The 72089-nt window shown below is 40.8% G+C and overlaps 1 protein-coding gene and 2 pseudogenes across 1 annotated transcript in view; all 3 read right to left on the reverse strand.

The window, feature by feature from the left end:
* The window catches only part of LOC147618341 (small ribosomal subunit protein eS26y-like), a 1809-nt gene extending 674 nt beyond the window's left edge, over window positions 1-1135 (reverse strand). The window contains exons 1-2 of the mRNA XM_086774794.1: window positions 966-1135; window positions 788-880 (exon numbers count right to left, since the gene is read on the reverse strand). Of these exons, the coding sequence (XP_086630920.1) occupies window positions 788-880; window positions 966-968 (96 nt within the window). The 5' untranslated portion in view covers window positions 969-1135. The remainder of the gene's footprint in view (window positions 1-787; window positions 881-965) is intronic.
* Window positions 1136-14433: 13298 nt separating this feature from the next.
* LOC147618342 (laccase-4-like) lies at window positions 14434-18389 on the reverse strand (annotated as a pseudogene).
* A 16054-nt stretch (window positions 18390-34443) lies between these two features.
* Window positions 34444-45362, reverse strand: LOC147618343 (laccase-4-like; annotated as a pseudogene).
* Window positions 45363-72089: the final 26727 nt, after the last annotated feature.

A 72089-nucleotide genomic window follows, 5' to 3' on the forward strand; every position in this document is an offset into this window, starting at 1 on the left:
CAGTCTTGGAGATCAGTTTAGAGGATCCGACTTAACACTTCCATTACATTATAAAACTTACCAAACCTGTGACAGAAAACGTTGATGACCCAATGCAGCCAGACCAGACTATGGATTTCCATGAGTACAGTGATCTGAGGTTGGACCTAACTAAATTGAATCAATCACCGCATGAAACACATTCTTGCACGAAAGATGTTCAAGCCAAACAAGTTGCTTTTCCCACATGATCTGACTCAAAGAGACCATGGAGATAGAGACCTTTGATCTTACTAGACCTCAGCTCCCATAAATGTTTAACATCCCCAACAAACACATCCATGGCAACTGAACAGGGATATCTTGTAGACCCTTATATCATCCTCATACCCTGGTTTCTAAAGCCACCCCATACCGTCATCATATTAGATCGCACAGCTCCATAATCTGCAGATAAAAAACCATTGAGAAACCTGCATTCCTGGGGCTGAGCTCGTCAATCACACATTCTATAAAATGCTATGTTCCCAACGACCATGACGTACAGGAATAGGTGCTGGTCTAACACATTGCCTGACGCCCACCCGGCTGCCACTGATCAGCCGCATGCTGAAATGGAAGTTCCTGTGTCCATTCCCACTCTGATGTAGTAGTGCATATTACTGCGATACAATGCTGTTATCTGGCAGATCGACCTGACAACCGTGATCCTTACAGATGCAGTACCCTAACAAGAACAAAAACCTAACGCTAACAGTTCCGTCGCCCTAACAGAATATAACAGTCTAAACCCCCCTGAAGGAAATACCTTAGGAACGCATCGCCCACAGTTGGAGCACCTGATGGGGTTTGTGTGGCCCCTCCCATGTTTGTTGCGACCACCGTTTCGGCGCTTGACCGTCTGCAGAAACGCAAACAAGGAAGAAACTGTTTAGGACTACGTAAAGGAAAGAGATAACAACAGCAGAGCAAGCCATCAAACGCACCATAGCTGCAAGCAGAGCCCGAAAGACCCAACAGCGCCGGCTCAGGTTGAAGAGGGCGTTTACAAAAGAAGATGGACATCACAGAAGTATGGCCGCCCGATTAAACCCTAGCCGCACCCTAAACCCTTGATGTAACCATGGTTAACGGGCAAATGCATACTTCTAATTTCTCAAGACAAATAATCACATATATAAGGAGCTTTTATGGAGAGAGAGAGAAACCATCTATCTATTACATATTAACCATGGACAAACCAAGGCACAAGGAGAGGAGAGAAAAAATAATGGATTTTTAAAAAGAAAGAGGAAAAAATCCCATTCGATTTGATCCTTTGTATACCGGCTTCCATTCCTGTGTTTTGCTTCTTAATGTCTTTTACATACTACAGCAACGCGCGGGTTGAGTACTAGTAAATATTTTATAGTGATAGACTACAGTGAGTTGTGTCCTCACATGGCAAAGCCCAACATCTTCACCACTACATTGCATGCAAGTGAACATATATAAGGATAATTTTTATTGCTCCAAGCCCTACAAAAAGCACAGTACCAACAATAACTTGACCAATGATTCAAACTTACATTTTTATTCTTCCAAGCCATATAAAGCACAGTACCAATAACTTGACCAATGATTCAAACTTACATTTTTATTCTTCCAAGCCCTATAAAGCACGGTATCAATATCTTGACCATGATTCAAGCTTGCATTTAAAACATGAGTTTTATCTATTTATTTTTCTTTGTGGAGTGAGGGGTAGGGGTGGGCCAACATCGAACCCGCATTCTGGGAAGAGACGGGTGCCACCTTAACTACCCGGCTATTGTCCCCACCCCCAATAACACATAACTTTTACATGTGTCCATTTTCAAAACTTGTGACTTGAGGCATCAGGATTTTTAGGTAAATGACATTCCTTTTTTCTTTTGTGTTTATTGAGTAACATTGTTTTAAGAACTAAGTCGCATCTTTTTCCTATAAACAAATAGTTGGGCCCTTCTTTTATTTCTCCATACATGAAAGTGTTTCAAACTTATGCAAAAAAACTTTCTCTTAATGAAACAATCTTGTTAAGGCTCTCTACCTTGATAATCAAAAGATTTTTATAGCTTGATTTTCTTCAAAAAAAGTAATTAAAATGATTCTAGGCTTTCGTATTCCACTCTTCAAAAAGGGAATTATCACACTCACATCTTGCCATGAAACTAGTGCTTTTGCTATTATCCCCACCCCTAATAACACAAGTTTTACATGTGACATCTTGCCATGAAACTAGTGTTTTGCTATTATCTTCACCCCCAATAACACATAAGTTTTACATGTGTCCATTTTCAAACTTGCGACTTAATGCATCACGACTTTGAGGTAAATGAGACGAGGAGCTTCCATCGTCCACAACCGTGACACCAACACCCAAAAAAGGTCACAGCCAGAGTGGGAAGGGGATGACATTGATGAGGGTTCTGAGGATAGCCAGTCTAAGGATGATGAGCATGACGATGAGTAGCAGTCCCATGCTATAGGGTGATGAGCAAGTGACCTCACATGGTGAGAGCAAAAGGTAGGGATGGGAGAGTTTAAAAGAAGATGAGGCATCCCTCTTAGGATCTAGTAAGTGAACTTAACATGTTTGAACATTCATTAGTTCATTTATTGATCAACAGTAATAACATGCATTTGAAGACTACCGTCCCAGTGTGGTGGACCCCTTGCACTTAATGAAGACTACCGTCCCAGTGTGGTGGACCCCTTGCACTTAGTTTTGAGCTCCAACATAGAAGAGGTGAGTGCAAGAGTGACTAGTTTTTATTGATGTGAAGCTCAATGATTTCCCTCCCTAGCATACTTACTAGCATGTGCACATAGGTCAATGTTTTGGTCATCACCATCTTTATGCACCCTAGTGAGAGTATGTCCAATCGTCCAAAGTATGATAGGTGATGGAGCATGAGGGGCAAGAACATGATTTTTGTAAAGAGGTTAGGGGAGCCACGATGCTAGAAGAAGGTGGGGGTGCTAAAGGCAAAAGGAGGTAAGGTGGTACAACGGGTGGGAATTGGAATGGTTGAGTTAGTTGAAGTTGAGGCACATACGATGAGGTTGGCCAAGGTTGTTGCGGGGAGGGAAAAACGGGAGCATGTGGTGCTAGCCATGGATAATACGAGGGAGATGGAGTCGTGGCCTGTTGTGGCTCGTAAACACATCGATAAGAGCTCTCCACATTAATGGTAAAAGTGATGGCCGTATTCAAGTCATTTGGGGCTTGAGCTCTAACCAAAATTTGGATGCTAGGGTGTATGCCTCGTAGAAACGAGTCCATGATGGTGAGCAGGTCGATGTCAAAAACGGGAGTGTAATGATCAACAAAGTTCCTAAACCTTGTGGCCGCTTTTTCCATGGTCTCATGCGGGTGATTTTGCTTGAATGAGTGTAATTGCTCAAAAAATGCAAAGAAGTTTGGAGGTTTGCGAAATTCAGGCAAGAATTTGTGCTCAAAATCGGCAAAGTTTTGGATGGAGTTTGGTTGTTGCTTGGCGAGCCAATTTGAGGCCTCACCTTTGAGTGTAGTGCTAAAGTAATTCATCACATGCCCTTCCTCGACGATGTGTGAGATCAAACAAGCAATTTTGAAATTGTTTAGATGAGCGGTGGGATCCTCCAACGGTGTCCCATAGAATGTGGGGAATGGGATGAGGGGTGCATCGGGATGGGCCAAATTTGGTGGCAAAACCAAAGGTGATTGAATGGAGAATGGACGAGGAAGTGGTGGTTGAGCCATAATTGGAATTGGTATAGAAATTACGATCCCAGGTGAACTCCCCCCCGATGATGGTGAAGGAGGTGAACTCTGTAATGGAAAAGTGCTAGTGTGGGGCAAGATTGAAGTAGGTGTTGCTTGGCTTTCTCCCTTTTATGGTATCTCTTAGATCGGTCACTCTCTCTCAAGCTCTCTTGCCAATCTTTGGCACTTTGCATAAGTCCCCTTTCCAAGTAGGTTCGTGCCTCGGTTCGATTTAAATGGTGAGCTTCCCGTACGGTGGATTAGGGACCAAGGAAGCGGCCTATGAGTGAAGCGCTAGGTCACCTGCGGCGAAGGATTCTAGAGGGTGCTGACCATACGGTGCTCGGGCTCTGGGTTGCCGAAGATACCCACACGTGCGTCGTGGAAGATATTGGAACAAGGAATAAGAGTTGTTTTCTGAAACTGGAAATGGATCTGGTTGATTGACCTTGCTGGTCCTCAACGGATGAGTCCATGGCCCTTTTATATGGATCTGTGGGTTGATCTTGTTGATCTTCCACGGAGATTCCATTCTATTATATGAATATATTGCCGGTTACTATGAGCTAGGAACTATGGAAAAGGTCCCTGAGTGAACAGGTGATGAGCGTTCTGGTTACCAATGATGCCATAAGTATACCGATGAATGAATGACTGGAAATAAGGATTCAACCAGAGATTGAGGATTGTCATCAGTGACATAATGGTTTCATTAAAGGATTGTTTTAAAGTTAGCTGATGCTAAGAAAAAGGCAATTTCATATTGGGTGTGTAAGTGGTGTGACTAGTTTTATGTTTGTATGAACTTCCGGCTAGGGGTCCTTGGAACTCTTTTCCTTGGTACCAGGACAAAACCTAACCAAATTCCAAATTGGATCCCATCACTATAGTGGTTGGGCGGTTGGCTAACCCATGGGATCTGGGGTTAGGCTGGACTGATGGATCCGTAAATCGAGACTCAATTTTTGTTATTACGATAGATAAAGTAAATCCCGGATAGTAATTGTTCTATGGATAGGAATCAACGGCTGTGCCTCTTGAATGGGAAAAAAAGCATTGATCCCAATGATCCAAGTGCAAGTTTCTTCCTTGATCTGACCGAGTATCTTTATAGATGCAATCCGATCAGTTTGTTCAGAAATGATTTGACTACGTTAGAGTAAAAATTGTCCTGGTGGAATCACCCGTGCTTTCCGGGTAAAGGAAGTTTTTTCGGGTTTGGTTTTGGGTAAATCGACGGATTAGTCTCTTGTCCGGATATCCATGGGTGAGGCATCGAATGTGGGACCCCTGTCCTGCGCGAGAAGTGCTACTTCCGCTGCTAGTACCCCGAATCCGTTGCTCGGTGGAAACAGGGATCTCACAAGGGCGACGTGTGCAGACAACAAGTTTTGTTGGCGTTTTAGAAAATTCACATCAAGAGTCACAGCCTTCACATTTTCATTAAGTTGGTTCATGTAATTTGTCATCATGTTTTTCAAATCCCCAATACTAGGGACGCGGTGCTTTTATATCCATCCCCCCCTTGTGATGTGCTGGTGGTTGAGTTGTAGAAGTAGAATCAGGGTAAGTCACATACGGTGATGGAGCGTGAGGGGCATCAACATGATTTTGTGAAGAGGTTAGGGGAGCCACGACGCTAGAAGAAGGAGGGGGTGCTAAAGGCAGAAGAGGTGGTGAGGTCACTTGAAGGTGAGGTGGTATAACGGGTGGGAATTGGAATGGTTGAGTTAGTTGAAGTTGAGGCACACACGATGAGGTTGGCCAAGGTTGTTGCGGGGAGGGCAAAACAGAAGTATGTGGTGCTAGCCATGGATAATACGAGGAGATGGAGTCGTGGCCTGTTGTGGCTCGTAAACACATCGATAAGAGCTCTCCACATTAATGGCAAAAGTGATGGCCGTATTCAAGTCATTTGGGGCTTGAGCTCTAACCAAAATTTGGATGCTAGGGTGTATGCCTCATAGAAACGAGTCCATGATGGTGAGCAGGTCATTGTTAAAAACGGGAGTGTAATGATCAACAAAGTTCCTAAACCTCGTGGCCGCTTGTTCCATGGTCTTATGCGGGTGATTTTGCTTGAATGAGTGTAATTGCTGAAAAAATGCGAAGAAGTTTGGAGGTTTGCGAAATTCACACAAGAACTTTTGCTCAAAATCGACAAAGTTTGGGATGGAGGTTGGTTGTTCCTAGCGAACCGATTTGAGGCCTCACCTTTGAGTGTAGTGCTAAAGTAATTAATCACATGCCCTTACTCGACGATGTGTGAGGTCAAACAAGCAATTTTGAAATTGTTTAGATGAGCGGTGGGATCCTCCAACGGTGTCCCATAGAATGTGGGGAATGGGATGAGGGATGCATCGGGATGGGCCGAATTTGGTGGCAAAACCAAAGGTGATTGAATGGCGAATGGAGGAGGAAGTGGTGGTTGAGCCATAATTGGAATTCGTATAGAAATTACGATTCCAGGTGAACTCCCTCCAATGATGGCGAAGGAGGTGAACTTTGTAATGGAAAAGTGCTAGTGTGGGGCTAGATTGAAGTAGGTGTTGCTTGGCTTTCTCCCTTTTATGGTATCTCTTAGCTCGGTCACTCTCTCTCAAGCTCTCATCTTTGGCACTTTGCATAAGTCCCCTTTCCAAGTAGGTTCGTGTCATGGAACCAAGACCAAGTCAAGGTCCCACCGGGCGTGCCACTGTCTGGGAAATATCTACACGAGCAAGGCAAAGAGGACAAAACCCGACAACCCCCCTAGATATCCAACAAAGAATGGAGCTACACTTTCCCAACACCCCAAAGGAGAAGGCACTAGTAGATAGGACTGTGTGCTATGGATCTTTCTAACAAGTACGGCGCTGCAATGATGGAGTGCCGATGATGTATACACACACAAATGTTAAACAAGCTTTGTGCTAAATGACAAAAGAGCGAGATGACACCACGACACCAATGAACGAGGCAAAATGTAGCGTGAAATGTGATTTGTTCATTGAATTTCACGTGCGCAGTGCTTGATTCATAAAGCAAATTTATGTAGCTTTTATATGAGAAAAAGAGAGAGATCTTATCTAGCCGCTTTTTGCTTGATGTTGATGAAGCTTTTGTGCGCTCGCCGATGATGCCCTCCACGAGAAACAATGCCCTCACGGCCCTCAAGAATTGAATTTTACAATGCTTTCAATTTTTGAATAGAAACAACTTACGAGGCTTGCTAACGCATGACTATGTGAGTGTGTGAGTGCGAAGCTTTGCTATTGTTTGTCATCGAAAATCACACCTGCTTCTTTGTTACAAATATCTTCTCCTCTTCCACTTCCCTCTTCACATGCAAGGAAAAGAAACAATGTTATTATGCTTTTTTCCTTCCTTTATTCTCTTGGTCAAGTGAAAGCGGGAACAACCTCTTTTTAACGACGTTTTTTTTATAAAGAAAAGCTTGAAAAAAAAATATAATATGAAGTTTATTTCCCTGCAATGCGACCGAGACGAATCATTCACTTTCTCTCCTTCACTCTTCCGCTTCTGGACACCAGAACAGGGTGCCCGCACTTGCTCACAGATGGCTTGGTGGTCTCGATGAGCGCACCTCTCTCTCCTCAAGCGAACGCGTGCGGCGATTAGCAGAGCTTTGTCTCACTTCCCTCGCTCGCAGCACAAGGGCCGGCCTCGAAAATGGCTGCACTCTCTCTCTCTTCAAGCGAACGTGTGTAGTCCATGTGCTGGCGATGCTTCGCTTCAGGCATGCATGGCGGCGATTCATTTCCAACGCTGCTCGTTATTTTTTTCCAGCAAGCAAAGGTTTAAAGCCTTTAAAAATTAAAGTGGGCCAAGCCCAGCAAGCTAAGGTTTAAAGCCTTTAAAAATTAAAGTGGGCCAAGCCCTTAGTCCCACACATGCTTGAGTGGGGCGCCTTGATGCTAGCTTCTTGCTTGCAAAAAAAATGCTTGTGTGCCAAAACCAAGTGAGGGTACGAAGTGAAGGCATCACTCTTCAATATGCGCATGCTGCCACGCATATGCTCATGCATCAAAACATAGTGGAAGGGTGGAAAAAAAATGCAACAGCTTGCTACAAAGAATATTGTAGTTATGAGAGGAGAGGCAATATAGCCATGTGCCATGGAGTCCATCGGTATATCCCTTTTCTCAACATGCTTAATAAACATGATGTAAATGTTATTGAAAAGTAGATGTCCCTTTGCAAGGTAATGTTGGATTTGGGATAGTCTTCAAGTGTTTAGCATTTTGGATAGTCTTTTGGCGGTGGTGGGATTTTTTGGTCTCCTTCTTTGACAATCCACACCATTTGCATCCCCCATGATGTATGCATCTCAAAGTGGCAGTGCATAAGCCAAACTCCTATCATGTGTAAAACTCAATTATCGTAAGTTCACTACTTACAAGAAAAATCTTTTTAAATAGACTTCACAATGGTACCCATCTCAGAGATATATCGGCTGGAACTAGATGGAAAGTGGATGCGTCCCCTAGTGGAAAAGCACCTGTGATAAAGAATATGAAATGTCAAAATGTTTCTCTAGAGCAAATGAAATATTGTGACCCTATGAAGAAGAATAGATTGCATGTATGCATGTACTTGTAATGTATACATATACATCACAAGTATACATGTAACACATGTATATGTATGCATGTACTTGTAATGTATACATATACATCACAAGTATACATGTAACACATGCATGTATGCTTGTACCTGTAATGTATATAATACTCAAGACATGGAAACAACAATTTGCATGCATGCAAGGTGCAATGAAAGGTATCTATATACACTACAAGTATGCGTGTAGGTGTGTGTATACACTACAAGTATGCGTGTAGGTGTGTGTATACACGTACATGTATGCATGTACTTGTAATGTATATTCACAAGATTACAAGGAATCAACGATTGCATGCATGCAAGGTTAATGTATGCAATGGAAGGTATCAATACACATTACAAGTATACATGTAGGTGCAATATACACATACATGTACTTGTTATAATGCATATACTCAAGACATGGAATCAACAATTGCATGCATGCATGCATGCAAGGTTAACGCATGCAATGAAAGGTATTTGTGTATATACGTGTTTTATATAGCTGAGTGAGTTTACCTAGATTATCGGTGAAGAAGCGAAGAGCAACTCATTCTCCTGGTGGGATGGCTATTGTGTTCATGGCAGGAGGGTCAATGAGGTTGAAGTGGTCTGGTTCTAATGATGCATTGTAGTTGCCTAGGCCCATGCCCACCACATAGAAGTTATAGCCGTGCAAATGGAAGGGGTGGTGTGGGGTGGAAAAAAGAACACGGGAACAGTCCTCTATAGCTTCCCACTTCACCAACCTTGGAATCACTAGCACAAAATGGGGGCACCATAGTCAAAGCAAACACCCAGCAAACACATACACTTCCACTGTGTGCATGACGAGGTAATCGAAGGCTGGCACAAAGTGCGCTATGAGAGTGTAAACCCGTGGACTACACCACCAAACACGTCAATCACGCCTTCTCCTGCAAATCAACACACACAGGATACCAACACACAACCATAGCTAGATACATCACCAGTATCATTCATCCTTGAATTCCTAGTCAACACTTCCATACAAGCTTCTTCCGACACACAAGCTTTTCCTCACACAACCATCTCACATACATGACACCTTCACATCAACACAAAAGATGTATACTCACAAGGTTGTCCCCCATTCATCTTGGCTAATCCCTCTCTCACCTCTTCTCAGAAACATCATTACCTCAGCCTTCGAGCTGCCCTGAGATACGAGGAGGCAGTAACCCAACAAAACCACATGCACACACTCTCTCTCTGCTCCAGCCAACCTGCAGAGCTAACAAAAGAAACACACCACTCTGTGCAGAGGCGGCTACCCAACCAAGAGAAAACTTTGCTCTTATCTCTGCGGCAGTAAAGGCAACAAGACACCCTCTCTCTCTACTACCAGCTCTGCGCAGCTAACAAAAGAAACCTCCATGCCACCAGCCACCAAAAAGAGGAGAGAAAATGCTGCCAGTTGAAAAGTTGTCTTCTCCTGTGCTGCCTTCCATGGGAGAGAGAACAGTCTTGGTCTTCCTAGAGCCCGCTCCTCCCTCGACTCATCACCCACGATGTCGAGCCCTTGAATTGCTCAAAGACGCCAGAAGCAGCACCACCAACAAACACACTGTAGTCCGCTCCCTCTCACTCTTCCTGCTACCAGCTTCTCCCGACGGCAAAAAATAGAGAAACACCTAGAAAACTCCCTGCATACGAGAGGCGTCCCTCTACAACGAAAAACTCTCTGTCTCTCCGTCTCCACCGTCCACTGAGAACTAGCGGCTCTCCAAAACAAAAAGAACCCCTTCTCTCTGTCGCCACCAGCAGCTGCAAAAAACAAAAAAAAACCTGCTCTCGCTGGCAGCTATACTCCCTCTTCCTTGCTACCAGCCACCGCCGGCTACTACAAAGCAAAACCAAAGCAACACACTTCTACCCAAAAACTCCCTCTCTCTGTAGGTGGCAACCACCACAACAAGAAAACAAACTCCTTGGTGGAATCGGGCAAGTCCCATATCGGCGCTCTGCATTTGGAAATCACGTGCCCACCATGATTCTGCTACATTTTCTTTTGTTGATGTTTCCACTTTCACCACCTTTTTAAATAAAATTACATGGTATTTATTAAGTCCCTTATGTATTAAGGCCTTTAAGCTCCATGCACTACCAACTGTCATCACGTGCTTGTTAAAAATGGAGCGCCATAGACTGCATCCAGAATCAGCCCACGATCGACCAGCCATCATCACATTTGGGGTTTCCATATGCTTCCACATGGAGGCATCACCAAGAGCTCGTAAAAAAACATAAAACCAGCCACTCTGTACACCTGCTAGGGCATTCAGGGCAAAGCTTTTTTGCATGCGATGCATCCCATATGTACACAAGCCCAAAACATCTTTACAAAATTTTGCCTAATAGGTGGCTCTTAAAAAATAGGGTTTGTGTGTTTTGGAGCACCGATTGCACGTTGGATTAAGTCCACTACTTTAACTTTGGTCCCAAATATTGCAAACTTGTCCTCTAGAGAGGGGCCCGTGTAGTTGTAAATGTGGGGTAGGTGCCCATTATACTTATTTGAGTGTTTGTATGTAATCCACCAAGTAGATATAGCCCACAATATATCCGAGAGAATGGAAATGATGTAATGGATGGGAAATGTTTTGGGTCACATTCCATTGTTGTTTCACAGTGTGAATACTGCAACAGGAAAGAACCCAATCTGATAATGGGTAGGGATCGTAAGCCTCTACAGGGTACAACTGAGAGACCAATGGTTACTGCGCAAGGTATGAAACTATGATAAGATTTTTTTGTGCTCAAGGAGAATGCTCAAAGGATGTCCCTATCCTAAATCTCCAATAGATAATAAAATTAAGATGAATGATTGAAACCTTAGGAAAGATTACCATTGTGTGGTCGATTAGATATGCACAGATGCACAATTGAAAATAGAAAGTGCATGGGCAACAAGGGAAGTCGGTGCTGACGGTTTTGGAAGGAAGGAGACGGGCTGTGATATTTTTATGGGAAGAATGGAGGCGGCGATGAGAAAAAATTGAGAATTGGGGGAAGATTTTGGTGACTATCTCCGTGTGGATCTTTGATGAGAGATGAGAAAGTGCAGAGAGTGACTGCAGTAGTGGAGAGTGTCTCCTGTAGGTTGGTTTGTTTTGTTGAAGGTTGCAGGGTGGAGTATCTACAGTTGTTGAAGCTTTGCAGACAATAAGAAAAAGCAGTAAGAAGGATTGTTTGGATCAGAGTAAAGGGTGAGCTAGAGAACATAGAGTTGGATAGGTGTGTCCCCTAGGCTCTCTGAGAGAAGCTTCTTTGTTAGAGACTTGACCCATTTTGATTTCTTCTTGACTGGAGCTATTTGAAGGTGAAGCTTTGAAGTGATGTTCTTGGGGTCTTCCTGAGGGATATCCTTGAGTTTATTGGGTGTTTCCTTCTTATGTTTATGCTAGGTCTCACGAATGTTGAAACAATGACGTATTTTCTATATCTGAAGCAGACAGAGTTTGGTTTGTGATGTCCTTTATTTTGATGTTTCTGTTATGAAGAAGATGTTGTTTTCTTTAGGTTTGTGGTGGAGATAAAGCTTTTGAGTGTGTGAGTTTGAAGATTGGGGATCTCGTTCTGGGTCAGTGCTGCTGACTCAGTGTGTTAGTTGAGTAGAGAAGATTTTGAGTCTGCTGGGTGTCAGCTAAGCATCAAAATATCAACAGAAGGTGTAGGAACCTTGCTTTGGTTTGTCTGAGTTAAAGGGAAGTGATCCTGAGTTACATCTGATAGTTAGAAGTCTGTCAAAGGTCAGGTGTTAGCAGTCAGAAGGCTTTGTGGTCTGAATCGTGTTTTTGTGGTAGCTAGAGCTAGGTTGGAGTCAACTGAGTGTCCACCACATGGTAGGATTCATGTTTGGTTTGCGTGTCTAGAGGGTATAGAAGTTCTAGATGATGTAGACTAGAGAAAGCCTCCAGCTGAGTCATTTTAGTTGGTTGGTCAGGTATAGTCAGATCTAAAGCAACTGTGTGTCAGTTGTAGCCAGAAGGGTGTCTATAATGTGATATCTCTTCAAGTATAGAGCTACCAGAGGGCCTGTGTGTGTCAAAGGACATTTGGAGATGTTTCTAAGTCAGTTGGTTCTGTGTCAGATTGCACTTGTGTTATATATATATAAGAGAATGATAGGGTGAATAAGTACATGAATGATAGGATCGATTAGCATATAGATTACTTGTAGTATATATAAAAAAGAGAATGATGCGTGATCAATATTTTTTATTTTGAGATTGTTTTCAATAAAAAATGTGTATGTGTAAGATAAACCCCTTCGTTATGATACCTAATAATAAAAAAGGTGTTCCTTAATGGCATAAGACTTTGAAGTCTTACCAATGTCATTTGTGAGGCTAACTAACTTTATGTAAAAGTAGTAAACTAGTTTAATCATTATATTATTTGGAGATTGGTGAAGAACCATAAACTTTTGTGTTTATGAAAAAGATTTACAAAAAAGGTGTTTTGGTTTAAATATATATGCACTCTACTTTTCATTAAAATTTATACAAACGTGACTTGGAGTTAAATGCAATCTTTAAATAAATAAAACTCGTGTATCACAAAGAATGTAATTATGAGGAAAGACGAATGAGCCATGTGCCATCGTCAATGGATCTCCCTCTTTACAATAATCTAAACATACTTTTACAAATACTCTATACTTGCAAAGAATGTAGTTATGAGGAAAGGCATATGGCCATGTGCTTTATTTATGCTAAATGGGGTGGTTTGACCTTTTTGTTGAACAAATTAATTGACCACCCTCTGTTGGAAAAAATTATCATATTCTAGGCTTTTCTAAATAATTCAAGTTGATGTGAATGAGTACTAAGGCTTTAAAGAGTATGTATGCATGTGATTGGCAACAAACTATGAATGAGTTCTAAGGCTTTAAAGAGCATGTATGCATGTGACTGGCAACAAACTGTGAATGAGTAATAAGGCTTTAAAGAGTATGTATGCATGTGATTGGCAACAAACTTTGAATTCTACTAATGTGTAATCGACAACGTTTGGTGCGTGAATAACTTGGAGCCTCAAATAAACAAACTAAGAAGGTACATGAAAAAAAAATGCATTAATAAAATTATAAAAGGCAAGGAAGGTATTACTATTACCTAAATGAGTGATATAAATAAAATAATAATCTATAATTATTAGTAAATTTTACTTAAAAATATAGATTTACAATAGTTAAGTTAACATTTTTTCAATAGATCATGTATTATTAAAATATTAACAATATTCAACACATTGTAAGTTTTTAAATAAGTTAGAATAACTAATAGGGTGGATTAGCAAATATAATGCTTGTATTGGAATGATGTGTGATCATTTTTTTGGGATATTTTTTCAATAAACAAATTTTGCATGTAACAGAAACCCCTTTATTATGATACTTTTATGATAAAAAAGGTGCTGATCCTAAGAGTTTCAAGTCTTGTCAATGTCATTTATGAGGCTAATTTTATACTAAAATATGTAAAAGAAGTAAACAAGTTTAGTTATTATAATAATTAGAGATGGTTGAAGAACCATGAAATTTTACGGTTTTAACAATTTAAAAGGGTTTATAACAAGGTGTTTTGGTTTGAAACTATACGCACTACTTTTCATTAAAATTTATATAAACATGACTTGGAATTATTAAACCTTCAAAAAATTTGGGTTATTCTACACTCGAAAAGATTGTAATTACGAGGAAAGACAAATGAACCATGTGGCATACTGAATGCAACTCCCTCTTGGACGATAATACGCTGCACTACTTCTCACTAAAATTTATACAAACATGACTTGGAATTATTAAACCTTTAAAAGATTTGGATTATTCTACACTTGAAAAGAGTGTAATTACGAGGAAAGACAAATGAGCCATGTGTCATACTGAATGTAGCTCCCTCTTATTACAATAATCCAAATAGATTTTGTAAAATACTCTATGCTTGTTACAAAGAATACTGTAGTTATGAGGAAAGGCAATATAGCCATGTGCCATGGAGTCCATCGGTATATCCCTTTTCTCAACATGCTTAGTGAACATGATGTAAATGTTATTGAAAAGTAGATGTCCATTTGCAAGGTAATGTTATTGAAAAGTAGATGTCCATTTGCAAGGTAATGTTGGATTTGGGATAGTCTTCAAGTGTTTAGCATTTTGGATAGTCTTTTGGTGGTGGTGGGAGTTTTCGGTCTCCTTCTTTGACAATCCACACCATTTGCATCCCCCATGATGTATGCATCTCAAAGTGGCAGTGCATAAGCCAAACTCCTATCATGTGTAAAACTCAATTATCGTAAGTTCACTATTTACAAGAAAAACCTTTATAAATGCACTTCACAATGGTACCCATCTCAGAGATGTATCGGCTAGAAACTAGATGGAAAGTGGATGTGTCCCCTAGTTAAAAAGCACCCGTGATAAAGAATATGAAATGTCAAAATGTTTCTCTAGCAGATGAAATATTGTGACCCTATAAAGAAGAATCGACTGCATGTATGCATGTACTTGTAATGTATACATATACATCACAAGTATACATGTAACACATACATGTATGCTTGTACCTGTGATGTATATAATACTCAAGACATGGAATCAACAATTTGCATGCAGGCAAGGTTGATGTATGCAACAATGAAAGGTATCTATATACACTACAAGTATGCGTGTAGGTGTGTGTATACACGTACATGTATGCATGTACTTGTACTATATATACTCAAGAGTACAAGGAATCAACCGATTGCATGCAAGGTTAATGTATGCAATGGAAGGTATTTATACACATTACAAGTATACATGTAGGTGCAATATACACATACATGTATGCATGTACTTGTTATAATGCATATACTCAATCTTACATGGAATCAACAATTGCATCATCATGCAGGGTTAACACATGCAATGAAAGGTATCTGTGTATATACATGTTTTATATAGCTGAGTGAGTTTACCTGGATTATCGGTGCAGAAGCGGAGAGCAACCCATCCTCCTGGTGGGACGGCTATTGTGTTCATGGCAGGAGGGTCAATGAGGTTGAAGTGGTCTGGGTCTGATGATGCATTGTAGTTGCCTAGGCCCATGCCCACCACATAGAAGTTATAGTCGTGCAAATGGAAGGGGTGGCTCTCAAAAAATAGGGTTTCTGTGTTTTGGAGCACCAATTGCACGTTGGATTCAAAGTCCACTACTTTAACTTTGGTCCCAAAGATTGCAAACTTGTCCTCTATAGAGGGGCCCGTGTAGTTATATTGGTATAGAGGCTCGCTGGGAAAATTGGTCTCGAAGGTGTCCGTTGCAGTGGAGGTGGACATTCCCGGCAAGTCAGCAGCATTCTTGCTTTCGTAATATGCCTGGTGCAGGTATGAAGAAGTCAAATGAAGCAAGCTTATACCGATTAGTTAATTGATGTTTGATTACACACATCAAAGATCAATGATGATGTGGTGATTAGTGAATATTGCAGGTATACTAATTAATTTCGTAGATCATGAGGCTTCAAACGATGATTAGCTGCTGCTGCCGTAGAGGCGTTAAGTTGAATATGAGATCTCTTACTTGTAAGATGGAGATGTTGGGGGCGACAAATGTGATGTTGTTGATGGCCGTAGAGATTTTTTGTCCCTCCGGGCCGTAGCAGGTTTGTCCGGCCGGGCATTCTTCAAGCGAGTATCCCACGGTGAAAAGGAAGCTTTGGTTGACGGTCTGGGGCACTAGCGAGGGATACGCCTTGCTGTTTAAGCTTCTCAAGCTCCCCACATAATCAAGGGCATAATCAGAGCCATTAGCGGCCGGAATGAAGGTGGGAAAAGTATAGAGGCGCTGATCGACAGCTTGACTACTGTTGTTGGGGGTCGTGGTGGTGGAATTAGCTGATCCTTCATAGATAAACAAGGCGGTTGTGGTGGTTTTGGGGTATGGGACCTTGTCTTCTCTAGCCGGTGAGTATGCGGATGCAGCCATGACATAGCTATCAATCGCCTGGTCTGCTGTTACTAGCACATCAGCTGTCTGTCCAGGCGCTAGCACTATCACATCTGTTGTATAAGGCTTACACAGTGTGCAGTCTGTCTCCACCACTGTCAACTTATGCTTTGCGACCTGAAAGAACATCTGAAAATTCATGGCCGCATTGATCACCCTCAGTAGATACGTCTCCCCCTGCTTCACCCTCACACTGGTTACATCTGGGGAAAACACCAACAATTCTAATCAAACTTTAATCACGCAAGCTGGTCACAAGTAGATTTGTTCAAAATAATTAATTCGTTTAAACTTTGATCTGCTTTCGGCCTCTGCACCTTGCTGTGAACAGTTGTAGAGCAAGCCAGGCTGCCCATTGATAGTGGTGGCATCAGACAAGTTGTAGCCTCCCCCATCTGCTAGAGCAAATTTCTCAACATCCAACACGTCCACGTTCCACCACTCTCCTGCAAGATCAAGTTGAAAGGTAAGCATTAATTTACTGTTCTCAACTAGGGGCGGGTGGCACGTACGTGTGCAGCTGCTGCAGCCACATTACAAGAATATGTGCTATCTTATCTCTAGCTATATATAGTCTAGTATAGATTCACCTAAGCTCTAACCCTTGCGAGTGATCGAATTAGCTTAGCATTGCACAAGGTAAGCCTCAATTAAGTGTTGCTACTACGAAGGTGCAGCCGGATTATATATATATAGAGTCCGAAGCTTTTATCTCTAGTTAGTATGGTTGCCTTCAATATAGTTCTAATCCTATGGCTAGTGTGATGATTAGCTGAGCAGAGTGATTATGCACTATATATAGGCTATGATCGATGATTAGCGTATTAACATAATGTGATTATGCGATATACATGGCTAGTGTGATGATTAGCTTAACATTGTGATGATTATACTGTATGGCTAATAGTTACCTAGGATGATGGGGAAGTCCTTGGTGGTGGGTTGCACGGGGAAAGGGTACGGCTTGCCGTACTTGGGCAGGATGATGAAGGCGCCGTACACGGTTGCCCGGAGCCAGCTGAGATGGGCGTGCTAGAAGAGCGTCCCTTGCTCTCGTACGACTCTGAAGCTGTGTGTGAAATGGGTGTTCGGGCGGGGACAGGGCACTGCGTGATGTAGGCGGGGCCGTCGGACCAAACTGTGTACATCTGCCTCACTCCATGCCTGCAGCGGTAATAGATAAATATTCAAGCTGATGCAGGCGCATTACGAGATTAATACAATTTGCAAGGTCATTGATCTACTCATTACAACAGCAGCTGCTGAATAATTACAAGGTAATTTAAGAAATCATGAAGGCCCCAATTAAGGATGATTTAATATACCATAATTATTATAATAAGTATATCGTCTCGAAGTATCATAATAATAATTACCAGTGAATTGATATGTTTTCCACCACGTGATTAGACACTCTCACGTTAACTGTGTCCCCTTGCCGCACGTAGATAGTAGGCCCTGGGAAGAGCCCGTTCACTGCCACCAGCTGCTTGGTATGGCAAAGGCGAGTAACGTTGGTGTAATGCACCTGATCGATCATAAGCAAACACGATCATAATTATAATTGTATCCTGAATCGATATTCCTGGTCTTATGATTACTTACAGCGGCTAGATTATAAGCATTAATATTCCTATAACTGTACTACTCTTCGTTGATCAGTTTGATCGTTCTATCGTTAGTCCTCCTGGTCATAACTACGTCTGCAGCATGATCTAAGCACTGATAATCAAACTCCTATACGTAGAGTTTGTCGATCGTATTTGACTACTACTGATGATGATTAAGTTTGATCTTAACGATCATTAATCGCTCTAATTATAAGTGTTGACCATAATGACCGAAGGCCTAATTTGTGGCTTAATTGAGATAATTGCTACCTTGAAATCAAAATGGTGTGTCATGGTTCCGTCGTCATTGACGACGGAGCCTGCACAGGCTAGACGCACTAGTATAAGCGCCGATCCAAGGAGGAGCAACAAAGAATGAATCTGAAGAATGGAGAAGAATATAGTCATTAAATTTGGGCTGAAGAGAATAGCAAATTGTGGTGTGGTGTAGGATGCGATTAATAAGAGAAAGCCAAGCCAAGCCAAGCTAAGCTGAAAAGAAGAAGTATGATTAAAGAATGTCGATCATGAGTGGATTAATATTGAACCCAGTACAAAGCCTTGATTTATATTGAACCTAGTACAAAGCCTCGATTTATATTGTGATCCGTGTAGCATGCATGGTTGACACGGTTAACCCCGTAAGACAAGGTCGTGGAACTCTGTTAATTAGACCAAGCACGAGCCCCGGTTTTCATTAACAGGATCATCTATCTTCACGCAGCCTGCGGTTTTTGCCATCGCCACAAGGACCAGTATTATTAGTTTAATACCGCATTTAAGACAAGCGTGACCTTGGTTGCTTGAAATGTGACTAAACAATGCACAGTTGTTTACTTACTAGCTACTGGATGCCATTTCAAACCAGATAAGCTATATTATTCGTACATTAAATAAATGTACGAATATTGCATTTCAAACCGAATGAGCCATATTCCTACATTTAATACATGTCTTAAGTTGCCCAAGGCCGAGAAGACCTCTGTGTCAGGTGCGAGGGCGCGAGCAAACCAACGGTCGCGAAGGCTCCCAGGCGAACCAAAATGGCAGTCGAAAAAGTAGATTAAAAATGAAATTACCAAAATAATGGAATTTTTTCAAACCCCCCTAATATGCTCTTAATGATTTAAAAGAGGGTTAGTAAAGGGTCTAATGGGAGGATGCCAACTTGGAAAAAATGTTGGGTTGTGATCAAAGATTTGGGTGCTATAAAATGTCACTTTGAAAGGCTAAAATATAACTTTTGAAATCTACTAGTCACTTTTTGATACTAGGATGTCACTTTTGAAAGCAGCTAATTGTCACTTTACACATCAATTTCCAAATTTGGAAATTCCCTTTCTTGTATATCTCACTTTCCCTCTTTTGCAAGTATTATAAACTTTATATTTCAATGTTTCATCATACTAAGTTCAAGTAGTATAAGTTTACATTACAATGTTTCATCATTTGTATTTAGGATTGCACCAACTCTTTTTGACTATGTTAACTGTGGAGTACTATGCCATGTAGCCCGGATTTTAATTACTTCTCTACGTCTATGACCATGACAACTTGCATTTTTTTGTTTATCACTTTTTAGCCTATTAAACTTTGGAGTACTATGGCATCACCTGGATTTCAATTACTCCTCTGCTCTACAATTATGAAAACCTACAATTCTTCTCTTTATCGTTTTGTGAGGCCTTCTTTTTTCAATTCTCATGTTTTTGGCCTTTCTCTCCTCTTTGCTTGATAGTTTGTAAATTTCACCCTTCAATTTTGTTACTTTCAATGACCTATTTTGTCTTGGAAACAAAGTGTTGTTATAACTATATACATCTAGAGGTAGAAAATTGAAAGACCTCGTACATTTTGGACTGAGTTAACTTCTGTACCACTTGATAACAAGGATATTTATTGTTAAATAAATGGAAGGGAGTATTAGTTAGAGTACCCTAGTATAGATTTTGTAGATGAACCTTAGGTATATGACTTGAAAGAAAGGAGATTACTCACTCACCGAAGTATACATTGTTTAGGGTCAAGGGGAGTCTATATTTTGTAGATGAACCTTAGGTATATGCCTTGAAAGAAAGAACTATATTACTAATTCACCATAGTATACATGGTTTAGGCTCAAGAGGAGTCTACACTCTACCTCTCATGTGGGAGAGGAACACCATAGCCATGAAAGCTTTAAATCTTGATTATGATTACTAAAGTGATTATTAACATTTGATAACCTCTCGAGCCTATGGTAGAGATAGCTCATAGGCACTTTCTTACAAACCATCCCCACCCATAGGTTTTGCCTCGAAACATTTCATCTAATGGACAATGCACATAGGTATGAACCAAATAATCCAAAAATGAATGAATACGTGGGCTTATCCATTCCAAATTTGAGAGCATCTTCATACTTTGTATACTTGTAAATGGACTCCAATGGTTGTAAACTTCATCATTTGTCCTCAAAATAGCCCCAAATTGCTCTCCATGATCGTACATGAAGTCCACATTTTTATTAATGCAGATATCTTCATTCTCAAGTAGTATGACGCTCTCTAACAATGATTTATAAGAATTTCCAATAGGCTAAATCATTGTTGTCACCTTCGATTTAGCTTACGAAAATGCATCCAAAATCTCCTCATGAGCTTTCAAGATCGAGCCGAGTTGCCATGAGGCCTCTTCATTGCATAAACCCTTCCATATGCTTTTAATTGAGAGACATGGAACACATCATATAGCTGTGTAGTTGCTATTATAAGCAAATTCACCAAAGGCTGCTGGTCAATCATCCTATGCATGTTGGCGTCATGTGACAATAGTGTCTCAATATGCCTCCACCCACTCCACTAATAAATTTTTAGCTGATGAGCGATGCTAGGAGTCAACTTGGTCCACATGGGCTCCAATAGTGTCCACCAAAATGAACCCATAAATTTGGTCCACATGGGCTCCAATAGTGTCCACCAAAATGAACCATAAATTTGGCATCTCTAATACTCATAATTTGTTGAGGCATTCCATGTATTTTGAACATATACTCTACAAATTTTCTTGCAACCATAGATTCCGTGTATGCGACCTTGGAAGGAATGATATGTGCCATTTCATTAGGGGAAGGTTGAGATATTCTAGGCGCCCTTTAACAACACACATGAAGACCATATTAGGGAGTTTGGGAAAATCCCAATTCCCATTTTGTACGATCAAAAAATGATAGGCATAGTGAACCCTTTAAAGACTTTGTCAAACCCCCCTTATGTGACATATCATTGGAAAGCTCTTGATGAGTAGTTTCTAAATCCACATTATTCAACAACTTTGGAATTGGTATGCTCAAGATACTCCAAAAAGTAGATTAAAAATGAAATTACCAAAATAATGGAATTTTTTCAAACCCCCCTAATATGCTCTTAATGATTTAAAAGAGGGTTAGTAAAGGGTCTAATGTGAGGATGCCAACTTGGAAAAAATGTTGGGTTGTGATCAAAGATTTGGGTGCTAAAAAATGTCAATTTGAAAGGCTTATATGTAACTTTTGAAATCTACTAGTCACTTTTTGATACTAGGATGTCACTTTTGAAAGCAGCTAATTATTACTTTACACACACCAATTTCCAATTTTGGAAATTCTCCTTTCTTGTATATATCACTTTCCCTCTTTTGCGTGCGCATAATTTATTTTTCCTCCTTTTAGCATCTCCTTCCCCTATCCTCCCTCCTCCTTCCCTTTCTGCACCTCCCTCGCTTTCAACACCTCCCTGCTCCTCCCTACCTTTCAGCACCTCTTTGCATCTTCGCTCATATCTCCTCCCACAACTTCCCTCACTACCTCTCCTTCTTTTTCTCCCCCTCAGCCTCCCAAGCTCCACTTCACCTCTCCTAAGCTGCACTATCCAGATCGTCCCCTACTCACATGTGCTTTTCTCACAACAAGACCTATGTTCTCTCAAGCTCCTCCCTTTCTCATATGATCATCTCACAACAGCACGCCTCTATTCTCACTAGCTCGTCCCATTCTCACAAGTGCCTTTCTTGTGATAGACCACCTCCACTCTCTCCTTTAGTCCATTTCTCACCTCTCTACTCTCTTCCTCTGCTACATGCCACCTTCCATCTCTCTTTGTCATCTTCCACCACATCTAAATTCTAGTACAACCTTTTGTATCACATCCTAGGCTCTGTAGCACCCTTCATCTATCCCTTCTAGATCTGCAACACACATACACTGTCACAGAAGCTTGCATAATGGTTCCTATATTCACAATTAATGAACGATACTCATAATTTGAGAGCTTCTTGCTTAATCTTCCATGGTGGTACTCCCTTTGAGTGCATGTGTTACTCCATCTCATGAGTGCAAATTCTTTCTCTCCCTCCCTCCTTTCTTATAGTGTTTCCATCTGAGAGTGATGGATGTTCTCTATTTTGTAAGGTCTCCTTAAGGAGTGGCTGTTGTGGTATACACACGGGTACCTGATAGGCTATGTGACCATATTAGTAAGTGTTAGTAGTAGAGACATTAGATGGTGGCCAAGTGTGGCTAGATGTTTAGAAGATGGCTTATGTATACTTGGCATTGTGCCAAGTAAGATGCATGCTCATTCGTCTTTTGTGCCATCCCCTACTAAGGTTTCTCTACTATCAGCAATATGCTTAACATGGAGAATGTCTCCACTTCTTCTCTCTACATCAACACTTGGCATGACCAATAATAAGAAGAAGAAGTATGATTAAAGAATGTCGATCAATATGAGTGAAGGCTGGCGATTCGTTCATAAAAGACCTTATTTTTTTGTAGATTTTCTCCTTGAAATCTTGGACGATTCTGAAAAGTTCCCTTTTAATAAAGTTTCCAAGTGGTAGACTAGAAGTTTCTCTAGAGTTTTGAAGTAGTAGCACTGGTAATAATCGAATTAACTATCTTAATCCTTCCCTTGTTTAGTGTGGAACTGGCTTTTTTAGTAATACCATAGATAGGTAATCATTCTAAGTTCAAGTACTATAAACTTTATATTTCAATGTTTCATCGTACTAAGTTCAAGTAGTATAAGTTTACATTACATTGTTTTATCATTTGTATCTAGGATTGCACCAACTCTTTTTGACTATGTTAATTGTGGACCCTTTTTTGCACAATAGATCCAACAAACTCAGTAGCACAAAATACATTCCCCAAAATGTTGATGTCACAAGCTCCTGCACCAGCTACTCTAGAGTAGTTCGTATAATTGTCTCACTAACTTGTCTAGAGTTCTTCATGTCATTGTCTCTCTAGCTACTCCAGAGTAGTTTGTGTGATTGCCACTAGCTACTCTTATTGAAAAGGATGAGATCCAAGTAGCCTTTATTCCTATACATGTGAAGGGTGCTATGGAACTACATGAAGATCAAGAGATGGGAGCAGTCTGCACTAACACTAATGAGAAGTTCCAGTCAGCATCAAAAGAACCTATGCAATTCCTCTCTGATGAGCTTGGAAAATGTGAATCCTACTTTGATGCTCCTTGTTCCATAAGAAGAAGAAAACAATGACCAACCCAACAAAGAAGCAAAGGTTGAGAAAGATCTAGGTCAAGTTCTAGATGTTTAGATTTTCTTGTCTCCTACTTTACATAATTTAGTTTATTATGACTCTACTACTTTACATACTTTAGTTTACTAATCTAGAAACCTTCATAAAGTTTTATCTCATCTTTGTGTGTAGGGAAAACTTTCATTTCATATTAGTTATACTGGCTTTGCTATTTGGGTCCACAAATAGACTCAAAAAAAAATTTAGGGTTTTTCAAAAATTATGGAGCTTATGTTGTTATCTATTTAAGGCTTTTTTTTTAACTTTCCAATAAATAATGTGCATATTTATGTATAGTGGTAAAATTTGTTCCAAGAAAGTCAATTAAAAAAGTCTCTTTCGTACATGAAATTTATAAAATAAAAATTTAATTGAAAAAGATTGATATCTCTTTAAGTTTTTTGGACTCCTTCTATGCCATTTGAAAGTTAAGTTGTTTCCTATGTCAAACAATTCTAGTTTATAAATCTATGGAGGTCACACATGTTCTTAATCTTGAAAAAAGTGTCAAAATTCATGGAGTTTTTAAATGTACACATGAAATTCTATATGTGATTGCAAAAAAAGTCTATTTTCAAGCTATTTTTAAGCTTTCATGCATTTTGGGAGAGAATATTTTTAGGTAATCCTCATGAATAGTGTTTAATAATTAATCTTTCAAGCTTTCTTGGCTATAGTGTTCCTCTCCCACATGAGAGATAGGGTGTAGAATTCTCTTGAGACTAGACCACGTATACTTTGTGAATTAGTAATATCTTGAGAATTCTCTTGAGACTAAACCATGTATACTTTTGGTGAATGAGTAATCTCCTTTCTTTATACCTGAGGTTCATCTACAAATTGTAGAGGATATTCTAAATACTACTTCCTTCTATTTCTTTGCCATTTCTTTGATAGTAAATATCTTTCTTATTAACGAGCGGTACACAAGTTTGCTCAGTCCAAAATGTAATAACAAGGTCTTTCAATCAGGGATTTCACTGACGTAAATGAGAACATGTGAACATGTTAATAACACAAAAAATCTTGTGATCACATGTTATATTCACAAAGCTTTCACAAGGGCCTAAAAAAATTATCTTTGTCGGGCATAAAAAATCTTCTTAGGTGGCCACTGACCTACTATTATGTGAAGATGGTAACATGAGAACATGTGAATAGCTTATTCCCATGTGTAGCCAAGCTTTTAAGGGGTTCCCAAATGGCAAGTGACCTGTTATTTTGTGAACGGTAACATGAGAACATGTGAATAACTTGTTCACATGTGTTATTATCACAAAAAATCTTGTGATCACGTGAATATTAAATCCCTGCTTTCAATTCTCTACCTTTGGATGTATATAGTTATAACAACACTTTGCTTATACCTACAAGACAAGCCACATCATTGAATGTGACACAATTGAAAAAAGAAGGAAGGGTGAGAACAACAATCTTCCAAGCAAAGAGAAGAGAGGGTAAAAACATGAGAATTGGAAAAATAAATCCTCAAAAAATGATAAAGGACACATTTATAGGTTGTCATGGTCATAGCATAGGAGTAATTGAAATCTAGGTGGCCACATGGCATAGTACTCCATAGTTAACATGCTAAAAAATGGTTATAGCAGAGGAGTAATTGAAATCTAGATCGCCACATGGCATAGTACTCCACATTTAACATGCTAAAAAATGATAAATAGAAGGATATAGGTTGGCATGGTCATAGCAGAGGAGTAATTAAAATCTAGGCCACATGGCATATTACTCCGTAGTTAACATGGTAAAAAAGGATTGGTGCATTCCTAAAGAAAAATGATGAAACAATGTACTATTTAAACTTATACTACTTGAGCTTATAATGATGAAACATTGAAATATAAACTTTTAAACTACTTGAACTTACAATGATTACCTATGTATTTAATTACAAAAGGGACCTATCTAGTAGATGAGTTTTTTGTAGACGACCTCTTGAATCCCCTGTCCTCCCTATTCCCACTGTCCCTATTGTTACAGAATCCACCTCTATTCCAAACACCATAGTTAAGAACCCTCCCATACCTAATATCAGCTTATTTCCCTTTCCCTCAGGCTACTAGGACTGTACCTTTGAGCATTGTGAATCTTTTCTTACATGCCTCTAGTTTCATTCCTGCTTTTTGCACTTGTAGTTTCTTTTCTTTGTTGTTGCCTGCTCCATTGGGTCCTGCATCCTTGTCCCCTTGGCTATGTTTTGCAACTCCCAAGGCTTTTGTAGGATTGGATCCTACTAGTTTTTCTATGTTTGGATTTTTGGATCCTTCATTCGGATTTCTATCTTCATCCTAGAAGGGAACCATCTGCCTGTAGGTAGGTGTGGGGGGTTGCATTTCCTCTGTCAGCTTCTTCAGATACTCACCCCACACCTCCTTTAGGTCTTCCAATGTGTGGCTTTCCCATTGTTCCATCTGCTCCACTTCTAGTTGGTACACCTGTGGGAGCTTTTTGCATCCAGAACTACTAGTCTTGCTTCCGCCTTCACTAGCTCCACTTTGCCTTTGTCCGCTCTGGCGTGCACCTCTAATTTTTATGTGCTCTTCTATGATTAAGATGATCTGACCCTTGGCCCTTGCTTGGATTTATTAAGCCCTATCCATCACTTCTTTGAGTTGCATGTTTACCTCCTCATTCCTAGCCAAACCCCTTTTATCATTACCATTTCTCTTTTTGTCTCATCATTCTCCCTATGGAGTCCCAATAGTTTTCTTTGCATCTCCTCCATCCTGCCTGCTTCCCTCCTTCTTCTACCCAACTCCTCTAATGTTAGGTTGGGGCTGATCTTTGTCTCTGTTTTGGGTAGGTGGCATTCTCAATTTGGTCTTTAAGGTTGTGGTAGAGCACCTCCTCCCAAGCCACCTTCGTCCCCGCCTCCGCTGCCTTTCACCAGTCCGAAGACTCTTCTTGACATATAGTATGGCTTGTGGGTGAGATTGATCCTCTCAACCACAAAGTGCATACGCTTCTATCTGTCCTCATCTAAAGTTACCATAATTGCAATTTACACATGATAGGAGTTTGGCTTATCACTGCCACTTTGAGATGCATACATCATGGGGGATGCAAATGGTGTGGATTGTCAAAGAAAGAGACCGAAAACTCCCACCACCGCCAAAATACTATCCAAAATGCTAAACACTTGTTGCAGACTATCCCAAATCCAACATTACCCTGCAAAGAGACATTTATTTTTCAATAACATTTGTATCATGTTTAAGCATGTTGAGAAAAGGAAAATACTGATGAAGTACATGGCACATGGCTATATTGCCTTTCCTCATAAGTACATTCTTCATATAATAAGTATAGAGTATTTTACAAAATCTATTTGGATTATTGTAAAGAGGGAGCTACATTTAGTATGACACATGGTTCATTTGTATTTCCTCATAATTACACTCTTTTCAAGTGTAGAATAATCCAAAATTTTTAAAGGTTTAATAATTGCAAGTCATGTTGGTATAAAGTTTAGTGAGAATTAGTGCGTATTATTGTCAAGAGGGAGCTACATTCAGTATGACACATGTTCATTTGTCTTTCCTCATAATTACACTCTTTTCAAGTGTAGAGTAACCCAAAATTTTTGAAGGTTTAATAATTCCAAGTCATGTTTATATAAATTTTAATGAAAAGAAGTGCGTATAGTTTCAAACCAAAACACCTTCACAAAGGAGTGCATATAGTTTCAAACCAAAACACCTTCTTATAAACCTTGTTAAATTGTTAAAAACACAAAATTTCATGGTTCTTCAACCATCTCTAATTAATTTAATAATTAAACTTGTTCACTTCTTTTACATATTTTAATATAAAGTTAGCCTCATAAATGACATTGGTAAGACTTAAAACTCTTAGGAGCACCTTTTATCATAAAAGTACCATAATAAAGGGGTTTTTGTTACATGCAAAATTTGTTTATTGAAAAAATATCCCAAAAAAAATGATCACACATCATTCCAACACAAGCATTATATCTGCTAATCCACCCTATTAGTTATCCTAATTTATTTATAAAATTACAGTGTGTTAAATATTGTTAATATTATAAGATGGAAACACTATAAGTAAGAAGGGAGAGAGAAAGGATTTGCACTCATGATGATGGAGTAACAGATGCACTCAAAGGGAGTACCACCATGGAAGATTATGCATGAAGCTCTCAAATTATGAGTATCATTCATTAATTGTGAATATAGGAACCATTGTGCAAGCTTCTATGATAGTGTATGTGTGTTGCAGATCTAGAAGGGATAGATGAAGGGTTCTACAGAGCCTAGGATGTGATACAAAAGGTTTAACTAGAATGGGATGAGTTGGAGAGAATAGAGGCGTGCTGTTGTGAGAGGATCATACGAGAAAGGGAGGAGCTTGAGCTCGAACATAGGGCATGTTTTGAGAAAAGCACATGTGAGTAGGGGAGGATCTAGATAGTGGAGCTTAGGAGAGAGGTGGAGTGGAGCTTGGGAGTCCGAGGGGGAGAGAAAGAAGGAGAGGTAGGGAGGGCAGTTGTGGGAGGAGATATGAGGGAAGATGCAAGGAGGTGCTGAAAGGTAGGGAGGAGGGACGAGAGAGGGAGGTAGGAGGGACGAGAGAGGGAGGTGTAGAAAGGGAGGGAGGATAGAGGGAGGAGATGCTCAAAAAGGAGGAAAAATAACTAATGCACATGCAAAAGAGGGAAAGTGAGATATATAAGAAAGGAGAATTTCTAAATTTGGAAATTGATATGTGTAAAGTGACAATTAGCTACTTTCAAAAGTGACATCCTAGTATTAAAAAGTGACTAGTAGATTTTAAAAGTTACATTTTAGCCTTTCAAAGTGACATCTTATAGTATCCAAATCTATGATCACAACCCAACATTTTTTCCAAGTTGGCATCCTCCCATTAGACCCTTTACTAACCCTCGTTTTAATCATCAAGAGCATATTAGGGAGTTTAAAAAAATTTCATTATTTTGGTAATTTGATTTTTAATCTACTTTTTAGAGTATCTTGAGCATACGAATTCCAAAGTTGTTGGATAATGTGGATTTAGAACCTACTCTTCAAGAGCTTTCCAAAGATATGCTACATAAGGGGGTTTTGACAAAGTCTTTAAAGGGTTCACTATGCCTATCATTTTTTATCTTGCAAAATGGGAATTGGGATTTTTCCAAACTCCCTAATATGTGCTCTTCTATGATTAAGATGATCTGACCCTTGGCCCTTGCTTGGATTTATTTAGCCCTATCCATCGCTTCTTTGAGTTGCATGTTTACCTCCTCATTCCTAGCCAAACCCCTTTTATCTTTACCATTTCTCTTTTTGTCTCATCATTCTCCCTGAGAACTAGGAGACCCCCTCTGAAGAAGTGTCCAACTAGGGCCCGGAGGTTTCTCAACACCAATACGATGATTAATGGGGCCGGAGGGTGGCAAAGTGGTGCTCCTATTCATCAAATGGCGCATCTTAATGTAACACATATCCTCTGTGTGCCACCTACCCAAACATTTCTCATAAGTGCAAACAATAGTGGGGCAATCTTTGGAAAGATGGCCAGATACATGACAAGCTCGACACACCATGTTGGTGGGATTAGGCTCAGGTTGACGTGTGCAGACAACAAGTTTTGTTGGCGTTTTAGAAAATTCACATCAAGAGTCACAGCCTTCACATTTTCATTAAGTTGGTTCATGTAATTTGTCATCATGTTTTTCAAATCCCCAATACTAGATGCGGTGCTTTCATACCCATCCCCCCCTTGTGCAGGTGGTGGAGTGGTAGAAGTAGAATCAGGGTAAGTCACATACGGTGATGGAGCATGAGGGGCAGGAACATGATTTTGTGAAGAGGTTAGGGGAGCCACGATGCTAGAAGAAGGTGGGGGTGCTAAAGGCAAAAGAGGTGGTGAGGTCACTTGAAGGTGAGGTGGTACAACGGGTGGGAATTGGAATGGTTGAGTTAGTTGAAGTTGAGGCACATACGACGAGGTTGGCCAAGGTTGTTGTTGCGGGGAGGGAAAAACGGGAGTATGTGGTGCTAGCCATGGATAATACGAGGGAGATGGAGTCGTGGCCTGTTGTGGCTCATAAACACATCGATAAGAGCTCTCCACATTAATGGTAAAAGTGATGGCCGTATTCAAGTCATTTGGGGCTTGAGCTCTAACCAAAATTTGGATGCTAGGGTGTATGCCTCGTAGAAACGAGTCCATGATGGTGAGCAGGTCGATGTCAAAAACGGGAGTGTAATGATCAACAAAGTTCCTAAACCTTGTGGCCGCTTTTTCCATGGTCTCATGCGGGTGATTTTGCTTGAATGAGTGTAATTGCTCAAAAAATGCAAAGAAGTTTGGAGGTTTGCGAAATTCAGGCAAGAATTTGTGCTCAAAATCGGCAAAGTTTTGGATGGAGTTTGGTTGTTGCTTGGCGAGCCAATTTGAGGCCTCACCTTTGAGTGTAGTGCTAAAGTAATTCATCACATGCCCTTCCTCGACGATGTGTGAGATCAAACAAGCAATTTTGAAATTGTTTAGATGAGCGGTGGGATCCTCCAACGGTGTCCCATAGAATGTGGGGAATGGGATGAGGGGTGCATCGGGATGGGCCAAATTTGGTGGCAAAACCAAAGGTGATTGAATGGAGAATGGAGGAGGAAGTGGTGGTTGAGCCATAATTGGAATTGGTATAGAAATTACGATCCCAGGTGAACTCCCCCCCGATGATGGTGAAGGAGGTGAACTCTGTAATGGAAAAGTGCTAGTGTGGGGCAAGATTGAAGTAGGTGTTGCTTGGCTTTCTCCCTTTTATGGTATCTCTTAGATCGGTCACTCTCTCTCAAGCTCTCTTGCCAATCTTTGGCACTTTGCATAAGTCCCCTTTCCAAGTAGGTTCGTGCCTCGGTTCGATTTAAATGGTGAGCTTCCCGTACGGTGGATTAGGGACCAAGGAAGCGGCCTATGAGTGAAGCGCTAGGTCACCTGCGGCGGCGAAGGATTCTAGAGGGTGCTGACCATACGGTGCTCGGGCTCTGGGTTGCCGAAGATACCCACACGTGCGTCGTGGAAGATATTGGAACAAGGAATAAGAGTTTTTTTCTGAAACCGGAAATGGATCTGGTTGATTGACCTTGCTGGTCCTCAACGGATGAGTCCATGGCCCTTTTATATGGATCTGTGGGTTGATCTTGTTGATCTTCCACGGAGATTCCATTCTATTATATGAATATATTGCCGGTTACTATGAGCTAGGAACTATGGAAAAGGCCCCTGAGTGAACAGGTGATGAGCGTTCTGGTTACCAATGATGCCATAAGTATACCGATGAATGAATGACTGGAAATAAGGATTCAACCAGAGATTGAGGATTGTCATCAGTGACATAATGGTTTCATTAAAGGATTGTTTTAAAGTTAGCTGATGCTAAGAAAAAGGCAATTTCATATTGGGTGTGTAAGTGGTGTGACTAGTTTTATGTTTGTATGAACTTCCGGCTAGGGGTCCTTGGAACTCTTTTCCTTGGTACCCAAGACAAAACCTAACCAAATTCCAAATTGGATCCCATCACTGCAGTGGTTGGGCGGTTGGCTAACCCATGGGATCTAGGGTTAGGCTGGACTGATGGATCCGTAAATCGAGACTCAATTTTTGTTATTACGATAGATAAAGTAAATCCCGGACAGTAATTGTTCTATGGATAGGAATCAACGGCTGTGCCTCTTGAATGGGAAAAAAAGCATTGATCCCAATGATCCAAGTGCAAGTTTCTTCCTTGATCTGACCGAGTATCTTTATAGATGCAATCCGATCAGTTTGTTCAGAAATGATTTGACTACATTAGAGTAAAAATTGTCCTGGTGGAATCACCCGTGCTTTCCGGGTAAAGGAATTTTTTCCGGGTTTGGTTTTGGGTAAATCGACGGATTAGTCTCTTGTCCGGATATCCATGGGTGAGGCATCGAATGTGGGACCCCTGTCCCGCGCGAGAAGTGCTACTTCCGCTGCTAGTACCCCGAATCCGTTGCTCGGTGGAAACAGGGATCTCACAAGGGCGACGTGTGCAGACAACAAGTTTTGTTGGCATTTTAGAAAATTCACATCAAGAGTCACAGCCTTCACATTTTCATTAAGTTGGTTCATGTAATTTGTCATCATGTTTTTCAAATCCCCAATACTAGGGACGCGGTGCTTTTATATCCATCCCCCCCTTGTGATGTGCTGGTGGTTGAGTTGTAGAAGTAGAATCAGGGTAAGTCACATACGGTGATGGAGCGTGAGGGGCATCAACATGATTTTGTGAAGAGGTTAGGGGAGCCACGACGCTAGAAGAAGGAGGGGGTGCTAAAGGCAGAAGAGGTGGTGAGGTCACTTGAAGGTGAGGTGGTATAACGGGTGGGAATTGGAATGGTTGAGTTAGTTGAAGTTGAGGCACACACGATGAGGTTGGCCAAGGTTGTTGCGGGGAGGGAAAAACAGGAGTATGTGGTGCTAGCCATGGATAATACGAGGAGATGGAGTCGTGGCCTGTTGTGGCTCGTAAACACATCGATAAGAGCTCTCCACATTAATGGCAAAAGTGATGGCCGTATTCAAGTCATTTGGGGCTTGAGCTCTAACCAAAATTTGGATGCTAGGGTGTATGCCTCATAGAAACGAGTCCATGATGGTGAGCAGGTCGTTGTTAAAAACGGGAGTGTAATGATCAACAAAGTTCCTAAACCTTGTGGCCGCTTGTTCCATGGTCTTATGCGGGTGATTTTGCTTGAATGAGTGTAATTGCTGAAAAAATGCGAAGAAGTTTGGAGGTTTGCGAAGAAGTTTGGAGGTTTGCGAAATTCACACAAGAACTTTTGCTCAAAATCGGCAAAGTTTGGGATGGAGGTTGGTTGTTGCTTGGCGAACCGATTTGAGGCCTCACCTTTGAGTGTAGTGCTAAAGTAATTCATCACATGCCCTTACTCGACGATGTGTGAGGTCAAACAAGCAATTTTGAAATTGTTTAGATGAGCGGTGGGATCCTCCAACGGTGTCCCATAGAATGTGGGGAATGGGATGAGGGATGCATCGGGATGGGCCGAATTTGGTGGCAAAACCAAAGGTGATTGAATGGCGAATGGAGGAGGAAGTGGTGGTTGAGCCATAATTGGAATTCGTATAGAAATTACGATTCCAGGTGAACTCCCTCCAATGATGGCGAAGGAGGTGAACTTTGTAATGGAAAAGTGCTAGTGTGGGGCTACATTGAAGTAGGTGTTGCTTGGCTTTCTCCCTTTTATGGTATCTCTTAGCTCGGTCACTCTCTCTCAAGCTCTCATCTTTGGCACTTTGCATAAGTCCCCTTTCCAAGTAGGTTCGTGTCATGGAACCAAGACCAAGTCAAGGTCCCACCGGGCGTGCCACTGTCTGGGAAATATCTGCACGAGCAAGGCAAAGAGGACAAAACCCGACAACCCCCCTAGATATCCAACAAAGAATGGAGCTACACTTTCCCAACACCCTAAAGGAGAAGGCACTAGTAGATAGGACTGTGTGCTATGGATCTTTCTGACAAGTACGGTGCTGCAATGATGGAGTGCCGATGATGTATACACACACAAATGTTAAACAAGCTTTGTGCTAAATGACAAAAGAGCGAGATGACACCACGACACCAATGAACGAGGCAAAATGTAGCGTGAAATGTGATTTGTTCATTGAATTTCACGTGCGCAGTGCTTGATTCATAAAGCAAATTTATGTAGCTTTTATATGAGAAAAACAGAGAGATCTTATCTAGCCGCTTTTTGCTTGATGTTGATGAAGCTTTTGTGCGCTCGCCGATGATGCCCTCCACGAGAAACAATGCCCTCACGGCCCTCAAGAATTGAATTTTACAATGCTTTCAATTTTTGAATAGAAACAACTTACGAGGCTTGCTAACGCATGACTATGTGAGTGTGTGAGTGCGAAGCTTTGCTATTGTTTGTCATCGAAAATCACACCTGCTTCTTTGTTGCAAATATCTTCTCCTCTTCTACTTCCCTCTTCACATGCAAGGAAAAGAAACAATGTTATTATGCTTTTTTCCTTCCTTTATTCTCTTGGTCAAGTGAAAGCGGGAACAACCTCTTTTTAACGACATTTTTTTTATAAAGAAAAGCTTGAAAAAAAAATATAATATGAAGTTTATTTCCCTGCAATGCGGCCGAGACGAATCATTCACTTTCTCTCCTTCACTCTTCCGCTTCTAGACACCAGAACAGGGTGCCCGCACTTGCTCACAGATGGCTTGGTGGTCTCGATGAGCGCACCTCTCTCTCCTCAAGCGAACGCGTGCAGCGATTAGCAGAGCTTTGTCTCACTTCCGTCGCTCGCAGCACAAGGGCCTTGCTCACAGATGGCTTGGTGGTCTCGATGAGCGCACCTCTCTCTCCTCAAGCGAACGCGTGCAGCGATTAGCAGAGCTTTGTCTCACTTCCGTCGCTCGCAGCACAAGGGCCGGCCTTGAAAATGGCTGCACTCTCTCTCTCTTCAAGCGAACGTGTGCAGTCCATGTGTTAGCGATGCTTCGCTTCAGGCATGCATGGCGGCGATTCATTTCCAACGCTGCTCGTCATTTTTTTCCAGCAAGCAAAGGTTTAAAGCCTTTAAAAATTAAAGTGGGCCAAGCCCAGCAAGGTAAGGTTTAAAGCCTTTAAAAATTAAAGTGGGCCAAGCCCTTAGTCCCACACATGCTTGAGTGGGGCGCCTTGATGCTAGCTTCTTGCTTGCAAAAAAAATGCTTGTGTGCCAAAACCAAGTGAGGGTATGAAGTGAAGGCATCACTCTTCAATATGCGCATGCTGCCACGCATATGCTCATGCATCAAAACATAGTGGAAGGGCGGAAAAAAAATGCAACAGCTTGCTACAAAGAATATTGTAGTTATGAGAGGAGAGGCAATATAGCCATGTGCCATGGAGTCCATTGGTATATCCCTTTTCTCAACATGCTTAATAAACATGATGTAAATGTTATTGAAAAGTAGATGTCCCTTTGCAAGGTAATGTTGGATTTGGGATAGTCTTCAAGTGTTTAGCATTTTGGATAGTCTTTTGGCGGTGGTGGGATTTTTTGGTCTCCTTCTTTGACAATCCACACAATTTGCATCCCCCATGATGTATGCATCTCAAAGTGGCAGTGCATAAGCCAAACTCCTATCACGTGTAAAACTCAATTATCGTAAGTTCACTACTTACAAGAAAAATCTTTTTAAATAGACTTCACAATGGTACCCATCTCAGAGATATATCAGCTAGAAACTAGATGGAAAGTGGATGCGTCCCCTAGTTGAAAAGCACCTGTGATAAAGAATATAAAATGCCAAAATGTTTCTCTAGAGCAGATGAAATATTGTGACCCTACGAAGAAGAATAGATTGCATGTATGCATGTACTTGTAATGTATACATATACATCACAAGTATACATGTAACACATGCATGTATGCTTGTACCTGTAATGTATATAATACTCAAGACATGGAAACAACAATTTGCATGCATGCAAGGTGCAATGAAAGGTATCTATATACACTACAAGTATGCGTGTAGGTGTGTGTATACAAGTACATGTATGCATGTACTTGTAATGTATATTCGCAAGATTACAAGGAATCAACGATTGCATGCATGCAAGGTTAATGTATGCAATGGAAGGTATCAATACACATTACAAGTATACATGTAGGTGCAATATACACATACATGTACTTGTTATAATGCATATACTCAAGACATGGAATCAACAATTGCATGCATGCATGCATGCAAGGTTAACACATGCAATGAAAGGTATTTGTGTATATACGTGTTTTATATAGCTGATTGAGTTTACCTAGATTATCGGTGAAGAAGCGAAGAGCAACTCATTCTCCTGGTGGGATGGCTATTGTGTTCATGGCAGGAGGGTCAATGAGGTTGAAGTGGTCTGGTTCTAATGATGCATTGTAGTTGCCTAGGCCCATGCCCACCACATAGAAGTTATAGCCGTGCAAATGGAAGGGGTGGTGTGGGGTGGAAAAAAGAACACGGGAACAGGCCTCTATAGCTTCCCACTCCACCAACCTTGGAATCACTAGCACAAAATGGGGGCACCATAGTCAAAGCAAACACCCAGCAAACACATACACTTCCACTGTGTGCATGACGAGGTAATCGAAGGCTGGCACAAAGTGCGCTATGAGAGTGTAAACCCGTGGACTACACCACCAAACACGTCAATCACGCCTTCTCCTGCAAATCAACACACACAGGATACCAACACACAACCATAGCTAGATACATCACCAGTATCATTCATCCTTGAATTCCTAGTCAACACTTCCATACAAGCTTCTTCCGACACACAAGCTTTTCCTCACACAACCATCTCACATACATGACACCTTCACATCAACACAAAAGATGTATACTCACAAGGTTGTCCCCCATTCATCTTGGCTAATCCCTCTCTCACCTCTTCTCAGAAACATCATTGCCTCAGCCTTCGAGCTGCCCTGAGATACGAGGAGGCAGTAACCCAACAAAACCACATGCACACACTCTCTCTCTGCTCCAGCCAACCTGCAGAGCTAACAAAAGAAACACACCACTCTATGCAGAGGCGGCTACCCAACCAAGAGAAAACTTTGCTCTTATCTCTGCGGCAGTAAAGGCAACAAGACACCCTCTCTCTCTGCTACCAGCTCTGCGCAGCTAACAAAAGAAACCTCCATGCCACTAGCCACCAAAAAGAGGAGAGAAAATGCTGCCAGTTGAAAAGTTGTCTTCTCCAGTGCTGCCTTCCATGGGAGAGAGAACAGTCTTGCTCTTCCTAGAGCCCGCTCCTCCCTCGAATCATCACGATGTCGAGCCCTTGAACTGCTCAAAGACGCCAGAAGCAGCACCACCAACAAACACACTGTAGTTCGCTCCCTCTCACTCTTCCTGCTACCAGCTTCTCCCGACGGCAAAAAATAGAGAAACACCTAGAAAACTCCCTGCATATGAGAGGCGTCCCTCTACAACGAAAAACTCTCTGTCTCTCCGTCTCCACCGTCCACTGAGAACTAGCGGCTCTCCAAAACAAAAAGAACCCCTTCTCTCTGTCGCCACCAGGCTGCAAAAAACTAAAAAAAACCTGCTCGTCGTCGCTGGCAGCTATACTACCTCTTCCTTGCTACTAGCCACCGCCGGCTACAAAGAAAAACCAAAGCAACACACTTCTACCCAAAAACTCCCTCTCTCTGTAGGTGGCAACCACCACAACAAGAAAACAAACTCCTTGGTGGAATCGGGCAAGTCCCATATCGGCGCTCTGCATTTGGAAATCACGTGCCCACCATGATTCTGCTACATTTTCTTTTGTTGATGTTTTCACTTTCACAACCTTTTTAAATAAAATTACATGGTATTTATTGAGGCCCTTATGTATTAAGGCCTTTAAGCTCCATGCACTACCAACTGTCATCACGTGCTTGTTAAAAATGGAGCGCCATAGACTGCATCCAGAATCAGCCCACGATCGACCAGCCATCATCACATTTGGGGTTTCCATATGCTTCCACATGGAGACATCACCAAGAGCTCGTAAAAAAACATAAAACCAGCCACTCTGTACACCTGCTAGGGCATTCAGGGCAAAGCTTTTTTGCATGCGATGCATCCCATATGTACACAAGCCCAAAACATCTTTACAAAATTTTGCCTAATAGGTGGCTCTTAAAAAATAGGGTTTGTGTGTTTTGGAGCACCGCACGTTGGATTCAAAGTCCACTACTTTAACTTTGGTTCCAAATATTGCAAACTTGTCCTCTAGAGAGGGGCCCGTGTAGTTGTAATTGTGGGGTAGGTGCCCATTATACTTATTTGAGTGTTTGTACGTAATCCACCAAGTAGACATTAGGAACTCAATGGAGTCTCTTTGGGCCCTTTAATTTGCCATGAGGTTATGGAAACATTTAACTTTTTTACAAATAGGAGCCCGCCATGTAAGCAAAAACCATGGGTTTGTAAGAGAGGTGTAAGAGTGGTCAAAGGGTGCACTTTTTTCCCAAAAAAGGGGAGGGGGGCAATTTTACAATTTTCGAACCTCCATAACTTCTACATACAAGCTCCAATTTGAGCGGAGATTACAGATCCCGGATCTACACATCAAGAGCTTTCCATAGATATCTTACATGATATGGTTTTATCCGCTAGATTTTAAATTCCATTTTCCCTCCAAAATTCAAATTCGAATAAAGTAGCCGTTTTGAAGCTTCAAATTAGAAAATGTTTCTTCTTAAGAGAAAAGGTTTGACTCCCTTAAACTGCCAAATAAAAGGGCCCAAGAAGACTCCATTGAGTTTCTAATGTATAGCCCACAATATATCCGAGAGAATGGAAATGATGTAATGGATGGGAAATGTTTTGGGTCACATTCCATTGTTGTTTCACAGTGTGAATACTGCAACAGGAAAGAACCCAATCTGATAATGGGTAGGGATCGTAAGCCTCTACAGGGTACAACTGAGAGACCAATGGTTACTGCGCAAGGTATGAAACTATGATAAGATTTTTTTGTGCTCAAGGAAAATGCTCAAAGGATGTCCCTATCCTAAATCTCCAGTAGATAATAAAATTAAGATGAATGATTGAAACCTTAGGAAAGATTACCATTGCGTGGTCGATTAGATATGCACAGATGCACAATTGAAAATAGAAAGTGCATGGGCAACAAGGGAAAGTCGGTGCTGACGGTTTTGGAAGGAAGGAGACGGGCTGTGATATTTTTATGGAAGGAATGGAGGCGGCGATGAGAAAAAATTGAGAATTGGGGGAAGATTTTGGTGACTATCTCCGTGTGGATCTTTGATGAGAGATGAGAAAGTGCAAAGAGTGAATGCAGTAGTGGAGAGTGTCTCCTGTAGGTTGGTTTGTTTTGTTGAAGGTTGCAGGGTGGAGTATCTACAGTTGTTGAAGCTTTGCAGACAATAAGAAAAAGCAGTAAGAAGGATTGTTTGGATCAGAGTAAAGGGTGAGCTAGAGAACATAGAGTTGGATAGGTGTGTCCCCTAGGCTCTCTGAGAGAAGCTTCTTTGTTAGAGACTTGACCCATTTTGATTTCTTCTTGACTGGAGCTACTTGAAGGTGAAGCTTTGAAGTGATGTTCTTGGGGTCTTCCTGAGGGATATCCTTGAGTTTATTGGGTGTTTCCTTCTTATGTTTATGCTAGGTCTCAGGAATGTTGAAACAATGACGTATTTTCTATATCTGAAGCAGACAGAGTTTGGTTTGTGATGTCCTTTATTTTGATGTCTCTGTTATGAAGAAGATGTTGTTTTCTTTAGGTTTGTGGTGGAGATAAAGCTTTTGAGTGTGTGAGTTTGAAGATTGGGGATCTCGTTCTAGGTCAGTGCTACTGACTCAGTGTGTTAGTTGAGTAGAGAAGATTTTGAGTCTGCTGGTGGGTGTCAGCTAAGCATCAAAATATCAACAGAAGGTGTAGGAACCTTGCTTTGGTTTGTCTGAGTTAAAGGGAAGTGATCCTGAGTTGCATCTGATAGTTAGAAGTCTGTCAAAGGTCAGGTGTTAGCAGTCAGAAGGCTTTGTGGTCTGAATCGTGTTTTTGTGGTAGCTAGAGCTAGGTTGGAGTCAACTGAGTGTCCACCACATGGTAGGATTCATGTTTGGTTTGCGTGTCTAGAGGGTATAGAAGTTCTAGATGATGTAGACTAGAGAAAGCCTCCAGCTGAGTCATTTTAGTTGGTTGGTCAGGTATAGTCAGATCTAAAGCAACTGTGTGTCAGTTGTAGCCAGAAGGGTGTCTATAATGTGATATCTCTTCAAGTTTAGAGCTACCAGAGGGCCTCTGTGTGTCAAAGGACATTTGGAGATGTTTCTAAGTCAGTTGGTCTGTGTCAGATTGCACTTGTGTTATATATATATAAGAGAATGATAGGGTGAATAAGTACATGAATGATAGGATCGATTAGCATATAGATTACTTGTAGTATATATAAAAAAGAGAATGATGCGTGATCAATATTTTTTATTTTGAGATTGTTTTCAATAAAAAATGTGTATGTGTAAGATAAAACCCTTCGTTATGATACCTAATAATAAAAAAGAAGTTCCTTAATGGCATAAGACTTTGAAGTCTTACCAATGTCATTTGTGAGGCTAACTAACTTTATGTAAAAGTAGTAAACTAGTTTAATCATTATATTATTTGGAGATTGGTGAAGAACCATAAACTTTTGTGTTTATGAAAAAGATTTACAAAAAAGGTGTTTTGGTTTAAATATATATGCACTCTACTTTTCATTAAAATTTATACAAACGTGACTTGGAGTTAAATGCAATCTTTAAATAAATAAAACTCGTGTATCACAAAGAATGTAATTATGAGGAAAGACGAATGAGCCATGTGCCATCGTCAATGGATCTCCCTCTTTACAATAATCTAAACATACTTTTACAAATACTCTATACTTGCAAAGAATGTAGTTATGAGGAAAGGCATATGGCCATGTGCTTTATTTATGCTAAATGGGGTGGTTTGACCTTTTTGTTGAACAAATTAATTGACCACCCTGTGTTGGAAAAAATTATCATATTCTAGGCTTTTCTAAATAATTCAAGTTGATGTGAATGAGTACTAAGGCTTTAAAGAGTATGTATGCATGTGATTGGCAACAAACTATGAATGAGTTCTAAGGCTTTAAAGAGCATGTATGCATGTGACTGGCAACAAACTGTGAATGAGTACTAAGGCTTTAAAGAGTACGTATGCATGTGATTGGCAACAAACTTTGAATTCTACTAATGTGTAATCGACAACATTTGGTGCGTGAATAACTTGGAGCCTCAAATAAACAAACTAAGAAGGTACATGAAAATAAATATGCATTAATAAAATTATAAAAGGCAAGGAAGGTATTACTATTACCTAAATGAGTGATATAAATAAAATAATAATCTATAATTATTAGTAAATTTTACTTAAAAATATAGATTTACAATAGTTAAGTTAACATTTTTTCAATAGATCATGTATTATTAAAATATTAACAATATTCAACACATTGTAAGTTTTTAAATAAGTTAGAATAACTAATAGGGTGGATTAGCAAATATAATGCTTGTATTGGAATGATGTGTGATCATTTTTTTGGGATATTTTTTCAATAAACAAATTTTGCATGTAACAAAAACCCCTTTATTATGATACTTTTATGATAAAAAAGGTGCTGATCCTAATAGTTTCAAGTCTTGTCAATGTCATTTATGAGGCTAATTTTATACTAAAATATGTAAAAGAAGTGAACAAGTTTAGTTATTATAATAATTAGAGATGGTTGAAGAACCATGAAATTTTACGGTTTTAACAATTTAAAAGGGTTTATAACAAGGTGTTTTGGTTTGAAACTATACGCACTACTTTTCATTAAAATTTATATAAACATGACTTGGAATTATTAAACCTTCAAAAAATTTGGGTTATTCTACACTCGAAAAGATTGTAATTACGAGGAAAGACAAATGAACCATGTGGCATACTGAATGCAACTCCCTCTTGGACGATAATACGCTGCACTACTTCTCACTAAAATTTATACAAACATGACTTGGAATTATTAAACCTTTAAAAGATTTGGATTATTCTACACTTGAAAAGAGTGTAATTACGAGGAAAGACAAATGAGCCATGTGTCATACTGAATGTAGCTCCCTCTTATTACAATAATCCAAATAGATTTTGTAAAATACTCTATGCTTGTTACAAAGAATACTGTAGTTATGAGGAAAGGCAATATAGCCATGTGCCATGGAGTCCATCGGTATATCCCTTTTCTCAACATGCTTAGTAAACATGATGTAAATGTTATTGAAAAGTAGATGTCCATTTGCAAGGTAATGTTATTGAAAAGTAGATGTCCATTTGCAAGGTAATGTTGGATTTGGGATAGTCTTCAAGTGTTTAGCATTTTGGATAGTCTTTTGGTGGTGGTGGGAGTTTTCGGTCTCCTTCTTTGACAATCCACACCATTTGCATCCCCCATGATGTATGCATCTCAAAGTGGCAGTGCATAAGACAAACTCCTATCATGTGTAAAACTCAATTATCGTAAGTTCACTATTTACAAGAAAAACCTTTATAAATGCACTTCACAATGGTACCCATCTCAGAGATGTATCGGCTAGAAACTAGATGGAAAGTGGATGTGTCCCCTAGTTAAAAAGCACCCGTGATAAAGAATATGAAATGTCAAAATGTTTCTCTAGCAGATGAAATATTGTGACCCTATAAAGAAGAATCGACTGCATGTATGCATGTACTTGTAATGTATACATATACATCACAAGTATACATGTAACACATACATGTATGCTTGTACCTGTGATGTATATAATACTCAAGACATGGAATCAACAATTTGCATGCAGGCAAGGTTGATGTATGCAACAATGAAAGGTATCTATATACACTACAAGTATGCGTGTAGGTGTGTGTATACACGTACATGTATGCATGTACTTGTACTATATATACTCAAGAGTACAAGGAATCAACCGATTGCATGCAAGGTTAATGTATGCAATGGAAGGTATTTATACACATTACAAGTATACATGTAGGTGCAATATACACATACATGTATGCATGTACTTGTTATAATGCATATACTCAATCTTACATGGAATCAACAATTGCATCATCATGCAGGGTTAACACATGCAATGAAAGGTATCTGTGTATATACGTGTTTTATATAGCTGAGTAAGTTTACCTGGATTATCGGTGAAGAAGCGGAGAGCAACCCATCCTCCTGGTGGGACGGCTATTGTGTTCATGGGGCACGAGGGTCAACGAGGTTGAAGTGGTCTGGGTCTGATGATGCATTGTAGTTGCCTAGGCCCATGCCCACCACATAGAAGTTATAGCCGTGCAAATGGAAGGGGTGGCTCTCAAAAAATAGGGTTTGTGTGTTTTGGAGCACCAATTGCACGTTGGATTCAAAGTCCACTACTTTAACTTTGGTCCCAAAGATTGCAAACTTGACCTCTATAGAGGGGCCCGTGTAGTTATATTGGTATAGAGGCTCGCTGGGAAAATTGGTCTCGAAGGTGTCCGTTGCAGTGGAGGTGGACATTCCCGGCAAGTCAGCAGCATTCTTGCTTTCGTAATATGCCTGGTGCAGGTATGAAGAAGTCAAATGAAGCAAGCTTATACCGATTAGTTAATTGATGTTTGATTACACACATCAAAGATCAATGATGATGTGGTGATTAGTGAATATTGCAGGTATACTAATTAATTTCGTAGATCATGAGGCTTCAAACGATGATTAGCTGCTGCTGTAGAGGCGTTAAGTTGAATATGAGATCTCTTACTTGTAAGATGGAGATGTTGGGGGCGACAAATGTGATGTTGTTGATGGCCGTAGAGATTTTTTGTCCCTCCGGGCCGTAGCAGGTTTGTCCGGCCGGGCATTCTTCAAGCGAGTATCCCACGGTGAAAAGGAAGCTTTGGTTGACGGTCTGGGGCACTAGCGAGGGATACGCCTTGCTGTTTAAGCTTCTCAAGCTCCCCACATAATCAAGGGCATAATCAGAGCCATTAGCGGCCGGAATGAAGGTGGGAAAAGTATAGAGGCGCTGATCGACAGCTTGACTACTGTTGTTGGGGGTCGTGGTGGTGGAATTAGCTGATCCTTCATAGATAAACAAGGCGGTTGTGGTGGTTTTGGGGTATGGGACCTTGTCTTCTCTAGCCGATGAGTATGCGGATGCAGCCATGACATAGCTATCAATCGCCTGGTCTGCTGTTACTAGCACATCAGCTGTCTGTCCAGGCGCTAGCACTATCACATCTGTTGTATAAGGCTTACACAGTGTGCAGTCTGTCTCCACCACTGTCAACTTATGCTTTGCGACCTGAAAGAACATCTGAAAATTCATGGCCGCATTGATCACCCTCAGTAGATACGTCTCCCCCTGCTTCACCCTCACACTGGTTACATCTGGGGAAAACACCAACAATTCTAATCAAACTTTAATCACGCAAGCTGGTCACAAGTAGATTTGTTCAAAATAATTAATTCGTTTAAACTTTGATCCGCTTTCGGCCTCTGCACCTTGCTGTGAACAGTTGTAGAGCAAGCCAGGCTGCCCATTGATAGTGGTGGCATCAGACAAGTTGTAGCCTCCCCCATCTGCTAGAGCAAATTTCTCAACATCCAACACGTCCACGTTCCACCACTCTCCTGCAAGATCAAGTTGAAAGGTAAGCATTAATTTACTGTTCTCAACTAGGGGCGGGTGGCACGTACGTGTGCAGCTGCTGCGGCCACATTACAAGAATATGTGCTATCTTATCTCTAGCTATATATAGTCTAGTACAGATTCACCTAAGCTCTAACCCTTGCGAGTGATCGAATTAGCTTACCATTGCACAAGGTAAGCCTCAATTAAGTGTTGCTGCTACGAAAGTGCAGCCGGATTATATATATATAGAGTCCGAAGCTTTTATCTCTAGTTAGTATGGTTGCCTTCAATATAGTTCTAATCCTATGGCTAGTGTGATGATTAGCTGAGCAGAGTGATTATGCACTATATATAGGCTATGATCGATGATTAGCGTATTAACATAATGTGATTATGCGATATACATGGCTAGTGTGATGATTAGCTTAACATTGTGATGATTATACTGTATGGCTAATAGTTACCTAGGATGATGGGGAAGTCCTTGGTGGTGGGTTGCACGGGGAAAGGGTACGGCTTGCCGTACTTGGGCAGGATGATGAAGGCGCCGTACACGGTTGCCCGGAGCCAGCTGAGATGGGCGTGCCAGAAGAGCGTCCCTTGCTCTCGTACGACTCTGAAGCTGTGTGTGAAATGGGTGTTCGGGCGGGGACAGGGCACTGCGTGATGTAGGCGGGGCCGTCGGACCAAACTGTGTACATCTGCCTCACTCCATGCCTGCACAGCGGTAATAGATAAATATTCAAGCTGATGCAGGCGCATTACGAGATTAATACAATTTGAAAGGTCATTGATCTACTCATTACAACAGCAGCTGCTGAATAATTACAAGGTTATTTAAGAAATCATGAAGGCCCCAATTAAGGATGATTTAATATACCATAATTATTATAATAAGTATATCGTCTCGAAGTATCATAATAATAATTACCAGTGAATTGATATGTTTTCCACCACGTGATTAGACACTCTCACGTTAACTGTGTCCCCTTGCCGCACGTAGATAGTAGGCCCTGGGAAGAGCCCGTTCACTGCCACCAGCTGCTTGGTATGGCAAAGGCGAGTAACGTTGGTGTAATGCACCTGATCGATCATAAGCAAACACGATCATAATTATAATTGTATCCTGAATCGATATTCCTGGTCTTATGATTACTTACAGCGGCTAGATTATAAGCATTAATATTCCTATAACTGTACTACTCTTCGTTGATCAGTTTGATCGTTCTATCGTTAATCCTCCTGGTCATAACTACGTCTGCAGCATGATCTAAGCACTGATAATCAAACTCCTATACGTAGAGTTTGTCGATCGTATTTGACTACTACTGATGATGATTAAGTTTGATCTTAACGATCATTAATCGCTCTAATTATAAGTGTTGACCATAATGACCGAAAGCCTAATTTGTGGCTTAATTGAGATAATTGCTACCTTGAAATCAAAATGGTGTGTCATGGTTCCGTCGTCATTGACGACGGAGCCTGCACAGGCTAGACGCACTAGTATAAGCGCCGATCCAAGGAGGAGCAACAAAGAATGAATCTGAAGAATGGAGAAGAATATAGTCATTAAATTTGGGCTGAAGAGAATAGCAAATTGTGGTGTGGTGTAGGATGCGATTAATAAGAGAAAGCCAAGCCAAGCCAAGCCAAGCCAAGCTAAGCTAAAAAGAAGAAGTATGATTAAAGAATGTCGATCATGAGTGGATTAATATTGAACCCAGTACAAAGCCTTGATTTATATTGAACCTAGTACAAAGCCTCGATTTATATTGTGATCCGTGTAGCATGCATGGTTGACACGGTTAACCCCGTAAGACAAGGTCGTGGAACTCTGTTAATTAGACCAAGCACGAGCCCCGGTTTTCATTAACAGGATCATCTATCTTCACGCAGCCTGCGGTTTTTGCCATCGCCACAAGGAGAGTATTATTAGTTTAATACCGCATTTAAGACAAGCGTGACCTTGGTTGCTTGAAATGTGACTAAACAATGCACAGTTGTTTACTTACTAGCTACTGGATGCCATTTCAAACCAGATAAGCTATATTATTCGTACATTAAATAAATGTACGAATATTGCATTTCAAACCGAATGAGCCATATTCCTACATTTAATACATGTCTTAAGTTGCCCAAGGCCGAGAAGACCTCTGTGTCACGTGCGAGGGCGCGAGCAAACCAACGGTCGCGAAGGCTCCCAACACTCTTTGTGGCACATATTCCACCATGCTTTCCTCATTCATGGGTGGCAAATCATCTTGCACTTCCACCATTGGCCCAACATATGCTTTTAATTGAGAGACATGGAACACATCATATAGCTGTGTAGTTGCTATTTTAAGCAAATTCACCAAAGGTAGCTTGTTGGTGTCATGACAATAGTGTCTCAATATGTCTCCACTAATACATTTTCGATTGATAAGCGATGCTAGGAATAGTGTCCTCCAAAATGAACCCATAAATTTGGCATCTCTATAACTCTAATTTGTTGAGGCATTCCATGTATTTTGAATAGATACTCTACAAATTTTCTTGCAACCATAGATTCCGTGTATGCGACCTTGGAAGAAATTTCAGGTGTCATTTCATTAGGGGAAGATTGAGATATTCTAGGGGCCCTTTAACAACACACATGAAGACCATATTAGGGAGTTTGGGAAAATCCCAATTCCCATTTTGTACGATAAAAAAATGATAGGCATAGTGAACCCTTTAAAGACTTTGTCAAAACCCCCTTATGTGACATATCATTGGAAAGCTCTTGATGAGTAGTTTCTAGATCCACAGTATTCAACAACTTTGGAATTGGTATGCTCAAGATACTCCAAAAAGTAGATTCAAAATGAAATTACCAAAATAATGGAATTTTTTCAAACCCCCCTAATTAATGATTTAAAAGAGGGTTAGTAAAGGGTCTAATGGGAGGATGCCAACTTGGAAAAAATGTTGGGTTGTGATCAAAGATTTGGGTGCTATAAAATGTCACTTTGAAAGGCTAAAATGTAATTTTTGAAATCTACTAGTCACTTTTTGATACTAGGATGTCACTTTTGAAAGCAGCTAATTGTCACTTTACACATATCAATTTCCAAATTTGGAAATTCTTCTTTCTTGTATATCTCACTTTTCCTCTTTTGCATGTGCATAATTTATTTTTCCTCCTTTGAGCATCTCCTCCCTCTATCCTCTCTCCCTTTCTGCATCTCCCTCTCTCATCCCTCCTCCCTCCCTTTCAACACCTCCCTCTCTCCTCCCTCCTCTCTACCTTTCAGCACCTCCCTGCATCTTCCCTCATATCTCCTCCCACAACTGCCCTCACTACCTCTCCTTCTTTCTCTCCCCCTCAGCCTCCCAAGCTCCACTTCACCTCTCCTAAGTTGCACTATCGAGATCGTCCCCTACTCACATGTGCTTTTCTCACAACAAGACCTATGTTCTCTCAAGCTCCTCCCTTTCTCATATGATCATCTCACAACAGCACGCCTCTATTCTCTCCAGCTCGTCCCATTCTCACAAGTGCCTTTCTTGTGATAGACCACCTCCACTCTCTCCTTTAGTCCACCACCTCCACTCTCTCCTTTAGTCCATTTCTCACCTCTCTACGCTCTTCCTCTGCTACATGCCACCTTCCATCTCTCTTTGTCATCTTCCACCACATCTAAATTCTAGTACAACCTTTTGTATCACATCCTAGGCTCTGTAGCACCCTTCATCTATCCCTTCTAGATCTGCAACACACATACACTGTCACAAAAGCTTGCATAATGGTTCCTATATTCACAATTAATGAACAATACTCATAATTTGAGAGCTTCTTGCTTAATCCTCCATGGTGGTACTCCCTTTGAGTGCATGTGTTACTCCATCATGAGTGCAAATCCTTTTTCTCCCTCCCTCCTTTCTTATAGTGTTTCCATCTGAGAGTGATGGATGTTCTCTATTTTGTATTGTCTCCTTTATGAGAGAAGCGGGTACCTGATAGGCTATGTGACCATATTAGTAAGTGTTAGTAGAGACATTAGATGGTGGCCAAGTGTGGCTAGCAAGTGTGGCTAGATGGTTAGGAGATGGCTTATGTAGACTTGGCATTGTGCCAAGTAGGATGCATGCTCATTCGTCTTTTGTGCCATCCCCTACTAAGGTTTCTCTATCAGCAATATGCTTAACATGGAGAATGTCTCCACTTCTTCTCTCTACATCAACACTTGGCATGACCAATAATAAGAAGAAGAAGTATGATTAAAGAATGTCCATCAATATGAGTGGATTATTGAACCTAGTACAAAGCCTCGATTTATATTGTGATCCGTGTAGCTAGCGCTTCAACTAATAATGTATCCTTGACATGGTTAGCCCCGTAAGACAAGGTCGTGGAACTGTTAATTAGACCAAGCACAAGACACGGATTTCATTAACAAGATCATCTATCTTCATACAGCCCCTGCGGTTCTGGCATGGGTCCATGCCACACGGACCATCACCAATATTATTAGTTTAATACCGCATTTAAGACAAGCGTGACCTTGGTTGCTTGAAATGTGACTAAACAATGCAAAGTTGTGTACTTACTAGCTACTGGGGGATGCCATTTCAAACCAGATAAGCTATATTATTCGTACATTAAATAAATGTACGAATATTACATTTCAAACCGAATGAGCCATATTCCTACATTTAATACATGTCTTAAGTTGCCCAAGGCATTCGCTCTAGAGAAGACCTCTGTGTCACGTGCATTTAAGAGGTATTTTCAAAATCCTTTTATCTAAAAATTTAAATATTTAAAATGATTTTTTTTAAATGCGAAATTGTAAATTTCTCTTAGAAACTATTAAAGAACCCTTTATGTAGGTATATTTGTATAATCCCAAAAATTAAAGTTTGTTAGCTAGAACTCTTCCTGATGAATGTATACTTACATATTTCTAAGTGAACCCCCAAGTTAAGTTTTCACTTTTGTTGATTCCCACTTGAAGGCAAAAAAAATGTTGTATAAACTACATGAATACGATTAAGGCCCTCTCCCTCTTTCATTATTCTCTTCTATAGTACTAACTTAGGTTGGTTAAGATGTGTGTGTGTGTGTGTGTGTGTGTGAGAGAGAGAGAGAGAGAGAGAGAGAGAGAGAGAGAGAGAGAGAGAGAGATATGAATGAGCTATAAACTCCCATATATCTTTTTCAACTTACCACCAACGGTGACAATGACGTGTGAACCCATAAATTTGGTCCACATGGGCTCCAATAGTGTCCACCAAAATGAACCATAAATTTGGCATCTCTAATACTCATAATTTGTTGAGGCATTCCATGTATTTTGAACATATACGATTCTGAAAAGTTCCCTTTTAATAAAGTTTCCAAGTGGTAGACTAGAAGTTTCTCTAGAGTTTTGAAGTAGTAGCACTGGTAATAATCGAATTAACTATCTTAATTCTTCCTTTGTTTAGTGTGGAACTGGATTTTTTAGTAATACCATAGATAGGTAATCATTCTAAGTTCAAGTACTATAAACTTTATATTTCAATGTTTCATCGTACTAAGTTCAAGTAGTATAAGTTTACATTACATTGTTTTATCATTTGTATCTAGGATTGCACCAACTCTTTTTGACTATGTTAATTGTGGACCCTTTTTTGCACAATAGATCCAACAAACTCAGTAGCACAAAATACATTCCCCAAAATGTTGATGCCACAAGCTCTTGCACTAGCTACTCTAGAGTAGTTCGTATCATTGTCTCACTAACTTGTCTAGAGTTCTTCATGTCATTGTCTCTCTAGCTACTCCAGAGTAGTTTGTGTGATTGCCGCTAGCTACTCTTATTGAAAAGGATGAGATCCAAGTAGCCTTTATTCCTATACATGTGAAGGGTGCTATGGAACTACATGAAGATCAAGAGATGGGAGCAGTCTGCACTAACACTAATGAGAAGTTTCAGTCAGCATCAAAAGAACCTATGCAATTCCTCTCTGATGAGCTTGGAAAATGTGAATCCTACTTTGATGCTCCTTGTTCCATAAGGAGAAGAAAACAATGACCAACCCAACAAAGAAGCAAATGTTGAGAAAGATCTAGGTCAAGTTCTAGATGTTTAGATTTTCTTGTCTCCTACTTTACATAATTTAGTTTATTATGACTCTAATACTTTACATACTTTAGTTTACTAATCTAGAAACCTTCATAAAGTTTTATCTCATCTTTGTGTGTAGGGAAAACTTTCATTTCATATTATTTATAGTGGCTTTGCTATTTGGGTCCACAAATAGACTCAAAAAAAAATTGAGGGTTTTTCAAAAATTATGGAGCTTATGCTGTTATCTATTTTAGTCTTTTTTTATTACTTTCCAATAAATAATGTGCATATTTATGTATAGTGGTAAAATTTGTTCCAAGAAAGTCAATTAAAAAAGTCTCTTTTGTACATGAAATTTATAAAATGAAATTTTAATTAAAAAAGATTGATATCTCTTTAAGTTTTTTGGACTCCTTCTATGCCATTTGAAAGTTAAGTTGTTTCCTATGTCAAACAATTCTAGTTTATAAATCTATGGAGGTCACACATGTTCTTAATCTTGAAAAAAGTGTCGAAATTCATGGAGTTTTTAAATGTACACATGAAATTCTATATGTGATTTCAAAAAAAGTCTGTTTTCAAGCTATTTTTAAGCTTTCATGCATTTTGGGAGAGAATATTTTTAGGTAATCCTCATGAATAGTGTTTAATAATTAAGCTTTCAAGCTTTCTTGGCTATAGTGTTCCTCTCCCACATGAGAGATAGGGTGTAGAATTCTCTTGAGACTAGACCACGTATACTTTGTGAATTAGTAATATCTTGAGAATTCTCTTGAGACTAAACCATGTATACTTTTGGTGAATGAGTAATCTCCTTTCTTTATACCTGAGGTTCATCTACAAATTGTAGAGGATATTCTAAATACTACTTCCTTCTATTTCTTTGCCATTTCTTTGATAGTAAATATCTTTCTTATTAACGAGCGGTACACAAGTTTGCTCAGTCCAAAATGTAATAACAAGGTCTTTCAATCAGGTAATTCACTGACGTAAACGAGAACATGTGAACATGTTAATAACATATGCTAATAACATAAAAAATCTTAATCACATGTTATATTCACAAAGCTTTCACAAGGGCCTAAAAAAATTATCTTTGTCGGGCATAAAAAATCTTCTTAGGTGGCCATTGACCTACTATTATGTGAAGATGGTAACATGAGAACATGTGAATAGCTTATTCCCATGTGTAGCCAAGCTTTTAAGGGGTTCCCAAATGACAAGTGACCTGTTATTTTGTGAACGGTAACATGAGAACATGTGAATAACTTGTTCACATGTGTTATTATCACAAAAAATCTTGTGATCACGTGAATATTAAATCCCTGCTTTCAATTCTCTACCTTTGGATGTATATAGTTATAACAACACTTTGCTTGTACCTACAAGACAAGCCACATCATTGAATGTGACACAATTGAAAAAAGAAGGAAGGGTGAGACCAACAATCTTCCAAGCAAAGAGAAGAGAGGGTAAAAACATGAGAATTGGAAAAATAAATCCTCAAAAAATGATAGACACAATTATAGGTTGTCATGGTCATAGCATAGGAGTAATTGAAATCTAGGTGGCCACATGGCATAGTACTCCATAGTTAACATGCTAAAAAATGGTCATAACAGAGGAGTAATTGAAATCTAGGTCGCCACATGGCATAGTACTCCACATTTAACATGCTAAAAAATGATAAATAGAAGGATATAGGTTGGCATGGTCATAGCAGAGGAGTAATTAAAATCCAGGCCACATGGCATATTACTCCGTAGTTAACATGGTAAAAAAGGATTGGTGCATTCCTAAAGAAAAATGATGAAACAATGTACTATTTAAACTTATACTACTTGAGCTTATAATGATGAAACATTGAAATATAAACTTTTAAACTACTTGAACTTACAATGATTACCTATGTATTTAATTACAAAAGGGACCTATCTAGTAGATGAGTTTTTTGTAGACGACCTCTTGAACCCCCTGTCCTCCCTATTCCCATTGTCCCCATTGTTACAGAATCCACCTCTATTCCAAACACCATAGTTAAGAACCCTCCCATACCTAACCCTATCATTCCCCCTTAGCCCAAACCTATCGAGTTGGTGGTTCATTCTAATACGGTGGTTCCCCCACATCAAAGCTTAGAAATAATTTCCATTCATAGGAGCCACAGGTGAGGAACCACCTAGAGCAACATGAACTGCACTCCGCCCCAGTCCCAATAGGTGCAGCCCCAACGCATAGGACATCTTTCAAGGCCTAGCTCCTATTCAGAACCTGGGAAACATTGAGGAGACAAGGCAGGAAGAACTGCCAGCATCAGCTTGAGCTATAGGTCAAAGAGTAAAGATGAAAGCATGCAAACACAAAGTGCCCAAAGAATGTCCGAGGAAGATCATGAAGCTCAAAGAGCAAGGGAGAGGGCAAGGCAAGAACGCAAGTGTTTAAAAGCAGCAAGATGATAAGAGGAGAAAGAAGGGGCCCGCTGGGGGGAGTAGTGGCGTAAGCAGGAAGAAGAAGCTCACCAAATGGAGGAAGAGAAGAAGCAGGAGGAGAATAAGGATGCTAGGGAAGCCCCACCACCAAATAAGAATGAAGTATCAAAATGATCATGCCCCCATGAGCCAATCAGCCCCCTTGCAAGTATGTGGGGGCTAACATATGGAAGGTTGGGATGACCTTGAAGAGAAAGAATGATGGCAAGGTTAACTGTGCAAAAGTCAAAAGAATGTTGAGGGTATTTTTTCACAAAGAAGAAGAGTTGGCGAGCTTAGAGATGCTGCAATGAGGACTAATGAATCCCCATCCAATGTTGAGACGCAAGTTTGCTCAAGCAATGAGGAGCAAAAAACTTTAGTTTATTCTTTTTATTAGCATTAGTGCTAATCACATGAGAGGACTTAAGGGTGCATGTATTGTATTCTTCTTCTAAAACGTGTTCATGTGGTTGTTGGTGGTGGCGCTTGGTCTTTACTATTGCTACTCGACCCATAGATGGGCCTCCCTCATTCACTACTACTGCGAGTGATGGCCTCTATGTGTGTGTGTGTGTGTGTGTATGTGTGTGTGTGTGTCTGTGTCTGTGTGTGCACGTGTGTGAGTGAGAGTGAGAGTGAGAGTGAGAGAGAGAGAGAGAGTAGACAATCCCCCTCCTCTTTTGGTGTGATCAACAGACAGGGCTCATTCTTTGGCCTATGGATTTCGTCCAAACAAAGAAAAAAGGAAAAAAGAAATTGTGCCATTGGAAAGGCCATTAACTAGTGGGAGGTATCAAATAATATCGTTAATGATTAATGTTGGGATCTTAAATGAGGAATCACCAAATGAGGGTACATGTTGCCTTTTCAATCTTGGGCATTTATTAAACAAATAAAGAATCGATTCTAATTTAGCACTAGTCCAATGCTCACATAACCCGGCTTGTAATGTAATTTTCTCAACTAAAATCTAGAAATCCCGATTAGAATTTGACGTTGTATTTAATTTTAAGGGATGAAATTTTTACATTTTAGCTATAAATCCTAACATTTTTATGATTTCTAGTGATTTTGAAGTCTAAATCTTGATTAAGACTGAGCATTACCTTTAATTTTAAGGGTTGATTTTTTTTTGAGCACTGCTATGGCATGGATGTGGAGGTGATGACGATCATGAGGCATTCAATTATTTAAAGCTTTTTCCAAAGGCCTAGGTAATTGGGTTGTCAGACATTTACACGTATGAAATGTTAAACAATTTCTTTCATTTTAAAGTATAAAGTTTTCATCAAACTAATGTGACTCCACGGGTTTGTGAGGGGATGTGATGAGAATATATTTTAAGTCCTCTGAAAGAATATTATTTCTTTTTTCCCTCTTGAGTAATTTGGGGACGCCTAGGTTACTCTTGCGTCATGCCGGCTAGGTTAATATCGTGGGTGACACCACTAATAAATATTAATACGTGCGGTATATGACGTATGTTTGAGGCCGTCTATGATTATTTCAGTTATGTTTGAGGCCGCCATACATGAAAGTGTTTCAAACTTATGCAAAAAAACTTTCTCTTAATGAAACAATCTTGTTAAGGCTCTCTACCTTGATAATCAAAAGATTTTTATAGCTTGATTTTCTTCAAAAAAAGTAATTAAAATGATTCTAGGCTTTCGTATTCCACTCTTCAAAAAGGGAATTATCACACTCACATCTTGCCATGAAACTAGTGCTTTTGCTATTATCCCCACCCCTAATAACACAAGTTTTACATGTGACATCTTGCCATGAAACTAGTGTTTTGCTATTATCTTCACCCCCAATAACACATAAGTTTTACATGTGTCCATTTTCAAACTTGCGACTTAATGCATCACGACTTTGAGGTAAATGAGACGAGGAGCTTCCATCGTCCACAACCGTGACACCAACACCCAAAAAAGGTCACAGCCAGAGTGGGAAGGGGATGACATTGATGAGGGTTCTGAGGATAGCCAGTCTAAGGATGATGAGCATGACGATGAGTAGCAGTCCCATGCTATAGGGTGATGAGCAAGTGACCTCACATGGTGAGAGCAAAAGGTAGGGATGGGAGAGCTTAAAAGAAGATGAGGCATCCCTCTTAGGATCTAGTAAGTGAACTTAACATGTTTGAACATTCATTAGTTCATTTATTGATCAACAGTAATAACATGCATTTGAAGACTACCGTCCCAGTGTGGTGGACCCCTTGCACTTAATGAAGACTACCGTCCCAGTGTGGTGGACCCCTTGCACTTAGTTTTGAGCTCCAACATAGAAGAGGTGAGTGCAAGAGTGACTAGTTTTTATTGATGTGAAGCTCAATGATTTCCCTCCCTAGCATACTTACTAGCATGTGCACATAGGTTAATGTTTTGGTCATCACCATCTTTATGCACCCTAGTGAGAGTATGTCCAATCGTCCAAAGTATGATAGGTGATGGAGCATGAGGGGCAAGAACATGATTTTTGTAAAGAGGTTAGGGGAGCCACGATGCTAGAAGAAGGTGGGGGTGCTAAAGGCAAAAGGAGGTAAGGTGGTACAACGGGTGGGAATTGGAATGGTTGAGTTAGTTGAAGTTGAGGCACATACGATGAGGTTGGCCAAGGTTGTTGCGGGGAGGGAAAAACGGGAGCATGTGGTGCTAGCCATGGATAATACGAGGGAGATGGAGTCGTGGCCTGTTGTGGCTCGTAAACACATCGATAAGAGCTCTCCACATTAATGGTAAAAGTGATGGCCGTATTCAAGTCATTTGGGGCTTGAGCTCTAACCAAAATTTGGATGCTAGGGTGTATGCCTCGTAGAAACGAGTCCATGATGGTGAGCAGGTCGATGTCAAAAACGGGAGTGTAATGATCAACAAAGTTCCTAAACCTTGTGGCCGCTTTTTCCATGGTCTCATGCGGGTGATTTTGCTTGAATGAGTGTAATTGCTCAAAAAATGCAAAGAAGTTTGGAGGTTTGCGAAATTCAGGCAAGAATTTGTGCTCAAAATCGGCAAAGTTTTGGATGGAGTTTGGTTGTTGCTTGGCGAGCCAATTTGAGGCCTCACCTTTGAGTGTAGTGCTAAAGTAATTCATCACATGCCCTTCCTCGACAATGTGTGAGATCAAACAAGCAATTTTGAAATTGTTTAGATGAGCGGTGGGATCCTCCAACGGTGTCCCATAGAATGTGGGGAATGGGATGAGGGGTGCATCGGGATGGGCCAAATTTGGTGGCAAAACCAAAGGTGATTGAATGGAGAATGGAGGAGGAAGTGATGGTTGAGCCATAATTGGAATTGGTATAGAAATTACGATCCCAGGTGAACTCCCCCCCGATGATGGTGAAGGAGGTGAACTTTGTAATGGAAAAGTGCTAGTGTGGGGCAAGATTGAAGTAGGTGTTGCTTGGCTTTCTCCCTTTTATGGTATCTCTTAGATCGGTCACTCTCTCTCAAGCTCTCTTGCCAATCTTTGGCACTTTGCATAAGTCCCCTTTCCAAGCAGGTTCGTGCCTCGGTTCGATTTCAATGGTGAGCTTCCCGTACGGTGGATTAGGGACCAAGGAAGCGGCCTATGAGTGAAGCGCTAGGTCACCTGCGGGGCGAAGGATTCTAGAGGGTGCTGACCATACGGTGCTCGGGCTCTGGGTTGCCGAAGATACCCACACGTGCGTCGTGGAAGATATTGGAACAAGGAATAAGAGTTGTTTTCTGAAACCGGAAATGGATCTGGTTGATTGACCTTGCTGGTCCTCAACGGATGAGTCCATGGCCCTTTTATATGGATCTGTGGGTTGATCTTGTTGATCTTCCACGGAGATTCCATTCTATTATATGAATATATTGCCGGTTACTATGAGCTAGGAACTATGGAAAAGGTCCCTGAGTGAACAGGTGATGAGCGTTCTGGTTACCAATGATGCCATAAGTATACCGATGAATGAATGACTGGAAATAAGGATTCAACCAGAGATTGAGGATTGTCATCAGTGACATAATGGTTTCATTAAAGGATTGTTTTAAAGTTAGCTGATGCTAAGAAAAAGGCAATTTCATATTGGGTGTGTAAGTGGTGTGACTAGTTTTATGTTTGTATGAACTTCCGGCTAGGGGTCCTTGGAACTCTTTTCCTTGGTACCAGGACAAAACCTAACCAAATTCCAAATTGGATCCCATCACTACAGTGGTTGGGCGGTTGGCTAACCCATGGGATCTGGGGTTAGGCTGGACTGATGGATCCGTAAATCGAGACTCAATTTTTGTTATTACGATAGATAAAGTAAATCCCGGATATTAATTGTTCTATGGATAGGAATCAACGGCTGTGCCTCTTGAATGGGAAAAAAAGCATTGATCCCAATGATCCAAGTGCAAGTTTCTTCCTTGATCTGACCGAGTATCTTTATAGATGCAATCCGATCAGTTTGTTCAGAAATGATTTGACTACGTTAGAGTAAAAATTGTCCTGGTGGAATCACCCGTGCTTTCCGGGTAAAGGAAGTTTTTTCGGGTTTGGTTTTGGGTAAATCGACGGATTAGTCTCTTGTCCGGATATCCATGGGTGAGGCATCGAATGTGGGACCCCTGTCCTGCGCGAGAAGTGCTACTTCCGCTGCTAGTACCCCGAATCCGTTGCTCGGTGGAAACAGGGATCTCACAAGGGCGACGTGTGCAGACAACAAGTTTTGTTGGCGTTTTAGAAAATTCACATCAAGAGTCACAGCCTTCACATTTTCATTAAGTTGGTTCATGTAATTTGTCATCATGTTTTTCAAATCCCCAATACTAGGGACGCGGTGCTTTTATATCCATCCCCCCCTTGTGATGTGCTGGTGGTTGAGTTGTAGAAGTAGAATCAGGGTAAGTCACATACGGTGATGGAGCGTGAGGGGCATCAACATGATTTTGTGAAGAGGTTAGGGGAGCCACGACGCTAGAAGAAGGAGGGGGTGCTAAAGGCAGAAGAGGTGGTGAGGTCACTTGAAGGTGAGGTGGTATAACGGGTGGGAATTGGAATGGTTGAGTTAGTTGAAGTTGAGGCACACACGATGAGGTTGGCCAAGGTTGTTGCGGGGAGGGCAAAACAGAAGTATGTGGTGCTAGCCATGGATAATACGAGGAGATGGAGTCGTGGCCTGTTGTGGCTCGTAAACACATCGATAAGAGCTCTCCACATTAATGGCAAAAGTGATGGCCGTATTCAAGTCATTTGGGGCTTGAGCTCTAACCAAAATTTGGATGCTAGGGTGTATGCCTCATAGAAACGAGTCCATGATGGTGAGCAGGTCATTGTTAAAAACGGGAGTGTAATGATCAACAAAGCTCCTAAACCTCGTGGCCGCTTGTTCCATGGTCTTATGCGGGTGATTTTGCTTGAATGAGTGTAATTGCTGAAAAAATGCGAAGAAGTTTGGAGGTTTGCGAAATTCACACAAGAACTTTTGCTCAAAATCGACAAAGTTTGGGATGGAGGTTGGTTGTTCCTAGCGAACCGATTTGAGGCCTCACCTTTGAGTGTAGTGCTAAAGTAATTAATCACATGTCCTTACTCGACGATGTGTGAGGTCAAACAAGCAATTTTGAAATTGTTTAGATGAGCGGTGGGATCCTCCAACGGTGTCCCATAGAATGTGGGGAATGGGATGAGGGATGCATCGGGATGGGCCGAATTTGGTGGCAAAACCAAAGGTGATTGAATGGCGAATGGAGGAGGAAGTGGTGGTTGAGCCATAATTGGAATTCGTATAGAAATTACGATTCCAGGTGAACTCCCTCCAATGATGGCGAAGGAGGTGAACTTTGTAATGGAAAAGTGCTAGTGTGGGGCTAGATTGAAGTAGGTGTTGCTTGGCTTTCTCCCTTTTATGGTATCTCTTAGCTCGGTCACTCTCTCTCAAGCTCTCATCTTTGGCACTTTGCATAAGTCCCCTTTCCAAGTAGGTTCGTGTCATGGAACCAAGACCAAGTCAAGGTCCCACCGGGCGTGCCACTGTCTGGGAAATATCTACACGAGCAAGGCAAAGAGGACAAAACCCGACAACCCCCCTAGATATCCAACAAAGAATGGAGCTACACTTTCCCAACACCCCAAAGGAGAAGGCACTAGTAGATAGGACTGTGTGCTATGGATCTTTCTAACAAGTACGGCGCTGCAATGATGGAGTGCCGATGATGTATACACACACAAATGTTAAACAAGCTTTGTGCTAAATGACAAAAGAGCGAGATGACACCACGACACCAATGAACGAGGCAAAATGTAGCGTGAAATGTGATTTGTTCATTGAATTTCACGTGCGCAGTGCTTGATTCATAAAGCAAATTTATGTAGCTTTTATATGAGAAAAAGAGAGAGATCTTATCTAGCCGCTTTTTGCTTGATGTTGATGAAGCTTTTGTGCGCTCGCCGATGATGCCCTCCACGAGAAACAATGCCCTCACGGCCCTCAAGAATTGAATTTTACAATGCTTTCAATTTTTGAATAGAAACAACTTACGAGGCTTGCTAACGCATGACTATGTGAGTGTGTGAGTGCGAAGCTTTGCTATTGTTTGTCATCGAAAATCACACCTGCTTCTTTGTTACAAATATCTTCTCCTCTTCCACTTCCCTCTTCACATGCAAGGAAAAGAAACAATGTTATTATGCTTTTTTCCTTCCTTTATTCTCTTGGTCAAGTGAAAGCGGGAACAACCTCTTTTTAACGACGTTTTTTTTATAAAGAAAAGCTTGAAAAAAAAATATAATATGAAGTTTATTTCCCTGCAATGCGACCGAGACGAATCATTCACTTTCTCTCCTTCACTCTTCCGCTTCTGGACACCAGAACAGGGTGCCCGCACTTGCTCACAGATGGCTTGGTGGTCTCGATGAGCGCACCTCTCTCTCCTCAAGCGAACGCGTGCGGCGATTAGCAGAGCTTTGTCTCACTTCCCTCGCTCGCAGCACAAGGGCCGGCCTCGAAAATGGCTGCACTCTCTCTCTCTTCAAGCGAACGTGTGTAGTCCATGTGCTGGCGATGCTTTGCTTCAGGCATGCATGGCGGCGATTCATTTCCAACGCTGCTCGTCATTTTTTTCCAGCAAGCAAAGGTTTAAAGCCTTTAAAAATTAAAGTGGGCCAAGCCCAGCAAGCTAAGGTTTAAAGCCTTTAAAAATTAAAGTGGGCCAAGCCCTTAGTCCCACACATGCTTGAGTGGGGCGCCTTGATGCTAGCTTCTTGCTTGCAAAAAAAATGCTTGTGTGCCAAAACCAAGTGAGGGTACGAAGTGAAGGCATCACTCTTCAATATGCGCATGCTGCCACGCATATGCTCATGCATCAAAACATAGTGGAAGGGTGGAAAAAAAATGCAACAGCTTGCTACAAAGAATATTGTAGTTATGAGAGGAGAGGCAATATAGCCATGTGCCATGGAGTCCATCGGTATATCCCTTTTCTCAACATGCTTAATAAACATGATGTAAATGTTATTGAAAAGTAGATGTCCCTTTGCAAGGTAATGTTGGATTTGGGATAGTCTTCAAGTGTTTAGCATTTTGGATAGTCTTTTGGCGGTGGTGGGATTTTTTGGTCTCCTTCTTTGACAATCCACACCATTTGCATCCCCCATGATGTATGCATCTCAAAGTGGCAGTGCATAAGCCAAACTCCTATCATGTGTAAAACTCAATTATCGTAAGTTCACTACTTACAAGAAAAATCTTTTTAAATAGACTTCACAATGGTACCCATCTCAGAGATATATCGGCTGGAACTAGATGGAAAGTGGATGCGTCCCCTAGTGGAAAAGCACCTGTGATAAAGAATATGAAATGTCAAAATGTTTCTCTAGAGCAAATGAAATATTGTGACCCTATGAAGAAGAATAGATTGCATGTATGCATGTACTTGTAATGTATACATATACATCACAAGTATACATGTAACACATGTATATGTATGCATGTACTTGTAATGTATACATATACATCACAAGTATACATGTAACACATGCATGTATGCTTGTACCTGTAATGTATATAATACTCAAGACATGGAAACAACAATTTGCATGCATGCAAGGTGCAATGAAAGGTATCTATATACACTACAAGTATGCGTGTAGGTGTGTGTATACACTACAAGTATGCGTGTAGGTGTGTGTATACACGTACATGTATGCATGTACTTGTAATGTATATTCACAAGATTACAAGGAATCAACGATTGCATGCATGCAAGGTTAATGTATGCAATGGAAGGTATCAATACACATTACAAGTATACATGTAGGTGCAATATACACATACATGTACTTGTTATAATGCATATACTCAAGACATGGAATCAACAATTGCATGCATGCATGCATGCAAGGTTAACGCATGCAATGAAAGGTATTTGTGTATATACGTGTTTTATATAGCTGAGTGAGTTTACCTAGATTATCGGTGAAGAAGCGAAGAGCAACTCATTCTCCTGGTGGGATGGCTATTGTGTTCATGGCAGGAGGGTCAATGAGGTTGAAGTGGTCTGGTTCTAATGATGCATTGTAGTTGCCTAGGCCCATGCCCACCACATAGAAGTTATAGCCGTGCAAATGGAAGGGGTGGTGTGGGGTGGAAAAAAGAACACGGGAACAGGCCTCTATAGCTTCCCACTCCACCAACCTTGGAATCACTAGCACAAAATGGGGGCACCATAGTCAAAGCAAACACCCAGCAAACACATACACTTCCACTGTGTGCATGACGAGGTAATCGAAGGCTGGCACAAAGTGCGCTATGAGAGTGTAAACCCGTGGACTACACCACCAAACACGTCAATCACGCCTTCTCCTGCAAATCAACACACACAGGATACCAACACACAACCATAGCTAGATACATCACCAGTATCATTCATCCTTGAATTCCTAGTCAACACTTCCATACAAGCTTCTTCCGACACACAAGCTTTTCCTCACACAACCATCTCACATACATGACACCTTCACATCAACACAAAAGATGTATACTCACAAGGTTGTCCCCCATTCATCTTGGCTAATCCCTCTCTCACCTCTTCTCAGAAACATCATTACCTCAGCCTTCGAGCTGCCCTGAGATACGAGGAGGCAGTAACCCAACAAAACCACATGCACACACTCTCTCTCTGCTCCAGCCAACCTGCAGAGCTAACAAAAGAAACACACCACTCTGTGCAGAGGCGGCTACCCAACCAAGAGAAAACTTTGCTCTTATCTCTGCGGCAGTAAAGGCAACAAGACACCCTCTCTCTCTACTACCAGCTCTGCGCAGCTAACAAAAGAAACCTCCATGCCACCAGCCACCAAAAAGAGGAGAGAAAATGCTGCCAGTTGAAAAGTTGTCTTCTCCTGTGCTGCCTTCCATGGGAGAGAGAACAGTCTTGCTCTTCCTAGAGCCCGCTCCTCCCTCGACTCATCACCCACGATGTCGAGCCCTTGAATTGCTCAAAGACGCCAGAAGCAGCACCACCAACAAACACACTGTAGTCCGCTCCCTCTCACTCTTCCTGCTACCAGCTTCTCCCGACGGCAAAAAATAGAGAAACACCTAGAAAACTCCCTGCATACGAGAGGCATCCCTCTACAACGAAAAACTCTCTGTCTCTCCGTCTCCACCGTCCACTGAGAACTAGCGGCTCTCCAAAACAAAAAGAGCCCCTTCTCTCTGTCGCCACCAGCAGCTGCAAAAAACAAAAAAAAACCTGCTCGCTGGCAGCTATACTCCCTCTTCCTTGCTACCAGCCACCGCCGGCTACTACAAAGCAAAACCAAAGCAACACACTTCTACCCAAAAACTCCCTCTCTCTGTAGGTGGCAACCACCACAACAAGAAAACAAACTCCTTGGTGGAATCGGGCAAGTCCCATATCGGCGCTCTGCATTTGGAAATCACGTGCCCACCATGATTCTGCTACATTTTCTTTTGTTGATGTTTCCACTTTCACCACCTTTTTAAATAAAATTACATGGTATTTATTAAGTCCCTTATGTATTAAGGCCTTTAAGCTCCATGCACTACCAACTGTCATCACGTGCTTGTTAAAAATGGAGCGCCATAGACTGCATCCAGAATCAGCCCACGATCGACCAGCCATCATCACATTTGGGGTTTCCATATGCTTCCACATGGAGGCATCACCAAGAGCTCGTAAAAAAACATAAAACCAGCCACTCTGTACACCTGCTAGGGCATTCAGGGCAAAGCTTTTTTGCATGCGATGCATCCCATATGTACACAAGCCCAAAACATCTTTACAAAATTTTGCCTAATAGGTGGCTCTTAAAAAATAGGGTTTGTGTGTTTTGGAGCACCGATTGCACGTTGGATTAAGTCCACTACTTTAACTTTGGTCCCAAATATTGCAAACTTGTCCTCTAGAGAGGGGCCCGTTGTCGTGCCATGGCACGTCTATGATGTGAAACTGTGCATGTGAGTTCATCAAATATACATCCAGATGCATGAGGTTATGTGCCATGACGAGTCATTATATGATGCCATGTACATATGTTCATATTGTATATGAGGTTCAATAAGACAAGCTGAGGCTGAGTCAGATTTAGGAGTTTTTTGTATATGCGTATGGAGGATGATGTTTTTGTTGTTACTCAGAGTTCATGGGCAAGTTAGAAGCATCCAGATATATATGATGGCATGAGGGCATACCAATGCACAAAGGAATGCATTTATAAAGGCATGAAGAAATACTTGAATGGGCAATTGGTGATTCTAGAATTCATTGAATGTTGGGGAAATGTTGGGATAGAAAACTGCACTTGGACTTCATGGATCATCATGTAGAAGCATATGTATCTTACGTATATCTAATGCGGAGAGTGGAGATAAGGAACATGGAGCTAGTAAGTATGTTTTCATAGAGGTGCTAATGCCTTGGGAGTCTTGTGGTTAAGACTTAAAACATGGTGCTAATGCCTTGGGAGTCTTGTGGTTAAGGCTTGCTACCTTAATGCTAAGGTTATGTTTTATAACCTTAGTGCTAAGGTTAACAAAAACGTTGGGGGATTTCTAGAAAATGCGCAGCATTTTCTTATGGCATGTACAGCTGGCAGAACGTGGTGGGGGGGCCGCCGAGATCGCCGCGGGGAAAGAGAGGAAAAACACCGGAGCTTCACGGCGGCGAACCAGAGGGAAAAAAGTATTCTGCAGCGTTGGAGGAACAGCGTCCATCCAACCAGAGTTTAAAAAATTCAAGAGAGTGCTTCTGTTCATGTTGTGTAGGAGTTAGAATTGTAGAGGATAATGAGAGCTATCCAATGATAAAGCTTCCATCAAATGCTTGTAATTTGCCTTCAGTGGTCTGCAGCGAGCCGCCGTCAGAGGAATAAAGAAGAAAAACGATGAAAATCCCATCTATCCTTACTTGCAGTTAAGTGGGATTTATTTTTACTTTGAATGTATAAACCAATAAATGGGAAAAATCGCATGTTTAATATACCTTTGAAGGATTTGAGAAAAGGGAAACCTTTGAAGGATTTGAGAAAAGGGAAACCTTTGAAGGATTTGAGAAAAGGGAAGATCTTGTGACTTGGAGTATTGTGGAAATTAAGGTTCCGAAAGGTGGTTTACTTCCTACTCGATCGGATTTTTTTTTGAAATTCAAGCCATGGAATTTTCTAAATCTCATGAGCATGATAAAGCTATGCAAAATGCTATATTTTACTTGTGAAATGTTAGTATATTAAGGCAGGTTTTCAGGTGATAAAGTACATCTCGAAATAAAGGATTTGAGGGCACTGGATGTAATGGATGTAACTGGCTACATGTATATTGGAAAAATTAGAAAGCTTTATTATGCCCACATGTGAATGGTTCAAAGGGATTTCATGCAATTCTGTGCAATCATCTGGATGAATTCAAGGATGTATTGAGGGAAGTGGACACATGTATTTGTCATTGGAAATAATGATGTTCAATACTCCTTGGGAAATCTTGTACGTGAAATTCCTTGTTGGATTTGACATTCACTCTCACAGCTAGAAGTTTCGTACTTTCCTGGCTGTACCGCACACTTCATGACATCTTTGGTGAACCCGACGTGAAACTGCTGGGGTGAGAGTGTGGTGAAACATACAGCGAAGCTATGGCTGAGAATTCTGAGGGCCAGGGGGTTCATTTTGACCCCGGAGTTATGCAGATGTTCCAAATGTTTTCCATGTACATGCAACAGCAACAAGCTGCTGAGAGGGGACAGATTTCCATGACCAAAGCCTTACAATCAATTGTGAAAAAGGTAGATCAATTTGATGGGAAGGACATTACAAAGTATCTGCGCAATTATATAAAGGAGATGGAGCTAAATAGGGTGACCGAGGAGGATATGGTTCGAAGTTTCGAGTTGGTATGCGTTCCTGAAATAAGAGAGCGCATAAAAGGATTGCAGACAGCACAGGGTGGCAGAAATTGGGAAGAATTCAAACTTGCTTTAAAGGATGAATACTTCATGGAGGATTCTGAGCGAGTGACCAAACGAACTTTTTTGGAATGGGTCACAAAACCTAAAATGGGAATTTCTGCCACAGAATTGCTAAGGGAGTTTGAGAAGCGTTATGCCCAGTTGTCAAGAATAGAGCGTGCAACTTTGGACAGAGAAAAGACAGAGCTCTTCTTGCAGGCAGCTGGGAAAGATCTCCAGGAGACATTGGAAATCCTCCTTGAGGATAAAAATACAGAGCAAGGATTAAAGAGTGATTGGAATGATGTTGAGGATGCAGTCACTATGTTAGCAAAGCGGCAGCGGAGGAGGGATAAAATGGTGATGGGCTCTGCAACCCCCATAGCTGCTGTTACCCCTGAGAGTTTATCCAAGCCAGCTGCCACAATTCCTAAGATAGATGGGCCGATGGATGAGCTTATCAAGGGTATGCGTGATTTAAAATTGAAGATGTCCAGGATCGAAGAAAAAGGTCTACCATTGGGGCAGGCTTCTATGCAAAGGCCTCAAATCAAAGAAGGGTTTACATATAGATGCATATGGTGTGATGACCCAGAGCATGCAAAGAAGGATTGTACCAGCTATAAAGAAGCTCTTAAAAATCAACTTGTGTTCTTCAAAGATGGGAAAATCCATCTTACAGAGACTGGTCTTCCGCTGAGTACAAACTTTGGGAAAGGAGGGATGAAAAAGCTGGTAGAGGATATGGCTGCTAGTCATGCCATTTCTATGGTTGAGGCAGCAACCTATGGATTAAAGGTTGGTCAACAAAAGCAGGGATTTGAGAACGATGAGGATTATGAGAATGAGAATTTTTGGCCGTCAACAATGGAATTAATTGCATCAAAGAAAGTGTCAAAGCAAGCTTTGCATGAGGCAGGTGATTGTATACGCCTTGAGACTGGCTGGGAGGAGCCTGTGGATTCTTTATCCATTCATGCCTATATTGCCAAATGCCAAAATAATGAGGCACAGGTAGAGGAGAAACGTAAAAGGGAAAATGAGGAAGGAGGGCCATCAAAAAGAGTTACACGTGGAAGTGAAAAGAAGGATCCTGGGCCATCACATATGCCTCCACAGCAAAGCAGACCTCCACATGATGTTTCAATGGAAGAAGTGCCAGCAAAAATGAAGGAGAAGGGTAAAGGGAAAGGTCCACTCTACAAGCTTCAATCTGATATTGAAGTTGCAACAGATCTCAAAAAGGTGCTTGAAGAGAGAATTCTAAACAGCAGGGTGGAATTCACACTAGGGGAAGTCTTGGGGATTGCAAAGAAAGAATTTCATGATGAGATAATTGATATTATACGAAGAAAAAGGCAGTCCATAATTGAATCTATTCCATCACAAGGGGAAGCAAGCACTTCCAAGACTCATGGTGTACAGGTACAGAAAAAGGAAGAGAGAGAAAATGTGGTGGAATGTAATCACTCTGCTGATGGGGCACGACAAGTGCGTTTTGTGGAAGAGGATGACGAAAAAGAAGTTCTTACAAAGAGTCATTACTCCAGGAGCCATTGGGCAAGAGCCACCACTGAAACCCTTGTCAAGATAGGTGATTTGGAAGAGCCATATGTCGCTCTAATTGATCATGGGTCTGAAATAAATCTTATGGCTAAAAATCTCTACAACAAATGTAAGTGGCCAATGGATGTGGATCATGGGTGGATGATTAAAGCAGCTAATAATTCATCTGGAGAGCTTTATGCAGCATGTCCAAATGTAAGGGTAACTATAGGGGATGTGAAGGATGATCAGAATTTCTTTGTTCAGGAGATGTCATCGTATCCCCTCATTCTTGGGCAACCCTACATTACAGCTGTAAGGATGGAAACAAAGGTTTTGGATGATGGTTCAGCTTATGCAAGAATAAGGAGTAAAGATGGCAAAAAAGCTGTTCAATTTTTGACAGTTTGCATTAATCATGAAAGGAATCGTGAATCTCTTCGGGCACAGTCACTCCCAAAGATAAACAGAGAGTTTATGAATTACAGGGAGATGAGGGATTTTGGCCAGGTGCCATTGTAAAGCGGGATTCCAATGGTACAAGGGGAAATGAGTTCTCGCAGGACTCAATCAATGTAAATAGTTTTTCAGCAAATTTTCAGGGATTCTCCAGCTATGGGTTACTGGTTTTTGTAAAAAGCAAGGATTTAAAGCGTGGCATGCAAAAACATATACAAAATGAGCAAAAAAGTTTTGAGCAGTGTGGTCTTTTGGAGAAGAATGAGTTTATTTCAGGGATGCTTGATGAGGTGTCATTTATAGATACTATGGATGTACTTTTTGATATGAGAAAAGCATGCTTACAGGGTGGAAATGAAACGATAAGGGTGTCATCTGTGGAGATGTATGATATAATCCAGGAATTTGAGGGGGTGGAATGTAAAAACATGAATTGTGAGATGGATGCTCATGTTGATACAAAGTACAAAACGGTTGCAAAAAAGGTGAAGCCAGTTGCCTTTCCCTTGCCACCAGGAAGCAAGGAGAAGATAGATGAAGCTTCTATGCAGCCAAATCTTAGAGATCCGAAGAAAATTGGGCATAAATTTACTCAAGAAACTCTGAAAGAGCTGAAGATTGGTGAGAGGGATTTTCTGTTGCCAGTTGAAAGGGAATGCTTTGAGGAGATGCTTGTAAAACATGGGAAAGCTTTTGCCTTTCAGCCGCATGAGATTGGTTGTGTTGATCCAAGTGTAGCAGCACCAATGGTGATCTTTACTGTTCCACATGTGCCCTGGAACCTGCGGCCAATTCCAGTACCAAAGGCTCTCTTGCCAAAGTTGATGGAATTACTAAAGGAAAAGATCAAGATGGGAATCTTGGAGCCTTCATGTGCCCCATATTCCAACAGATGGTTTACTGTACCAAAGAAAAATGGGACATTGCGCTTTATTCAAGACATGCAACCTGTAAACAAAGTCACAATCAGGAATGTGGGAGCAGGTCCAATTGTGGATGAGTTTGCAGAAGCATTTGCAGGGAAAGCTATATACTCTATGGGTGATCTGTATTCGGGATATGATCAGTTCCAGCTGGATATGCAAAGCAGGGACTTGACCACAATGAGAACTCCTTTGGGATTAGTAAGGATGTGTACCTTACCACAGGGAGCCACTAACTCAGTGGCACATATGATGAATGGAATGAATAAAGTCTTACGGGACTTCATACCACAAAAAACTATGCCATTTTTGGATGATGTGCCAATAAAGGGCTGTGATGAGAAAGACAAAGATGGGAATTTGAATTCAAAAGGGTGCCGCAAGTTTGTGGCAGATCATATAAAGGATTGTGACATGATTCTATCCAGGCTTGAAGAAGTGAATCTTACTTTATCTGGGCAGAAATCAGTGTTTGGGGTTGGTGAAGTGCTAATAGTGGGACATCTTTGTAGTACTAGTGGACGCCGTCCTTGTCCAGCCAAGATAGATGCAATACAAAGAATGAAGGAAATATGCATTAATGTTACAGAGCTGAGGAGATTTCTTGGAGCATGCGTCTTTTATGTTATTTGGATCCCACACTATGCACATGTAGCAGATCCTCTTTATCAGCTTTTGAGGAAAAATCAAAAATTTTTGTGGAGTGCAGTACATATTAAAGCTATGCGGAAGCTGAAATATTTGCTCCAATCATCACCCATTTTGAGAAAGGCAGATTATGAGTGTGGCAGGCCTGTGATTGTTACAGTTGATACTAGTCCTACTGGGATTGGATGGGCAGTAGGGCAAGATGATGAGGATGATCATAGGTATGTAATTAGATTTGGAGCAAAGGTATTAAGCTTTCGGCAGCGAAAGTATCCACAGATCAAGAGAGAATTATGGGGGATTGTCACTGCTCTAAAATGTGAAAAAGAATATCTTATTGGGGCATCTGTACTTGTGGAGACTGATTGCTTGCCACTTCTTGGAATGATAGCAAGTTGTACCACTCCAGATATTGCTATGCTTAGGTGGATTGCTTATATCAAGTCACTAAATCCTGAGTTTGAGCATATTGCGGGAAAAGATAATCCAGTTGCAGATATGCTATCAAGAGCCAGGTATGAAGATGAGGAAGAGATGGTTAGTGACATTGATGATGTGGGTACAAAGTTTTATACTACAGCATATGCAAAGGGGGATCATATTTGCTTATCAAATGCACTTGAGTCTTTTATTGAGGAAATATATGAAGGAGATTGGTTGCTCATTGGTCAATATTTGAGCACTCTAACAAGGCAAGAAAATTGGTCTGACTCAGAATTTAAGAGGATCCGCAGAAAAGCATATGGTTACTTTCTAAAGGATGGGTATCTCTGGAAACATCCTAAACAGAGGAATGCTATGCCACAGAGAGTCATATGTGATAAAGAGACTCAAGGGAAGCTTGTGAAAGAATTCCATGAGAATCTCTGGGCTGGGCATAGAAGTGTGTGGGCCACTTTTACCAAAATAAAGAAAAAATATTGGTGGAGAGGAATGTACAAGGATATTTTCCAATATGTGGAAACATGCATGGTATGCCAAATGTACTCAAATGTGAGGCATCGTGATGGCTTGCAACCAACCTACCCACCTGCCATGCACTACAAATGGGTAGTGGATCTAGTTACAATGCCTTTGGGAATTTGGCAGATGCGGTACATAGCACTTGCAAGAGAAGATTTGACAAATCAGGTAGAAGGGCGTGCTCTTAGAACAAAGAGTACGGAAACAGTATGCAAATTTCTCTTGGAAGATGTGATCTGCCGATATGGTTGTGTTGGGAAAATAACAGCTGATAGGGGAGAGCTAGATGTTGAAGAAGCAAGGGAATTCTTCTCTAGAATTGGTATCAAACTGTCTCTAACATGTGCTTACAATCCTGAGGGCAATGGGAAAAGTGAGCGAGGACATCCTCCAATCATTAAAGCTTTGGCTAAGGCATGCAGAGAAAGGATGAGAGTGTGGCCAAAGCTGCTACCATATGCCTTGTGGGCTGACCGTACAACTCATAGCTCAGTGACAGGATACATGCCTGCTGAATTAATGTATGGTCAGAAGCCAGTGATGCCAGTTGAAGAAGTAATTCTAACTTGGAATGTATTGCCCTGGGTGGAAGGATTGAGCAGAGATGACCTCCTTGCATTGAGAATAAGACATTTGGAGAGGAGGCCTGAAGATGTAGAGCTTGCTAAAGCTCGCCTGAAAGATGCAAGGTTGAGAAATAAAGAAAGATTTGATAGTAGACACAGACTCCGGCCAAAACCTATTGAAGAAGGTGATTGGGTTCTAATGTATGATAGTAGCCTTGACAACCAATTCACTGTTCAAAGAAAATTTGCAAAAAGATGGTTTGGCCCTTACATTGTCAGGCATGTGCATGGAAATGCCACATATACTCTGTGTGAGCTTGATGGAACAGAAGTAAAGAATCTTGTGGCTGGCAAAAGAATCAAGATATTTAAAAGAAGGCATGATGGTGATCCTTTTGATTCACAAGAGATTCAGGATGAGAAGCTTGACAATGGAAGTATGGATATGGTTGAAGAGGAAGAGGATGATCTTCCTGGAACTGCAGAAGATGAAGACGACATCCAGCTATATGTAGATCTTGATGATAATTTGGCACATACCAGAGGATGTGCAGGTTTAGAGGGGGTGGATGTCGTGCCATGGCACGTCTATGATGTGAAACTGTGCATGTGAGTTCATCAAATATACATCCAGATGCATGAGGTTATGTGCCATGACGAGTCATTATATGATGCCATGTACATATGTTCATATTGTATATGAGGTTCAATAAGACAAGCTGAGGCTGAGTCAGATTTAGGAGTTTTTTGTATATGCGTATGGAGGATGATGTTTTTGTTGTTACTCAGAGTTCATGGGCAAGTTAGAAGCATCCAGATATATATGATGGCATGAGGGCATACCAATGCACAAAGGAATGCATTTATAAAGGCATGAAGAAATACTTGAATGGGCAATTGGTGATTCTAGAATTCATTGAATGTTGGGGAAATGTTGGGATAGAAAACTGCACTTGGACTTCATGGATCATCATGTAGAAGCATATGTATCTTACGTATATCTAATGCGGAGAGTGGAGATAAGGAACATGGAGCTAGTAAGTATGTTTTCATAGAGGTGCTAATGCCTTGGGAGTCTTGTGGTTAAGACTTAAAACATGGTGCTAATGCCTTGGGAGTCTTGTGGTTAAGGCTTGCTACCTTAATGCTAAGGTTATGTTTTATAACCTTAGTGCTAAGGTTAACAAAAACGTTGGGGGATTTCTAGAAAATGCGCAGCATTTTCTTATGGCATGTACAGCTGGCAGAACGTGGTGGGGGGGCCGCCGAGATCGCCGCGGGGAAAGAGAGGAAAAACACCGGAGCTTCACGGCGGCGAACCAGAGGGAAAAAAGTATTCTGCAGCGTTGGAGGAACAGCGTCCATCCAACCAGAGTTTAAAAAATTCAAGAGAGTGCTTCTGTTCATGTTGTGTAGGAGTTAGAATTGTAGAGGATAATGAGAGCTATCCAATGATAAAGCTTCCATCAAATGCTTGTAATTTGCCTTCAGTGGTCTGCAGCGAGCCGCCGTCAGAGGAATAAAGAAGAAAAACGATGAAAATCCCATCTATCCTTACTTGCAGTTAAGTGGGATTTATTTTTACTTTGAATGTATAAACCAATAAATGGGAAAAATCGCATGTTTAATATACCTTTGAAGGATTTGAGAAAAGGGAAACCTTTGAAGGATTTGAGAAAAGGGAAACCTTTGAAGGATTTGAGAAAAGGGAAGATCTTGTGACTTGGAGTATTGTGGAAATTAAGGTTCCGAAAGGTGGTTTACTTCCTACTCGATCGGATTTTTTTTTGAAATTCAAGCCATGGAATTTTCTAAATCTCATGAGCATGATAAAGCTATGCAAAATGCTATATTTTACTTGTGAAATGTTAGTATATTAAGGCAGGTTTTCAGGTGATAAAGTACATCTCGAAATAAAGGATTTGAGGGCACTGGATGTAATGGATGTAACTGGCTACATGTATATTGGAAAAATTAGAAAGCTTTATTATGCCCACATGTGAATGGTTCAAAGGGATTTCATGCAATTCTGTGCAATCATCTGGATGAATTCAAGGATGTATTGAGGGAAGTGGACACATGTATTTGTCATTGGAAATAATGATGTTCAATACTCCTTGGGAAATCTTGTACGTGAAATTCCTTGTTGGATTTGACATTCACTCTCACAGCTAGAAGTTTCGTACTTTCCTGGCTGTACCGCACACTTCATGACACCGT

This window comes from Cibotium barometz, chromosome 35, assembly GCF_041138505.1.
Source record: "Cibotium barometz isolate CiBa-2024 chromosome 35, ASM4113850v1, whole genome shotgun sequence".
Lineage (NCBI taxonomy): Eukaryota > Viridiplantae > Streptophyta > Polypodiopsida > Cyatheales > Cibotiaceae > Cibotium > Cibotium barometz.